The sequence below is a fragment of the Octodon degus genome, unplaced genomic scaffold (genome assembly GCF_000260255.1).
Source record: "Octodon degus isolate 3935 unplaced genomic scaffold, OctDeg1.0 scaffold00113, whole genome shotgun sequence".
NCBI classification, from domain to species: Eukaryota; Metazoa; Chordata; class Mammalia; order Rodentia; family Octodontidae; genus Octodon; species Octodon degus.
This window is the reverse complement of record NW_004524689.1, coordinates 133,351-195,712: the sequence shown is the minus strand read 5'-3', so window position 1 is coordinate 195,712 and position 62,362 is coordinate 133,351. Positions and strand designations below refer to the sequence as shown.

The following is a 62,362-nucleotide window of genomic DNA, read 5'->3' as shown; positions in this document are numbered from 1 at the left end:
TTTTTTTTTTTTTTTTGGACACAGGGTCTTCCTAAGGTAGTTTAGGCTGGTCTGAATTCACTATGTAGCCCAGGCTGGCCCTGAACTCTCATTGATCCTCCTGCCTCAGCCTTCTGAGTGCTCAAATTACAGGTGTGCACCACCATGGGAGGCTGAGGCAGAAGGACTGGCTCAAGCTCAAGATCAGCCTGGGCTACATAGTGAGTTCAACACTAGCCTATACTACACAGGGAGACCTGACTAAAAAAAAAAAAAAAAAAAAATGGGACTGAGGAGATGGCTCAGCTGTCTAAGCACCTCCTGGCAAGCACAAGGACCTGAGTTTGATCCCTGGTACTGCATATTGTGCCGGACCACACACCGAAACTGGATGTGGTAGTGCACACCTGTAATCCCAGTGCTGGGGAGGCTGAGACAGGAGGATCCAAATAAATAAACAAATAAAAGATTAAAAAATTAAAGCAAACAAAACAAAACAAAATCTTCCCAGGTATGGTGGCATATGCCTGTAATCTCAGTAATCTCGGCTCCTTGGAGGCCAGAGAAACACAAATTAGAGACCAGCCCAGGAAATTTAGCAAGACCCTGTAAAATACTTTTTAAGACTTTTGCTAAACAAACAAACAAAAGTTAAAGGCTGGGGATGTAGGTTGGTGGGAATTGAACCAGTGTGTTATTGATTCAAACTGAAGCCACACGCGTGCGCACACGTGCACATACACACACAGAGCAAGATTTCTTCATGGATTGGTGGCAGGCAAAGAGTTTTTTAAAAGATCAGGAAAAAGTGTTAAGCATAAAAGAAATTGATGATTAAAAAAAGAAATTGATGGTAAGCTAGCCAAGTTAAATTTAAAACCTCTGCTCATCTAAAGGCGTTAGCTGGGGCTGTGTAGCTCGCACACACACACAGAAGCACGCATGTGCGCACAGAAGGAAGAAGCAGAATTTATAACAAGTTAAACATTTGTGGTGGTTAAGCCTATCAACTTGGGTGTCTGGGAGGGCGAAGACGGGGGACCTTGGGGTCTGCCTCTGGTCCTTGGGTCCTTTCTCCCAGGCTCCGGCTTCTGCTTGACTTCCCAGCTGCCACACAGCCATTGTTTTCTTCCACCATGTTCCTCTACTGTGCTGTTTCTACCCTGCAGCTGGCTGACCAGAGACTGAATCCTCTGAGACTAGGAGTCAAACAAACCATTTCTTCCTTTGAATTGCGAGTCTCAGGTATTTGGTCTCAGCAACAGGAAAGCTAACACGGGTTAGAATGGTGGCAGAAATGCTGAAGAAACATCTTCACAGATGATGACATATTACACTGGGGCTTCTTCTTCTACAAGGAGGCTGAGGCAGGAGGATCAAAAAGTTGAAGGTCAGCAATTTAATGAGACCCTAACCCAAACAAGAAGTAAAATAGGTGTGGAGACAGTTTATGAGGAGGCTGTGGGTTCAGCAGTCCTCCCCCAAAAGAAGGGTTGACCTGGCCTCCACTGAAGTGGATGAGTTCGTAGAAACAGTGCAGGAAGTCCACCACAGAGGCTGTACTTCCCAGCTTTCTCTTCTGCAGGCTGGAGAACAAGAGCGAGCCTGCTCAGTTCCTCCAGGCCCTCCTCACCTACCTTCCAGGCTGGTGTCCATACCCATTTGGGGATTCTTTTTTTTTTTTTTTTTTTTTTTCTGGTACTTGGGATTGAACTCAGGACTCTGTGGTTGCCAGGCAGGCACTTATTCTACTGAGCTATCTCCCTGGCCCAGGACTCTTTCACCAATAGCAGTGAGTACCCCCCCCCCGTGCCAGACACCACTGACAGGGTCAGCAGTACTTGGGGAGGCTCTGTTGCCCCTGGAGCTCAGACCAGGGAGGAAAGGCCTGCTGGGAGGGTAGCTGAGCAGAGCTTTCCCTCTGCTGAGGAAAGTGAGGCCCATGCAGAGCTGACCACTAGTCACTATTCTCTAGGTGGAATTTGGTGTGACCTTGGCTGGTACCAGCCTGGGCTGGGCCTTGCCCTAGGAAGGAGTCCCTCGAGTAGCTGGAGGCCCCTCAAATGCCATCTATTTGCAGCCTGGGTCCTGACACTGGCGTGGGTCACATGTGAGCAGAGGGACTGGGTATTTTTGGCAGTGGGGGTGGAGCTTCCAGGGCCAGCCCAGCAGCATGCCGCTCTGGGGCAGGCACTCAGATGCCCTGCTCCACTGCCCTGCTGGCTGCCGAGACTCAGGTAGGACATGGACAGCTTCTTTTTGGCCTAGGGTCCCAGTGGCTAGCAGGCCACCACACAGGCCTCTCCGAGGCAGAGAGGAGTGTGTGGGTCAGGGGATAGGAAGCCATGGTGCTCTGGCCTGTGGACATCTCCAGCTCAGGACTGTCCAAGCTAGAGTGACCTCCCACCCTGTAGGTCTAGCAGTAGCTGACTGAGGTGGATGAATAGCCTCCATGGGAAAAAGCTGGAAACCCTCTCCAGCTTAGTTCACATGGGTTCCGTGAGCTGGGGCAGAATGGGCCTTGGGCAGCCAGACAGCACTGTGGTGGGGATGAAGAACTTAGGGATAGCCTGAGGGGGTTGCTGGGGTTCAGGGGCTGATCTCTGCTCCACAACCTTAGGCCCAAGACCTGCCTTCTGAACCCTGAGCTGATTCCAGTCAGCTCCAGTGTGACCTTGGTAAGCTCAGAGAACTATCCCAGCCAAGGCTAGTGGAAGGTCATCACCCTGAAGGCTGGCCACTAGCTGGCCACTGTAGCCAGCTGTCTCCTAGGGCACCCCAGGACAGATGGCTGACCATCACCTGAGGAACTGGCCTCTGGAGGGTTGTCCTTGATACAGACCACTCAGAGGGAAGTGGAGAAAGGGAGCTTGACCCACCTGACAGGAAATCTCAGAGATGTGAAGGAATGACATTCCTAGGAATGAAAAAGCATGACAAACGTCATGCGAAGATGTGTACTTCACTAATATAAAGTGCAATTTGGCTTTAAGACTGTAACAATGTATATTGTAAAGTTGACATTTGGAAATAGGAAAAGTGGGAATTGGGATTTTCTAACTCAGAAGGACTTAAACTTGAAAGAAGCACAGCCTGTCCTCTGGGATTCTGCTCTGCTTTCTTCCAGGGTGGAGATGAATAGCCGGGGGTGGGGTGTCCCCCATGTGTGCAGGCTTGCGGCATTGTGTGCAGGTTGGTGCCTGGATCCTGGACACTTGAAGATCCCGTCTGGCACCAAGTCCTGTCACTATTCCAGCACCTCTGCTGACCTGTGATGGACAACTTCCAGTACAGCGTCCAGCTCAGTGACCAAGACTGGGCTGAGTTCTCGGCAACTGCTGATGAGTGTGGCCTCTTGCAGGCTGGCCTGGCTTCTGGGGACGAGCTCTTTTCCAGTGACATTGACCAAGGGGACAGCAGTGGCAGCAGCCCACCTGGGCGCCCACCCCTTCTCACTGTGCAGCTGGCTCCTGGGGGAAACAGCTGGCAGGCTTGTGAAGAGAACAGTGTGGCCACCTGGCAGCGGGTCAGTAGGTCTCAGTGTGAGCCTGTCCTGGCTCTGGGGGCCAGTAAGCAGGCAGCTGGCACGTCCACACCATCTGAAGCTCTGCCTTCCCTCAACTCAAGCCCAGCCCCTCTTGATCAGCGCTGCTCATTTCCAGAGTCAGTAGATTCCAGTGACACGATGCAGAGGCTTCTGCAGGGCCCTTCTCCCAGCCCCCCTGGTGAGCACCCCCAGAGTTCTGAATGCCCTGGCCACAGTGTCATCTCTCAAAAGCCCCCGGACAATCCTGGAACCCCTCTGCGGAGCCCTGGCCGCAAGAAGAGGCGTAGTATGGGGACCAAGGGGGGCGGACACTTGGAGGCCTCAGGGCCTGCTCTGGTTCCACCAGGCTCTCCCAAACTCCTTGAGGCCAGGCCTGAGGAAGGCCATGGCCTGGATGGGTCCAGAGGGGAGGGGCTTGGGGCTGGCACAGCAAAGACAATGGTAGGAGCCCAGCAGAACAAGTCTCAGCCAGACTCTGCCCAAGCTTTCTCTACACCTCTTCCTGTAACTGAGCCAGGTGCAGATCAGTTCAGAATGACCCCCAGAGCTGAGCTACACAGAGCTTCTGCACATGTCCAGGGAGCTCATTCAGATGCTTCCATGGCCAAGCCAGATGAAGCCTTGTCTACGCCCATCTCCAAGCCACAGCCTGATATGTCTGTGTCCATACCCGTCTATAAGCCTCAACCCTGTGTGGCCCTGTCTACACCCACCTCCACATCTACACTGCACGTGGACCTACCTACTACAGGGTCAGTGGTCAAGCCAAAGATGGATTCACCTCTGCCTGTCTCCATGGATGTGACAAGCAAGGCTCTGCCCCACTCTGCTTCCAAGACTGAGTCTGATGGGGTGACATCTACACCTGTTCCTGGAGCTGAGGCTGCTGTGCCGTCCTGGGCCCCTGTTCTCCAAACTGGGGCTGGTATGATACAGACACAGATGGCCGTGCCTCCAACCAGGCCTCAAGAGAAACCTGGAGGAGCTCCTGGACTTGCTTCAGGGGTGCCTTCCCCAGGCCCCATCCCAACCCCCAAGAAGAAGAAAGTCCGATTCTCCATGGCTGTGCCCAGATCTAAGCAACCAGGATTAAGAGAGGCTACAGGCCCACCCTCATTAGCCTCAGACACTGGAACAGCAGTGGGGGGCCGTGAGGGGTCTGCAGCCTGGGATGCAGTGGTGGTTGGGCCCCGACACCCTCAGCCTCGAATCTTGAAGCACTTGCCGCCCCCTGCTCCCTCTGCTTCTGCAGGGTCTAGATCTGGGAGCTGCTTTGAGGTGACCCTCCCCGAGGCCTATGAGTTCTTTTTCTGTGATACCATTGAAGAGGAGGAGGAGGAGGAGGGGGAGCAAAGGGGCAAGGAGGAGGGTGCCGAGCAGGAGGCAATAGCCAGCCAGGCCACGGGGAATGTCCAGTGGCCAGACATCTGTGAATTCTTCTTCCGGGACTGCCACACCCAGAGGTTGGGGCACCAGGGGAACTGCTCACTGGCCTCACCCCCAGGAGCTGACCCTGTACCAGCTGTGCCCCCTGGAGATCCAGTGCCCTTCTCCATCCCTGAGGCCTATGAACACTTTCTTGGGGAGGACAGGTTTGGGGGCCTGCTGCCTCCCACTGCCCTTCTCCAGCTACAGAACTCAAAGCCCCCCAGGAACATGGGGACAAGGACCCCTCCTGAGCCTGGCCCAGCTGTAGCAGAGGAACTGAGCCTGGCAGTCAGGCAGGCAGGTATGTGCACCCACGTTCATGGCCGACCCAGGCTCTGAGAACACTGTCCAGGGAACTAGGTCAGGAAGGGTGTGGGGAGTGCAGAGGTCCTAGGTACCCCGCCAGGGGGGGCCCTCAGATACCTACTGGGAGGGAAAGGCGAGCTCCAGTTTTCTCAGGGTACAGCTCACATGTAGTAGTAGCCCAAGCCAGGCCCAGACACTGAGCAGATACCTGATTTCCCCTCTGGGAGCTCTGGTGCAAACCAGGAAATGGCAGCACCCCAAACCATCCTGATTCAAGTCTGACACATACCACCAAGGGCCTCTGGGGAGACATCACAAGGAAGATGTGACTCAGCTATGTCACAGGACAGACATCCAGGGCAGATGTGCCCAGGCAGGCATTTCTAGGCAGGTGCGTTTAAGGCAGCTATGTCCTAGAATACATGCTCAGGACAGATGTGTCCCAAGGCAGATGTGTTCCAGGGCAAATGTGTTTAGGACAATATGTCAGGCAGGCATGTCTCAGGACAAATGTGTTTCACAGTGAACAGCTGAGTTAAAGGTGAACTTCTTTTCCCTAGGAGAGCTCCGGCATCCCCTCACCTCATTTACCTTCAGTCAGAATGACATGTGCTTGGTGTTTGTAGCCCTTGCTACATGGGCTGTAAGAACCTCAGATCTGCAAACCCCGGATGCTTGGAAAACAGGTTTGAGGGGCATGGGGACAGAGGTAACTGGTGCCTAAAAGTCAGATCAAGGGCCACAGTACCTAGCCTCACCTGCAGGGCCAATAGGGGTGGGGTACGTGGGGAAGCATGGGTTTCTTCCAAACTCTACTCCTCTCATTGTTGGCCTACCTCCAGCCCACTGCCCTTGCCTGCTGGCTCATCTTGCCTTTGAGGACTAGGTCAGTCATGTGAACCAGAGCTGGTGACTAGCTGGAGATGGCACCCAGGAGAACTTGTGCTTCCTTTGCAGTCTTACTGGCTAACATTGGCACCATCTCTGCCATCCGCTACTTCCGCCGGCAGGCGAGGCGAGGGCGCAGCCCCAGCTCCAGCCCCAGCCGTAGCCCCAGCTCCAGCTCCTAGGACCAGGCCTGGTCTAGGAAGACTCAAGATAAGAAGATGAATAGAGACATTCAGGATGAGCTGCTGCTTTCCTCGACCTAGGACCCCAGACTTCTACAGCATGCAGGAGGGAGCCAGTGTCCTTGGTGCTGGCTCCCTTGGACTCCATGTGAGGGTCCATCCAGGGGCCACGGTCAAGGCCACTACCCATACCTGAGGGGAAAGGAGATTTGTAATTCTGTGTGGGTAGGGGCTGAGCAGGGAGCTAGTTAATAGGGTAGCAGGTTAGCAAATAAAACGTAGGGCACCCAGTGAAATTTGGATTTTAGACATGTACGATGTGAGACATTCTTGTACTAAGAAATTTCTTGTTAAAAAAATTCCGTGTTGTTTATCTGAACTCTAACTAGGTATCCTCTGTTTCATCTGGTCATGGAGGTAAATGGGGTGTACTGCAGGAAAGGACCCTGGAATTAGGAGTGTTAGAGAGCAGCAAGTCCCATGTGATCTGGTAGGGCTGGGATGGGGAAAGGTTGCATCAAAGGTGGCAGGAGGGGTTTTCCAGGGATTGCGCCTTTTGCACAACAGCCTAGCTTGGAAAGAGCCTTACAGGGCCCTCTGAACTCCAAGCCTTGAGGTTTATAGCCAAGGGGTTAGGGTGTCAGCTGGAGTCAATAAGCAAATACCTAGAAGATACCTCTGAGGCAGCTCCTGCAGTCCCTACAGGGTAGGGCAGTGGGCAGGGTCTGGTTCCTCTGAGAAGCCCTAGTCAAGGGTATAGACAGAAAATGGGCTCAGGTGGAAGGACTGAGCTCTTGGTATGGTCCCAGGAGTCAGAGACGGATGAAGAGGTGGGTGAAGGACCCAAGCAGAAAGAGCAGTAAGTGGACGCAGCAGGCAGCACACAGGATCCCCAGGACAGTAGGAATCCCTAGCTGCTCAACAGAGAACACAGACACACAGAATCAATAAAATCTCTCCTTTCTTGTTTATGGCATCAGTGTCGTGTCTCTGACCAGTCCTTCCCTGCACATCCAGCAACGCAGGACTCTCCCACCATCCTTGCTACGTACTCATACCTCTGCATGTGACAGCTTATACCTTGCTGACCCCCGACCCTTGTGCCTTCTGACCTCACATACTCTGACCCTATCAGGCTGTCTCAGCCCTCTGCCCTTCACACCCATACTATCCCCACTCCAGGCATCTCTCTCTTATCAGGGCCTCTCATCCATTTCTTCTTGGATTCAGAGCTGTAGGGACATTCCTGTGACTTTCCAGGACCTCTCTGCTGTCCTTCCCTGAGCTGTGGTCAGCCATACTGACCAGCGTGTCCCTAGGGATGAGGTATCTTCTCCTGGCTATTCCAGACCAGAGTGGGGTGACTCTGCCCTCAGGGTTCTGGAGGTACAATTGGCCTGCTGGGGGTAGACCCTGACTATGGAGCTGATGTGGGGCAACCAGGTGCTGGGACCACTGCAGATCCCCTGGCAGGGCTGGCACTGGCAGGTTATGGTTCTGAGAGACAGCCCTGCCAGGGAGCCATCAGATCCACTGGATGAACCCCGCCTCTGGCTCAGGCCTTCTGAGCTGGGGCCACTTCTGGTTGGAGGAAGATGAAGTCTTGTTCCAGATGGAGGACTCGCCATCTGGGGGGAGGGTGGAGGGGGAGTGCAGAGAGGTGTTGGCCTGCAGGAAGCAACTCCCTGTTGCTTATCCTAGAAGCAGGCAGGACCCTCACTCACCTGAGAGAGGAGGCAGAGGGTTGGATGAACCTTCCTTGGTAGGGGAGACCTGGGAAATACAAACCACAAGTCACAACTGGGGTGAACAGCGAATCAAATCTGTCAGTCTGCTTTGCCCCTGGGTCTGCATTCTCCTAAATGTCTTTTTTGTTTGGAACCAAGGATTGAACTCAGGCCCTTGTGCTTGCCAGGCAAATGTTTACTCTACTGAGCTATCTCTCCGGCCCTGGGTCTGCATTCTCTCCTGCTGCCCTAGCTCTGTCTTGCAGACCTCTGTTCCTGTCCCTGGTCTCTGCCTGTCCCCTGTACTCTCGTTTCTCTCCCGCTCCTTCAGACTCCTAGGAAACCTACACTCATGCTGCACCCCTTGCTCCCAGAAACTGGAGCCTCTTGATTGCAGTTTGGGGGTTGAAACTCACAATTTGAGGGGAGTCTGAGGGCCGTGGCCTCTGGCCCTTGATGGAGCCTCGGTGCCTCTGAGAAGCTCGCGACTGTAAGGCTCCCTTCTTGGAAAGCAAATGGGGATCTGGAGGGCCAGAGGGACTGGAGAGTCTGGAGGTGGGGCCAGACACAGGCTCAGACGTAGTGGCTGAGGGGAGGGGGCTTGAAGGCTCGGGTCCAGGTGAGCTCTGCATTGCACTAAGGAACTGTCAGGAAGGTTGGGTAACATGAGGCCCTGGACCAGGCCCAGTGTAGAGCTCGGGCCCTGGCCAAGAAACCCCTTGGTCTCTAATCAGTCTGAAGAGGCTCCAGGCCTTTGGCACACACAGTCCTATGGCCCAGCAAAGGACTGACCTCATCCAAGCCCTGGACATCTGTGATCTTTGGGTGGGAGGCAGCAGGTGGCGTGTAAGGGTCGGCATAGAGCGGGGAGTGTGGAGTCTCCAGAGAGTGCTCTGGGGCTTCTGGTCTACCTTCCAGCCTTAGCCTATCCAACTGCAGGGAAGAGAAGAGACAGGTTTCTCAAGGCAGAAGAAGCTGGAGTCTCCTGTTCCCTAAGTAGAGGCCTGTGGGGGCTTCAGGACCACCTAAACTAGTGACGGTGAACCTTTTTAGAACTTGCAATAATACAGATGGCCCGCTGTGGTATGTGTGCATAGATTCACCACTGCTGGCCTAGATTAAGAGACAGAGTCAAAGAGGTACAGGAAATGGAGAGAGCCTGACGAGAGCCTACCTGGGTCAGATCCAGGCGCAGGTGCAGCGGTGCTGATGGGCCGGGGGCTTCCCTTTGGGCCTTGTTCCTGGATAACCGACTGCTGCCACCACGTCTCAGCTCTGTCCTTCTTTGACCGACACTGGCACAGTCAGGGTGGGCCTGATCCTGTGGTGACCAAGAAACTTCCAGAGAATTCCCTGCCTTCCCCTTTCTCCAAGGCTATACAGAGTTCCCGCTAGGATGAGACCCCTCTTTGAGGATCGAAGGTCCAGGCTCAGGATAGGGAACAATGGGACCTAGGCTCTAGCACACACAACTCTCCTCTGCCACTCCAGGTACTCACAGGTATAGGCCAGGCAGGACAGTGCACAGTGGGCCTCATGGAAGACTCAGGGAAGAAGTGGCTGGTGCAGGAGGAGGATGGTGCTGTGCACCCCGAGTCCCAGCTGGTCCGTCCATCCAAGGAGAGTGAACCTCGGCCACCACCCACAACCTGGGCAGCCAGAGATGAGTGGCAGACTGACCCCTCTCCTTGACCCAGCCTCGGTTCCAAGGGCCTGAGCTATGAGGCCCTCAGATTTTTACCTGTGTGGGCTCCTGAAGCCCTGGGTGGCTTTCAAGGTTGGACAGCAAAGGCACCCCATCCTTGCGGGAAACAGTCTGAAGGCAAAGCAGCCAATGGCTATAGTCTTCATAGCTGGCACATACTACACGAATGGTGTTGATGAGGCGGCCTGGCACACATGTGAAATGTGAGACAGGGGCCTGGCAGAATGGGGTGCAACCCACAGAGCCCTAGTAAAGTGCAAGGGCATCCACTAGGCTCATGCCCTCTTCCCATGGCCTAGCAGGTAAGGAGGCAGGGCCCTGAGCACCTTCAATTAGGAAGGAACGAATCTGCTTCTCCTCCTCTTCCAGGTTGATGTGGATGGCACTGAGTGGTAGCTCCCCCTGTGAGTGCAAAAGTGAGGACAACCCCATCATGGGCAATACCAGCTCCAGCCTGGTTCTGTCCCTCCGTCTTGCCCTCTGGAGCTGTACTGGGCACTCACATACCCTAGGGGAGGTCAGTCAGTTCCCTGTCTCTCCTGGGGACAGCCTTACCTGGTCTCTGGGTGGCCTGCACAAGATCATGCCAGATGCAGGAGGACACTTGCAGAGATTGGCCTCTGGCAGGGAAGCCCCTGTATGTGCTTTTTAGTGGCTATAACAGCACATCAGGGACACCCTTGGCTCAGTGAGCACAGATGATCATGAATGTGCATGCACATGCCCCTCAGGCACAGAAGAGCTGCTCACAGGCACAGGGTACAGGCAACCAGGAGGGACTCCCAGAGTGGCTACAACCACACCACGCATCCAGTATGATGATCTCCTTGGTGGCTGAGGACCCTCTAGAATGAGACGCTTGCTAGGGGCAAGGACTGCTCCTTCATTTCAAAGCTGAGACCAGACTGACCAGAGCAGTGGGGATGGATGGGTGGGGCCGTTACTCTGTCACAACAGGCCCGAAATACAGGTTCCTCCTGAGCTGCTGCCCCACCCCCACACAGACTACCTCCCCAGGGCCACCTGAGATGGGGGAGGGCCCACCTGAGAGCTGAGCCCATCTGGCTCCTCAGAGAAGATGGCCAGGGATGCCGAGTACAGAACCAGGAGCCGGTCCCACTGCTCCTGTGAGGGTCAGGGGACAGAGTGGGCTGGGGTACCCAGGCCTGGCCCTAACCCCCACTTTCTCACACCAACCTGGGAGGGCAGGTGCTGCAGCTTGACCCTTGAGGCACAGATGGCGCCGCCTAGGGTCTCTCGCCCTGATGTCCTTGGCAGCCGGCTCAGACAGTGCTGCAGAGTCCAGGGGAGCTCATCTCCAGGGGAGCCCTGGGGAACAGGAGGTAAGGGAAGGCAGGGAGGGCCAGGGTGGTGGAGGGGTCTGCAGGTTCTTGGCACCAACCTGTAGGAGTGTTATGTGGCAGTGCTGCAGTCCCCTCACTAGGGCCATCTGCTTCTCCAGGTGGTAGAGCCAGCTGCTGAGCTCAGCTTCAGTGGGGCAGAGAACCAGGAGGGGCGCAGGCAGTGGGCCTGGGACAGAGGAGAGAGCAGACGAGGGTGAGGGGTGAGTCCAAGGAAACCAACAAGGAGGCCACACTCAGACCTGGGTCCTGGTTAGAGAAGCACCAGCCACACACCTGTGATCTGGAAGGCATGCTCTCTGTACCCCTCAAGTGGGCAGATGCTCAGGTCTGACAGTGGTAACAGCCCCTGCCAAAGCACAGGATAGGAAAGGCTCTGGAGGGAGTCCCAGGGACACGACTACCCCTCCTTTTGTTGATTACTCCACCACCAAACACACACACCTGGAATGTGAGTCCTTCGGCGCCATGGGCCTGGAAGTATAGGTGGGAGGGGAACAGCTCCAGGAAACAGTCACTGACATCCTGTAGAGAGAGGGGCTGCCAGTATGGGAGTCTGGGGAGCAGCCTGTACTGGCAGGAAGCCAATCCCCTCAGGTTGTCCCCATCTGGCCTGGCTCCTTGGCCGCACCTGGCTGTGCTGGAACTGCAGCTGGACCTTGGCATAGTGCACAACCTTGCCCAGGTTCTTCACAGGCACCCGCCGTCGCCCTTTCTTGAAGACACTCAGGAATGGCTGCTCTGGGCCTTCTGGCCGGCCTTCAAGGCCTGGGACATCCTAGAGGAGTAGGGCTCAGGGGAGGGACCAACAGGGCCAGCAGCCTCAGTCAGCAGACACACAGCCAGCACACAGGCCTGGTCTCTCCATGCAGGGCCACAAGATACACACATCAAGGAACACAGAGGGGACCAGGGAGATAGCTCAGTAGAATAAGTGCTTCCCTGGAAAGCACAGGGTCCTGAGTTCAACCCCTGGTACCAAAAAAAAAGAGCACACAGAGACATGGACCCTAGCACACCCACAGCCTCTTTCATGAAAACAACATGGGCACATGCAGCTCCCCCATGTCAGAGCTGCCTGCTCCTAGACTCAGTGGAGACCACCCGTAGCTTCCTCATTTCCTGTGCTGTGTGGTCTTCATTTAGCTCCTACCTTCCTCAGATCTAGAGAAGCCTGGGGAGCCTGGGTGGAATAATGCTCAGTATGTGGTTCTACAGCAGACAAAACAAACAGGAGTTAGAAAAACAGAGGCCCTGACTCTTAACCTTTGCCAGTTTCTTGGGGGTAGTATTCCCATCACTGTGAGCCACCAACAGGATGTCTGTGAACTTGGGTATAGAAAAGCCAGCTTAGCCAGCTCTCCGAACCTGTGCCAGCCACTACCCTGTGACACTCTGAGACCCTGAGACCACACCAGCCGTGTGGCATAGCCACTTGTTCTAGTCCACCACTACATGTGCCTTCATCCCACTCACAGCAAAAGCAAAGGTCCTGCCATGCCTTGGTGGTTCTCGAAGACATCTGTCATCCACTTGTCCCCCCTCTCACCTCTGAGTCAGGGACAAGCTTGTCTTGGGACCTTTGCTCTTGTTGTTCCTTCTGCTAGGACCCTGTGACGTTCACTCTACTCCACTCCTCAGGAACTTGCCCAGATCTCTTAAGCACAGTTTCATTTGCTGTCTCTCTCACTTGTCTTGACTGTCTCTTCTGAGAGAATGGGAACAAGGTTTCTGTATTTTGTCTCCTGCTGTGTCCCCACAGGCTAGGACAGGGTGTAGGATGTGCTGGGAATGGTGGGTAATGTATGTCTGCTCATAAGAGGGAGATAGAGTCACCATCCACACACTTTATCCTGTGCTGGTGCAGAATCCTCTGTAAATGGGAGGTTGGGGATCAGACTAAGAGTCAGTAGATGGATGCTGATGGGATGGACAAGGGTGAGTTGGGTAGGGTCACATTGCCTTTGGTGGATGCAATGTGACCTACATGGGCTGCTGTGTTCTGGCCAACTTGAGCTGCCTCTTGGGCAAACCCAGGAATGTGAAGACACACAGCTCCTCGTCCTCCCAGCCTCTGGGTGGGGCCTCCTGCATGTACACCCAGTGTGGGAACTGACTCCAGGATGGCAGCTGTGAAAAATAGGCCATGAATCAGGAAGGGTTATGCAGTCAGTCCTGGAGCCCAGGCTCAGCCCTGAGACCCTGGTTTGGAACTGTGGCAAGGGCAGTCCTTACACAATCCACTACAGAACTCAGGTGCAGGGCCCAGAACAGCTCTACACCTGGCCAGAGTACTTTTCCTGATTGCCAACCCAGGCTGGGTCTTGTCCCCTCTCCAGCTACTGTGTCCGATTTCTGAGCGAAAGAGGACCACTAGGGCCACCATGCCTCCCTGGGACTCCCCAAGGGTCCTACTGCATGAATTGGGCCTTGGGTAGGATCTGAGATGTGGCTGTGTGGAGGGATCCAACTGGGTCAGGCCGGCCACCCTCTTCCACCCACTTCTCTGAGGCAGCATGATTTATAAGGTTGGCACTTGCCTGTGGGGCGCCCTGGTACCTCAGTGATAGTACAAGGATCCCATCCTGGTGGGAGCAGTGGGCTCTAGAAGCCCATGCCAGCTGGCCTTAGGACTGCAGGGTGAGAACTCTACCTGAGCCCTTAGCCCAGAGTCACCTATGCTTTTCCCCAGCAGTTCCTGGTGCCTGGGACACAACAGAGCCCAACCACCCTGGCATGTATGGGTCCTCAGGAGAGGGTTACAGTGGGCAAGCGGCTTGTCAGACCTCCTAGCGCAATGCCGGAATGTTGGGGAAAGGGATGGGTCTCTCCCCTAGCTTGCCCTCAGTCTTAGGGTGAGGGCTGGAGGTGGACAGGGTGTGGGACTTCTCCCTTGCCATGTGTGACATGGTGGTGGGCACTGTAGAGAGTTGGTGTGGTCTGATGCTGACAGCAGCTGCCCACAGGGTACTCCAGGGAGAAACCAAGGCCTAGAGCAGGTAACAAACAGCCTAGCTTACTGCTCACAGAAGCTCCTCATTCTCTCACATGAGAAGACTACGACCCAGGTATGCCTGGAGCCGGCCAGGTTCTGGCAGGGGCAGGTAGGCGGCCCGGGAGTGAGCCAGGAGACTGGGAGGCCCCGCCCGGCTGCCTGTGGAGCTACTTGTAACTGACTCAGTGCCTCTCAGTTTCGTTCTCGCCCAGACTTTCGGTGGATAAGGTTCTGGGGTGGGGCAGTGTCCACTTCCTCACTTTGGATCTGAGTTCTCCCGGTGGCCCAAGAAGATATGATGCACACACTGCCACACAGTCAACATGAGAGCCAGAGCCACTCAGACCCTAACACACACACAGACACCAGTTCCAGAGGGACACGCCCCTCCGCTCACCGTCCCAGGGATGTAGCAGAAGATCCTGTCAGCCGCTGTGTCTCCCTCTGGGCCAGCCTCCACACCAAACAAGCCAGCCAGCTTCCTCGTGTTGTCTTCTCTGGAGACAAGGGAAAGGGGCTCATGGCGCAGCCCTGGAGGCAGGCTAAGGAGACTTCTGATGGCTGAGGCCTCGCCTCTCACCTGTTTGCCTTCAGCGAGGGCTTTCTGGAGAAGGAGGCCCGCAGCCTCCTGGGGGCCTGAGGGACACACTGGCTGTTTCCCATGGGTGGCTGTAGCTGGCCTGGGCTGAGCTGGTTGACTATTCTGGATCTCACAGGAGGCTCTTGTGGGCCTCCCCAATAGGCGGGGCTGTGGATGTCCTGCCCCTAATGAAGGGGTGGGTGGGGAAGAACCTTCCTGGGAGGGATTGGCCTAACTGGAGCCCAGCCTTCTATGGATGGCCCCTTTCGACACAGGTGCTAGCAGGCCTTGAGGCAAGAGGGAGAGGACGTTTCCTTTCAGGACCACAGCCCACACCTCAGCCTCAGGTCTGGATGGCAGCAGCCCCCTGGGCCCAGTCCGTGATCTTGTTGCCTACCTATGTTCAGGCCAGGGGTACCTGGGCATTGGAGCTTAGTGAATCCAGGAAGCCCTCCCCCCTTGTTGTCTACTCCCTAACCTGAGCACACATCCTGTTTCCATAATTCCATTTCTTCCCTGAGTCACCAGTGCAGGAGGGTGTGTGTCCCAGGACATGGGGAAGAAGCTACAACCTTCTGCCAGCTCCTTTTGCCTGGGGTTAGTCCTTGTCCAACGATAAAGTCAGGGTCCCTAAGGCTTCACCAAATATAGAAAGGTGCCTCCCAGGTGCCAAAGACAGTGCTGGTGAGGGAGGCAGCTGGTGAGGCAGTCTCCCACTTGCACCCCCACCTCCAGAGGCTGACAGGAGCCTCTGAGGACCAGGATGTTAGCCAACCTTCGCTGGTCACAGGGACACCACAGCCCTTGCCTCACCTGGGTGTAAGTGTACCCTTCTAACAATAATTCAGCATCTCGGCCCACAGGCCTTCACTGTGGGCTGAAAGGACCCTAGGCTACGTTGCAGTCTCACAAGTCAGGGGATAAGAGGGGCCAGAGATGGACACTCAGCCTCCAACCCAAGGAGCCCAAGAAACATGTTTATTATTCAAGTTGGCTCATATTGCTGTGTAGGGTCTGAGTGCATATGTGTGCTCAGGCCCAAACAAGACCCAGAAAAGACACCAACTGCATACAGGACACAGGAAGGAAGGAAGCCTGCTTTGTGCCCTTCCTAGGAACGGTGCTTGGCTGGGCCAGGTAAGGGTGCTGTGCAAAGCATGGCTAGGGATCTGCACCTGTTTTAGAAAGCCTTCAATCCCCTCCTGCTGCTAATTCTGGCTGCTGAACCCTCTGTAGGGAGTGTCTACCCTCATCATTCCTGCTGTCTCAGGCAGGAGTCTGGAGGGCTGCCTGGTCCTCACAGACAGAAGAGCCACATTTGGACAGTAAACATATAAACTGGTAGCTGCAGTTCTGCTTGTCCATCAATAAATAGTGAATCAATAAATAAACAGCACACACATAAAGGAACACCGAGGAAAACGAACGCAGACATGGACAGATGTTGTAGGCTATCCCTGGTGGGAGCTGTGGATCCTGCCCCCAACATACAGTCAGGGACAGGGAGGTGCAGGGGCCACCCTGTGGGGCTTAAGGCATGTAGGGCCTCTGTGTGGTCCGTACTGCAGGTCAGAGGCTGGTAGAGGACACAGACAGTGTAGGTGAGGATGGTGGTGGGAAGTTGAGCAGCTCCAGGACTGCCACACCCACACTGCTGCGCCGTGTGAACATGCAAGAGGCAGCCACCCATTTGTTGGTCCTTGGGTTGTATTTCTCAATGGAGTTGAGGCTGGAGCTGCCGTCGTTGCCCCCTACAGCATAGAGCCATCCATCCATGGCCACCAAGTCATGTGTGCTCCTGGGGGTGGGAAGACCACAGTGAGATCAGGGGCTGGACCAGCAGGGGAAGGAGGGAGAGCAGCCCCAGCCCCCACCCCGAGCCCATTCCTCACAGCACATGCCCAGCACTGCCCTCTGTGGTGGCTGGAAGTGTCCACTGGCCACCCCTGGCTGCGAACCTGCGGATATTCATGGGTGCCACACTTTCCCATGCGCCAGCCTTGGGACTGTATCTCTCTACTGAGTTGAGACAGCTGGTGCCATCATTTCCTCCTGCCACATACAGGGAACCTTCCAGTACTGCCACACCAGCAGAGCTTCGCCTGCTCAGCATGGAGGCCACGGGACTCCACGAGTTCACCTGCAGGAGAGTACAGGTTGGAGGGTGACCCAACAAGGGTATCCCTCCCACTAAGAGGACCTACTTCAGGGTGGAACGACCCCAGGGAGCACAGGGGAAGGGTGGTCATCATTGGGGTGCATTATGCACCTGGGGCTCATACTTCTCCACAGTGGCCAGGTGTGAGGAGCTGTCATAGCCACCCACGGCATACAGGTTCCCATCTGCAGGAAAACAACATACCCTGGTGCTCCTGCTGAGTGTGGGGTGGGGGCAGGCAGAAGGGCAGGTGCATAGAGTGCAGGCGCCATTACCCACCGAGTGTGGCCACACGCACGTAGCGCCTCCTGGTGCTCATGGCAGCAATGGATGTCCATGTTCCCATCAGGGGGTCATAGCGTTCAGCACTGTGGGCACCAGAGAGCTGCCGACCATCAGCAAGGATAGAGAAAGTATCCTCCCCCAAGGGCCCGTCCTCCTAGGGAGTGCTGAAACCCCCTGCTGCACATCATAAAATTCTGACACTGGAGCCCTACCACAACAAACAATAAGACTTCCTGGGTTACCACGGGGTAACCGTGGGCATGCCTGTACTTCATGGGGGTGCCTGCACCATCCTGGGCATCCCCCTCCCCACCCGAACTAGAAGTCTGGGGCACAGAGGAAAATGGGGAGAAAAGAGCCTAGGCTCTGGCGCTGCTATGGTCTGAAGTGAAGAAGGCTTGGGGACCCCATGGCTTGGTCAGGCAGGACTTGTTCTAGGCAGACATCACAGCTTCACCTCCTGCTCCTAAGCCAACCCTGTGAGGCCACTGGGGTCTCAACCCCTGTTATTACCTGTTGAGGCAGGAGGCCCCGTCATAGCCACCAGCTGAGTACAAAAGCCCATGCAGCGCAGCTACACCCAGGCAACTTCGCCTTGTGCCCATGGACACCTCAGGCTGCCATGTATTGGTCACGGGGTCATATGACTCCACAGTAGACAGGTCTGAGGTCCCATCATAGCTAGGAAAGGTTTCCATTACTGATCACAGTTGGCCAAGCACACATGTACAGAGCCCCGCTCACATGTATCCTTTATGCTTACCCGCCCACAGCGTATAGTCTATTCCCAACAGCAGCAACTCCCACCCTGGCTCGACGTGTAGACATGGAAGCCACCACATGCCAGCGGTCAGTTCGGGTGTCATATGCTTCACAGTCCCCATGAATGGCAAAAAGGCTCCCTCCACCTAGTGAGGGGTGAAAGGGCAGGAGGGGCCTAGGTAGGCAAAAGAGCTCTAGAACAGCTGAGGGGCAAGGGCATGGGTCTCTTATGACAAGACACAGGGATTGGATCACACTGGTGGGTCAGACCCCACAGACCCTTGAGAGGCCCCTGGATGAAGGAGGAGGGAAAAGCAGGTCAATATCAGCTAGGCTAGTGCTGGGCATGGAGATGGAAGGCCCAGTGCAGCACCATGAGGAAAGAGGGGCCAGGTGGGCATACCCACAGCAAAGAGTACAGGGCCAGCACCCTCACAGCGCCGGGGCCGAGTGCGGCTGGTGCCTAGGACGCCCCTCTGCTCCGGCAGCAGGTGAAACTTGAGAGCTTCGATAAGCAAGTCTTTGCAGTCGGGGTGATGTCGTACAAGGCTCTCAGCATCCACATGGCCCAGAAGAAAGTCACGGCTCAGTAGAGGTAGCCGCACACACTTCATAAGCTGGGGTGGGGCATGCCAAGGTCAGGGAACCCCCTAGGCACACTTGCCCCAGGGCTGAGAGTTCTAGCTCAGAAACCCTCTGCATCTGCAGGATGGGATCTCGAGCTAAGTGCCTGCCCTTCTCCTATGGGTCCCTGATGGGGCCAGGGAGTACATGAAGAATACCCAGGTCTCAGTCACCCGTGTTCCTCCCAGACACCATGGGAGCCTCAGCACCTGGCCTTACCCGGGGGACGTGCTGCCTCCGAGTGTCCACATCATGTTTGACCCAGCTCAGGACTGCACGGTAGACATCTTCCTCTGAAGGCACATTCAGGCTGTCGCTAGAGACCAATTCCAGCACCTGGAGGTGGGGGCCCTCAGACCTGAGACCTGGGGAGGGTCCTTGTGTGCCCAGGGAGCCCTGAAGGTGCCTGGGAAGGAGGTTCCAGTTGGGGGCTCAGTGTTCCTACAGGGAGGTGCCAAGCAGGGTCAGGAGCCAGACTTGGTTTCTGGGGGAGCCTAAATCCAGTGGTCACAGTGATGCAGAGCCAGGAAGTACAGATTACAGGCACAGACATTAGAACAGAATGGGTTAAAGTGTAGACGGTAAAGGTTTAGTAGAATCAGAAAATGGGGACAAGATTTACGGGTCCCAGGATGGTCACAGTGTGGATGTGGGAGGTGAGAACAAGGGTTGTGGTGCTGGTTGCTGGGTCCTGTTGTCTGGGTGGGGCCAGGACATAATGTGGGCTGCATCCCATCTGGCACGTTACCTGCTTCAGCGGCAAGAGCATGAACTCCTCAGTCTTGGCCACGTCCACGAAGTGCTGCAGCACGTACCTGTGTGCTGCCTTTAGCAGGTCACTGCATGAGTGTGTGTCGGCAAAGCCCCGGATTCCTAGGCAGTTGGAGGGGTCCAGCTGACTCAGCAGGAACTTGCAGCAGGCATCTCGGACACCGTTCAGCTGCAGGAGGCTGGCAGCAGGTAGCAGTGTCTGCAGGCACAGAGGTGAAAGTGAGACAGGAAGGTGCCAGGGGAGCACAAAGTAACTGAGAGGGGAGGGCTTGAGGACACAGGCTTGGGGGGATGGAGAAGACCCCCTCAGAAGATGGCAACAGCCTCACCTGCACATTGCCCTCGCCCACTACAATCTCAGCTGTGTATGCAAACTGCACCAGTTGGTCTAAGGCCTGAGGATCGATGTCATGCAGTGTCACATGTGTCTGTCGGCTCTCACTCATCTCATCTGTGGGGACAGGAAAACAGGGAGTCAGCCTGGTGTCTGCCTGCTGGCCTATAAAAAACTCCATGTGCCACCCAAACAAGTACTTGCTTGTGAACATGGCGTGGAAATAGGGGCTGCAGGAGGCCAGCACCACCTTGTGTGCGCGGATCTCCTTGGCGGCCACATGCAGGACGATGTCACACAGGAGACCACGCTGCCGCATGCGGCTCATGGCTACGAAGGCGTCGTGGTAGTGCCGCTTGGAGTTGTGGGCCACACTGTGGCCCTCCCGGCTCAGCAGCTGCATGGCACCCTCCATGGGGACTGTGCCCCGGGCCTGCCTGGGCCTCGCACGCTCTGCCTCCGGTCTGCAGGCATGCATGGCTAAGTCAAGTGTGCCCTCCAGAGCTGTTCATCCCACCCTTTGAACCTGTAGGTATAGCCATCACTCCAGCCATCTCATCAAGAGCCCAGCAGCCCATGCACATCTCCAGAGAAGACACCTTGCCACTGACCCCGCTCTCTCACTCGGGACCTCCTCTTTTCCAAACCCCCTCCCAACTGGTAAGGCCGGGACTCTGCGCTCTGACAGTAACCTATCCAGCCTCTCCGACTACTGCAGCTCCATGAGATTCATGCTGCCGCCCCACTGTCCACCTGCCCATCCCAAGGGGCCGCAGACCCCCACTCCGCTCCCACCGCTCTGCGCACCACTCTCCAGGTGGACCCCAGGTGGCCGGAGACTCCAGGCTCCTAGGACCGACTCCGGGCTCGGGCTGCGGGGCTTGTCCCTCCGCCCACCCGCCCTCTCCCCGGCCCCACTCACGCAGGCGGCGGTGGCGGGGCCTCGGGCCCCGGCCCCGGGCTGCCGTGCTCTGGGCTCTGCGTCCTGCCGGCTGGGCGCTCACCGCGCGGCTGCATGAATTTGGCAGTCAGACCCTCCGCCGAGCCGCGGAGCGCAGGAGGTGCGACGCACCGCCGACGGGAGGGTTGCTCAGCGGCTGTGGCAGCAACCCCTGGGCTTAGCGAAGCCACCTTCCTAAGTCGCTGTTTCTCGGTGCCGCCCGCCCCGTCTCTGGCACCCCCCCTTTCCCCCCAACGCCCAGCCTCTGAGGCTGGTGCAGGTCCCCGCCCAACAGGGTTGCACCACTCATCCAGCCGCGCCAGGCCTCGCTCTGGGCACTGCTGGCGGTGGGGTCGGGCGGACTAGGTCCGCGGACTCTAGGGGAGTCTCTCGAGCGAGGTACAAATCCGGCTGTCTGGGCGGCGGGGTAACACGGGGATCTGCACTCACAGTGTGGACCTGTCCGGAAGATATCAGGGGAGGGCAGCTTGGCTACCCGGCGTCGGATCTTGGGCGAACTTTCTGCGCAATATTACGGGCTGCGTTTCTGTTTTCCCTATGACCCCTTTTGGTTGTCGCTATTGACTTGTCAGCTCTCTTTGCATAGCACTCCCTTTTGTCTCCCTTTTATTTTGTTTCTTGTCGCTACCATGCATCAACACAGTGGGCTGCGGGCAGGGCTGGGCCGGACGCCCTGACCTCGTCTTCCCCGGGTGGAAACCACTGTTACTCAGTCTTACAGAGCTGCTAACGGCTGTTAGGTCCTGTCAGGCGAATGCGTACTGCTGCTCAGAGATCCAGTCCAAGGAAATAGGTTGCGATACCGCCCTCCCACCCGGACACCGCCGGCGCCACGGTCAAGGAACCGTAGAGCCATTTGGTGGGGCGGGGCCAGGCTTGGGGCGGGGCTGGCCCAGAGGAAGTGCGGCTAGGGCTTGGCATTCTGGGATCGGAAGTGCGGCGCACGCGGCGCAGTCGTCGTCATGGCGGCGGCGCGTGGCCCCAAGAGGTGTGTGAGTACAGGGGCTGCGCGGCCCTTGGGTTGGCCCCGGTACCTTGTGGGATCTTCTCGCTCTTTTCCTGGGGCTGGGAGTAGCGCGATGACAGGCAGCTGTGACCTTCACTGTGACCCGCAGGCGTCTGGCAGACCTGACGGTGGATGAGTTCCTGGCTTCGGGTTTTGATTCCGAGTCTGAGTCGGAGCCCGAAGAAACTTCAGAGGCGGCGACACAAGGAGCACGCGAACGCGGAGCTGCCCCGAGCTTGTGTGGTCCGGACCGGGGTGCCTCGGCCAGGTGAGCGGGCATCTCCTCCAGCCCTAGGCGCGGGTCGTTGGCGGATGGCCGCTCGCGGTGCCTCCCTCATTGCCTTCTCTGGATGTGCGTATACCGAGGACCGCTCTTGACCCAGGAGACCTTTCTCAGACTTGTGTAAATCTCGGTGTGTATCGTGTTAGGAGGTGGCGCTGTGCTCGGTATGGTAAAACAGAAGAGGCTAGAGTGATGAGAGTTGCAGGCCTTGTTAGACGAGGCAGAGGAGTTTTGGGAGGGCGACGTTGAATGAGGATTGGGGGAGCCAGCTGTGTAGGCAGCAGAGCAGGAGCGGCAAAAGCCTTGGGATAGCCAGGTGTGGTGGTGGCACGCCTACAATTCTAGCTTTCTTGAGGCTAAAGTGGGAGGATTGTTGCCAGTTCGAGACCAGCCTGGGCTACACAGTGAGTTCAAGGCCAGCCGAAAACTGTATAGAGACCCTGTGTCAAAAAACAATAAACAAAGCAAAACAAAACAAACTTTGAGGTGAACCAGGGCTATGGGCCAGGTCCTTAGAGATCTCATAATGGGATGGTAAATCACCTCAGAGCCCAAGCACTTAAGGGGAAGGGTTGTAGGTGGCAAGGGTGGAGTAGGGGGGCACTTGCAGTATTGAGAGACATGGTGGTTTGAGAAGGGGCATGTATATCTTTGAAGGTGTTGCTGTTGTACACTGACAGCAAGTTCAGACAGCTGGGGTAGAGCATGGATGGGTACAGAAAGTCTGGAGAGAGCAAAGATTGAGATTCATTTGTGTGAACAGTATTAAGAGGCTAATCTGAAAGAGATGAGCCTGCTCAAAACTTAATGCCCTGGGAATATCCTTGTTTAGTTATTGGTTGAGGGAGCAGACTAACCGTGTCAGAGAACACCAGCATGTTGGAGCTCCCCCCCCCCCACCGCCCTGTTTCTCCTTCTTAGCAGGCATAAAGGCCGTGCCTCTGAGCACAAGGATCAGCTCTCTCGGCTGAAGGACAAAGACCCTGAGTTCTACAAGTTTCTGCAGGAGAATGACCAGAGCCTGCTGAATTTTAGTGACTCAGATAGCTCTGAGGAAGGAGAGGAGCAGTTCCACTCCCTGCCAGATGTACTGGAGGTGAGGCCTGGGACCTTGGCAATAGGGGCACTGTGCCTGGTACACCCTGTCCCAATTTGGCCCTTCTTTGTCTGCTGCAGGAAGCAAGTGAGGAGGAAGAGGAGGAGGAGGGGAAAGATGGAGACAGAGTGTCCAAAGGCCTTCAGGGGAAGAATGAACCTGTTCCTGTGACCCTTGGTATGGTTGAAAGGTGGAAGCAAGCAGCAAAGGTGAGAAGCGGTAAGGGCTGGTCAGCTGCCTGTTACCTTTCTCTTGTTGCTGGGGCAAAATACCTGATACCCAAAATTCAGTAAGGAAATGTTTATTTAGCTCACAGCTTGTAGAAGTTTCAGTCCATACTCTGCTAGCTCTAAGGCAGGGTGGCACATGGCAAAGGGTTAAGTTCATGGTGCAGAAAACAGCAAAGAGTAAGGGGAGGAGCAGTAGCAGCTGCCTTTTTCCTTTCTTTATAAGCAGGCTACCTTGGGGTGAGTCTGTAGAACTCATACAATGTCCATACCCTCCTCTTGCATAGGATGAGGATATTTACACAGTAAGAACCCCAGCTCCCTGCTGAGTCACTTAGACTTCTAAACTTTTCAAGTTGACACAGTGCATCAACGAGCACAACATCTAACACCCCCCACCTCTGTCCTTGCCTCATATGTGGTAGCCACGACTCTGAAGGTAGGAAGATGTTTCTCTGAGCAGCAGTAAATAATCTCATGTGCTCTTTCTGAGTGCTGCACTGCCCAGGCAGCATCTTCTCCTGGAGTCAGAATGCAGGGGCTCTGTTGCTTCCTGAAATCAGGCCACTGTGGGTGAGGCATTGTGTTCTCATGTCTTAGGGTTTTCTATTTCTGTAATGGAATGCTATTGACAAGGTAGTTTATAAGCAAAGTATGTTTATCGGACTGTCTCTGTCCCTGTCTCTCTCAACCAGCCCCAACTTTTCCTCTTACATAGCCACTAATGCTATCATAGGGATTCCATACTGATCACATCATCTAATTCTGTTTATCCCTCAAAATGTCTTCTACTTTGAATCTGAGTGTTCAGTTTCTAACAACATGTGGGCTTTGGGGGACACTTTCAAACCCTAGCATTTGTTGACTTGCTGGAGCCAGGCTTTTTCTGAGTATCTCATGTTGGTTTCTGCACAGAAAGGAATGGAGAGATCTCCAGATAGCATTTGGAGCTGACTGTGGTCCTTGGTCTAGGACTCTTTTAGCTCTTTCCCCTGGGGCTCCTGAAGCGGACTTCTATGCTTCCAGAATTATAATAAACTTGTCTGCATTTTTATTGCCGATGCATGCCTCAGTGATCAAGCTTCCCCCTCTTCATTGTATTTGAGATGGGGGAGGGGGAGAGGCTCCTCTCTCTGAGTAGGTTCCTGGAGCAAGCTGCCCCTTGTGCTTTCCCTTGGGGTCTGCTGCACTGCCAGTGTTCTTGGTCTCTTGTCCTTACAGCAGCACCTCACTCCCAAGCTGTTTCATGAAGTTGTCCAGGCATTCCGAGCTGCTGTGGCCACCACCCAAGGAGACCAGGAAGGGGCTGAGGGCTATAGATTCCAGGTCTCAGACAGTGCTGGTAAGCAGAAACCAGAGGCCGGGGTCAGGCTTGATGGCATGTTCAGTCCTGTGAGTGACACCTGTATCCCTTCCTTGTAGTGTTCAATGCACTGGTTACCTTTTGTGTCAGAGACCTCTTTCGTGATCTTCAGAAGCTGCTGTTTGGAAAGGCACCAATGGACAGCACCAGGTGAGAGGGTGGGTACGGTAAAAGTTGCTCTACAAGAGAGGGCACAGGCTTACTGGCCCTGAGTGGCCCTTGGGAAATAAATTCTTGCTTAGAATTTCTTGGGAGCTTAATATCAGCTTGGTATTTTTCTTGACTTTTCCTAAACCCAGACTTGTTCTCTCCTTCCTCTGTGGATATATGAATCCTGTCCATGCTCCTTAACATCTGCTTAGCCTGTTTCTGAAAGGTGTGTATACACATAGGAGCCTAGTTGGTTTGTGCATTAGTTGTGAAAGGTCTTGAGGTAAGCATAGTAAGTGAGTGTACAGTGGGAGTCATGGTGGGGCTAGGAGGCTGTGCCACCTCATGATCTTGAGGCAGTAAGGGTCTGGAGAGTTGAACTAGTCCTATTGGTTCCTTTTCAAAGGAAACAGATGATGTTAGCACTTGGAGGCAAGGTGGGGAAATGGCAGCATGAAGGCCCTGCCCTTGGTCCTCGTGACCTTTCTGCAATTTTCACTGAGCAGCTGATATGGGACTCAGCCTTAGAGACTCAGCCATAGTTGCCAGGTGTTCAGTGTTTGGGAGGCCTAAAGGCCTGGGGTTTAAGTGAAACTGAGTTTGCAGATTTGTGTGGCTGGATAAGTAGGATATGTAAGTCAAAGACACCATCCTATTGCAGTGAGTGGTATGTGGTTTGGCTCCAGAGGCTCTGGAGTGCTGGCTGCAGAGTTCAGGTGCAGAAGGTCAACGGGTCCCAGAGGAAAGTTATGTCAGAGGGAGGCAACCGGGCCTGAGAGTCCTTCAGGGAGGCCAGGAGTCAGGACACTGGGTGCAGTGGCCCTGTGGTTTAGCCATGTAGGTGGCTGTGATGGGCTAGAGCTGCTTCTTGCATGCCTCAGTCTGGGCCACCCATGAGAAGTTTTGGTAAGCCTCTGTGTCTGCCAGCTGTGGAGTCATAAGCTTTCTGTGGAGAGAGGTGGGGATCTATGCTTCGGCGTTGAGGGCACTGCCGGGCAGGTGTGACTGAGATGGGCTGAGGCAGCTTCTGTTTTTGCAGGATGCTGCAGCCATCTAGCAGTGCGCTCTGGGGGAAGCTCCGTGTGGATGTCAAGGCATACCTGAGTGCAGTCATGCAGGTACTGTTCTGGCAGCAGTGGAGGATGGGAATGGGAGCCTTTGTCATAGGCAGGAGGCTGGCCATTCCCATGGTCTAGCATTTCTTTGTGCCTCAGATCCAAGTGAGTTCAGGCTTACTATCTCCTCTATTTCCTCAGCTGGTGACCTGTCTGGCAGAAGCCACAGTGTTGGCAGCAGTCTTGCAGCATATCAGCCATCTGGTACCATACTACCTGACCTTCCCCAAACAATGTCGTGTGCTACTCAAGGTGGGCCCCCCACATGTGCTGTGGTAAGGTGCACAGGCCACCCAGTTGCCCTACTGCTGGCCAGGCAGAGTAGGCAGCCGCCCCAATCTTGTTACATTCTCCACTGGCTCTTCTTCTCCCATGGCATGGCTTAGGGATATGAGAATAGACCCCATGGGGCAGTGTGTGCTAATGTGTTGGGGTTATTAAATGTGCTTGTCACTGTAACGTCGTGTATACTGATGTGCACACATGATAGTCAAGGCAGAGTCTCAAGGTTTTGCCCTTATGGGGTATGATCTGACCCGTTCTACACTTTGCTTTTTCTCTGTTATGCTTACACGGCTTCTCTCTGACATGTAAATGGGTGTTGCCACAGAAGTTCCTGTGGCAGGTGACCACATGAACTTCTGGCTTGGCTTGAGAAAGGTGTGCTGGCCCTGGCAGGGTCCTGGGTGAGGGATGGGATAAGCAGCAATGTGCCTTCTCCTTAGAGGATGGTGGTTCTGTGGAGCACTGGTGAGGAGTCCCTGCGGGTGCTGGCCTTCCTGATTCTTGTTAGAGTCTGTCGACACAAAAAGGACGTTTTTCTGAGCCCTGTCTTGAAGGTACACATATGTCTATCAGTGTTGGTGCTGGGAATCGGCTTGGGGGGCCTAGCAGTGTGCCTTTGTGGCTGGTGTTCCTTCCTGAGCCCTGGCATTGTGGCTGTGGATAGAGCCAGGCCCTTAAGTCACAGTGTCCTTGCGGGAAAGTTGTTGTCGGTAATGAGAACAGGAGCCCTGCATCTTCTTGGGTTCCATCTGAACTCTACCACTATGCATGCAAAATAGAAGCAGGTCTGAGATCACAGCCAGGATCCAAACTCTGCTGCCTAGCTCCAGACTCAGGGTGGCCCAGCCAATCACAAGGCCTCTGGAACCCCTTCCTAAAGCTTTGATAGTCTTCTTGCCTGATCATCAGCTTACCCCTTCCTTATGCACCTTTCTTACAAGACCCGCTGGGCTGTGCCTGAAGCTGGTGGGTACATATGTTGGGCACATGTATGCAGACTGAGCAGCCTCGGGAGCCTGAGTTGGGGGGTATGATCTTGTGCATCTCTGAGGGAAAGAGCCAGGGGTTGGCAGATGGCTTGGCTCCTCTGGGTAGTGAGTGCTCAGGTGGCCTTGACTGAGGTTTCTGTGGCAGCAAATGTACATCACATATGTGAGGAATTGCAAGTTCACCTCTGCCAGTACCCTACCCCTCATCAGCTTCATGCAGCGAACGCTGACTGAGCTGCTTGCCCTGGACCCCAGCGTCTCCTACCAGCATGCTTTCCTCTACATCCGCCAGCTGGCCATCCACCTGCGTAATGCCATGACCACTGGCAAGAAGGTACAGTCTGGCCCCTCCCCATTCAGAAGCTCAACACAGCAGAGGGTTTCCCTTTCTGTTTTTTTTTTAAATATTTATTTATTTTTATTTATTACATTTATTTATTACATTTATTTATTGTGTGTGTGTTTGTGGCCAGCTCAGCCCACCAGGGGGCGGGTCTGGCTGGCATGTGGTGCTGGGGATCGAACCGCGGTCCCTGTGCTTTACCAAGCTTGTTTCAAGTAGGTGCTTTAGACCACTGAGCCATCTCTCCAGCCCTCCCTTTCTGTTGGAGGAGACAGCCTTGCACTTTGTTGGGGACTGTGGGCGAGGTAGGCACACAGTGCTGCTGTCAGGGAGCTGGGTCTCAATGTGGAATTCATTCTGACCAGGAGACACACCAGGCCGTGTATAACTGGCAGTACGTCCACTGCCTCCACCTGTGGTGCCGCGTCCTGAGTGTCCTTGGTTCCAGTGAGGCACTGCAGCCCCTACTTTACCCCCTTGTGCAAGTTGCCATTGGCTGTATCAAGTGAGTCCAGGGTACGGTTGTGTGGGCTCTATGGGGTGAGGACTCTGGATAGTGCCCTTGGTGACCAGGGCTCTCATGGGTCTGACTGTCTGGGGCAGGGTCTGGGGTCCTCCTGCATTGGAAGAGGGACCAGATTCATGGCCATTCACTCTTTGGTGAAGTGAGGTAGTCAGCTGCACAGCACTTCTGTCTCTGGGACTCTGGTTTGGTGTGGGTGAGGGGCCATGTGCCTTTCTGGCCAGCAGGGGGTGTGTCTGTCCTCCTGAAGCATTCCCCTGAACCTTAGAGATCGGCTTGGAAGGGAGACCAACCATGCAAGGGAGGAAGCCCCCAAAATGAACTGCCCCACACATTAGAGTGAAACGGAATTAAAACCTGGGTTGGGTTTAGTCCCTAGTACTACCCCCACCCACATCTCCTAAGAAAGGTATCTCTCTAGCCCTGTAGTGGATAAGGAGGCAGGTCCTTAGGTCAGAACCTGAGTTGGGTATCTTGTTATGCCCTATTCTGTCTGCTGTGCATACTGTGGCCTATTGCCCAGTAAAAGTGAAAGGCCTTCCTGCAGCTTAAGCCATTTTAGGGGGCAAGGGTTGGAGTCAGCGGGGCAACCGAGGCTGGCATCGTACAGGCTGTGCAAACCTGGCCCCTGCCCTTTGGACTTCACTGCTACAGGCTGGTCCCCACTGCGCGCTTCTACCCACTGCGTCTGCACTGTGTGCGTGCCCTGACACTGCTATCACAGAGCACTGGGACTTTCGTCCCTGTGCTGCCCTTCATCCTTGAGGTGAGTAAACTGCATACTGCATATGCTCGGGGGCCAACTGCCCTTCAGTCTGCTGTGAGGAATCCATATGGTTGTCCTGAGTTTGTCATCTTCCTTGTCTAGGGTGTAAGTTTGTGAGCATGTTCTGCTTAGTACTTTGTCTGCTGTCCACTGATCATGGATGTCAAATATGTGCTCCCAGGGTCGGGCTTCAGGCTGCCAGCTGTGTGGTTAGGGAACCATCTCTGACCATGTAGGTGTTTGCTCAGAAATGGAGTGAGCAGAAAAGGTAGGCCTGAATCCCAGATGGTGGCTGTATGGCCTCTGAGGGTGCTGCCTAGACAGTTGTGTGCATGAACACATGAGTGTTGCTGGGTTAAAGAAAGGCTGGAGTGTGAGGTACTCCAGAAGTTGCCATCTCTGTGTATTCCCTCTCCTGGGGACATGTCAAGGGGGAAAGAAGGTTGCCATTCCCATTCTGCTGATCAGGCTGCTGTGCCTGGTAAACACTCCTTGGATATCACACCTGTCTGTGAGAGCCACCAGCAGTCCTTTCCCAGTTCTGTGACCCTTCTGTCATTGCACTACCCTGAGGGCTTCCTGTCCTGCCAGTGGCTCTGGTTCTGTCTCCTCAGGTCTCATCCTCTCCTATGGCATTGTTCCCTTTGTGTGCATATATTTGGGGCAGTGGAGGGGCTTTACACAATAAAGGTGCCCAGGTTAGACTCAAGCTTGCAGTTTCTCCTTCCTCAGCCTTCCCTGAACTATGGGATTATAAGGTTGCACTGTCATACTCAGCACATCTTTCCCTTTTTTCTTTCACTTAGGGTAGCCCTATGTTACCCCTGCCTTGGCTCACTCTGTTTTATGTAGCAGGGCTCTCCAATACTCAGGTGTACACGTCTCTGAGAAAGCAGACGAAGACTGAAGCAAAACTGCCTACTAGGTGTCACTGCCCTGCCTTGATGGGAGGGAAAGAAGGGAGTGTTGACTCAGCCTCCACCCAGCTCTCTTCTTAGGCAGAGACAGGGCATTGCTTTCTGCTGTTGTCAGTGATGCTGTCCAGCACCTGCCCTGCTGAATTAGATCTCCTGTCCCTTCTGTGGCCCACCTCCTAACACTCTGCACGAGTTTTGGGCATCCCTGCTTTACCAGTGCTGGTGTAGGGTCTCCTGGTGGTTGTGGAGGGTCCAGGCCCACTCCCTCCCCTTGGGAAAGTTTTGATGCCCAGCTTATGTTTTGTGGAGGGCATACGCCTCCAGGACCATCTGAGACATCCGCTGTCACATCCCTGTATATGGTGGTCCTTTGTTATGGTGACACCCTCCCAGCAACCAGGATGTAGTTGTGCCTGGCCTCTGGAGAGAGGAGTGAGCAGTGGGTGGGCCCCCTTCCTTCTTGGTCTCCCTGTGCTGATCCTTACAGCCTTCTATCTTTGAGGGAGCCTCAGGAGCACTGCTCTACCCACTAGGGCCACCCAGAGGCCAGAGCTCTGGAAGACAGAATTGGAGGGCGTCTATGGGCTTTAGAGTCTCTCTTGTATCTGCCTGCTCAGCCTGGTGATATCTGAGGATGGGCTGGGTGACGTACCCTGGGCGCAGGTTTTCCAGCAGGTGGACTTCAATAAGCGACCAGGCCGGATGAGCTCCAGGCCCATCAACTTCTCTGTGATCCTAAAGCTGTCCAGTGCAAACCTACAAGAGAAAGCCTATCGGGTAAGGGAGGCTCCAGGCCCAGGGAGAGCATATGGCTGTGCTCAGGTGGGGTTGAGATGGACAGGAGAGACCTGCTGGCAGGGACCTTACAAATCTCCTGGGTCAGGGCCCAGGGGCTGTTTAGTCCCAGTTCCTGGGAATCTTGAGTATGGCTTGGTGGGTGGGTGGGGCACTTCCTTATACTTTGTCCTGGAGACTTGAGTGGACTCATCAGCTTGTGCCCAGTCCCTTGGTGACCTTAGTCATGTCCTGCTGCCTCAGGATGGGTTGGTGGAGCAGTTGTATGACCTTACGATGGAGTACCTGTATGGCCAGGCCCACAGCATTGCCTTCCCAGAGCTTGTACTGCCCACCATCCTGCAGGTATGTTCCTGTTGCCTGTTTCTGTTTGTACCACAAGCACAAGCCAAAGGAAGGTGTCCTGGTCCAGTCACACAGGGCCAACAGCAGAGCCCAAGCAGTTTATGGACTCCACACTGGCTCTCCTGCAGCCACAGTGTAGTGATCATGTTCACAGGGATATGGGACCCTTAGGGGAACTTTGGCGGTGGCTCTGGGTGAAGGGTTATCAGCTGTTCAGGTTGGGGTGGGCCTGGGTGACACACTGGCCCTTCTCCAGGCTGTCCGAACCTGCTATAGCACAGAACTCTGAACCTTGGGCAGGGCTGATCCCTTGCTGCTTTTCCAGGTGGTCCTAAGGGTGGAGTTGGGATTCTCTTGAAAACTCCCTCTCTGCCCACAAGTATCTGCTTGCTCTCAGCCCAGCTACTTTTCATGTCAGGTAGACCTGTACCTCTCACAGGAGTGGGCACAGCTGTCCTCTTCTGTCCCTGCTAGGTGGATCAGCTCTGGTAGTCACAGGCCTGCTGGGAGGGCTACTGCTCATACCAGTGCTATTCCTGGCTCAAGCCCATTCAGACACAGGTGTGTGTGCAAGGCAGCAGTTGTATACCTGTAACTGTACATACTGACCACCCTGAGTCATGGTCACACTTGGTTTGTGGCATGGTCTGTCCCCCCGTTTTCTTGGCTTGATGATGCCTGGTAGTCAGGGCACTTGCTTCTGGGCTCAAGGTCCCAAGTTTGCAGCTCTAGAGTAAATTTATTTATTTAAAATAAAATGCCAAGGGGCTGGAGAGATGGCTCAGTGGTCTAAAGCACCTACTTGAAACAAGCTTGGCAATGCACAGGGACCGTGGTTCAATCCCCCAGCACCACATGACAGCCAGCCCCGCCCCCTGGTGGGCTGAGCTGGCCACACACACACACACACACACACACACACACACAAATAAATAAATGTTAAAAAAAATAAATAAAATAAAATAAAATGCCAAATAGTAAATACACACTGTACATTTTGCAGGTTATGTGGTTTCTCACAGCTGTTCTTGGGTCACTTCTGCCCACAGTGCAAAAGCAACTGAGAAGCAAATGCGTGCTGTGTGTAGTGGAGCTTTATTTACTAGACAGGCAGTGGGTAGGATGGGGCCATTAGTGGGGACTAATTCACCCCCTTGGCCCTGCCACCCATTTGTGGGCACTTGGGTCTGAAACGGATTTCTGTTGTGCCTATTAGGACCGTGGGTAGCTAAAGTGGGTCCTTGGCTTTGGGTGCAAAGTAGCCCTGTGTGGGTGCTGGCTGAGCCCCTTCCCTTCTGCAGTTGAAGTCCTTCCTCCGGGAGTGCAAGGTGGCCAACTACTGCCGGCAGCTGCGCCAGCTGCTGGAGAAGGTGCAGGAGAATGCAGAGTACATCCAAAACTGCCGCCAGAAGGTGTCTTTCGGTGTATCCAACCAACTCGCAGTGGTCAGTTGGGAGACACATCTGAGCAGGGCAGGGAGAGCACTGCCTGAGAGTACTGGTGCATATGTGGCTGAGGTGTAGGGGTGTGCCGGGGGGGAGGGGGAGGGGGACATGACCTTAACCAGCCCTAATCCCCAGGATGCTTGGGAGAAACGGGTCCGGGAAGAGGGACCCCCACTTACCAGGTACTATAACCACTGGCGGAAGCTGAGGGACCGAGAGATCCAACTGGAGATCAGTGGCAAAGAGCGGGTATGTCGAGGCCTGGGCTGGGTGGATGGGTCAGCTACATTCAGATCATGCACACTGGCATGACTTCAGGCAGAGAAGATTTTGCTTCTGCCCTTCCTTAGTTTGGAAGCTGGGGGATGGCTTCAGCGAGGTAGGGAAAGGCTATGGCTGGCTGACCAGACTGTGAATCTATACTCAGTTGGGGGGGGGGGGATGGGTATAAAGTCTCATGAAGATCTGGCTCGAGTTAGGGAGCTTCTTTCCACTTCTCAGTTGCTTATTAGGAGTGGAGGTCTCTCCTCCAACTTGTACCTGCTGGGTGGGTTGAGGGTTCTGAGGAAGCAGAGTCACATAGGTTATCCTGTAGGTACCAGGAGGGCAGGTGGGAGGGATGGGTGTATGCCATTGGTGTATTGTCTGACCTGGCATCAGAAGGCTGGCCAGTGGAAAGCAGCTGAGCAGGGCCCTTGAGACAGGGGCTTGGCTGGGAGGGAAGCCACTAAGTGAGGGAAGTATAGGACATGGGGGTTGGGTAAAACGTGGCAGCTATTCACTGTCCACAAGCAGACCTGTAGGACCTGGCTCAAGCTTTGGGTGAGCTGAGGTGGGAAGTAAAGTAGCATGGGCTAGGTGCTCAGCTCCCACCAATAGGACTGGCTTGTTTTCCAGCTGGAAGAGCTGAATTTCCCAGAGATCAAGCGACGAAAGGTGGAGGACAGGGAGGAGGACAAAAGGGAGTTTAAAGACCTCTTTGACCTGGATAGTTCTGAAGATGAAGTAACAGATTTCTCAGAGAGAGGTGGGCCTGCACTGCTTCAGCATGTACTTCTGGGGAGGGGCAGGCATGAGGGGGCCCAGATCTGGCTTGGTGGCGCAAACCTGTTTCTTTCTCTTAGCTGCTGGGTCTCCCAGGGATTGTGCAGGGCCTTGCCTAATCTGTCACACTCTCCATTTATGTGTGGGTGTCCATTTCTCTAACCCAGACCTGTGGCCCAGGTGGGTGTCCAGGCGTGGCTTCGGGCCTGGTTCCCCTTCCTGCCCAGCCATTACCACTGTGCCTTTGTGGGTGGGCCCAGGATGGAGGAGTCATGAACACAGGCTCTTGGTCTCCAGGGACGGCTGCATCCCTGAGAGGTCAGCAAGAAGCAGAAGTGGAAGAGGATGAGGGGGATGACCAGGAAGAAGAGGAAGAGGACAGCAGTACCTCAGTGGGTGAGTGGCTCCCAGGGTAAGGAGACTGGCCTGGAGCCCATCTGACAGCTGGTTGCAGGAGGGTGGCTCTAAGTTAGGCTTGTGCTCCTCCTTGTGATGCCAAGCCAGCTGTTCTGTTCTCAGGGCCTGTGGCAACCAGCTACAGGCACCAGTAAATTAATCAGTGCTGTGATTAATTGGTGATGAATAACCTCCAAGACTGGCTTCTTCATGGTAAAGCAGAATTTATGTAGGTTTCTCTGCCTGCAGGTGGAGGTTCAGATGCAGAGGCGGGGCTGGTCCCTGGTGAGCTGTGGCTGCTGGCTGAGGGGCCACAGGATGAGCTGGAAGATCTGCAACTCTCAGAGGAGGACTAGGTCTCCTGCAGCGCCCCAGAGGTTCTGAGGCCAGTGTCTGTAGCCTGAAGGGCAGTCAACAGTTACAGCATGGCACAACAGACAATGAGGACTTCGCTGACCTGGAACAGGAATTGGGAGCCAGCATGGTGGATTCTGCCTGCAGCCCAGAGGAAGACCAAGCCTGCAGGCAGGTTCTCTGGCCTGTCTCCTTGTCTTTGGTTTGTCTGCAGATCTCTGCAGTTACCCTTGAGTCTTTGGAAACTTGCCCTTCTCAAGTCACATGTTTTTCCTTTTAAAAATTCTTAGTGTTTTTGCATCCAAAAACAAAAGGAAAAAAAATGCCTGGGGATGGGTAGGGGACCACATATGGAGCTGGGGAGTGCCAGTGGCCCACCCGCATGCTCAGCACAGAGATTGGGAAGGGTCTGGGGCCCCAGGGAGCAGAGCCATGGTCGAGGTTCCATTTTCCTGCTTGGGTGAGGCTTGGCCTGCAGAGGGGTGGCTCCCCGCATAGAGGGAGGTGGCTGTTGGTGACTGCTCTCCTGGGGTGAGCTCTTCGGGACCCTGCAGGGTTGGTGGCTGCAGTGGCAGAGCCACAGGGAAGCTGGCCATGTAGAAAACGCGGCCCAGGCGCTTGGCCACCTACAAAGAGAGAAGCCTGGATAGGCGCCTACCAGGGAGGGGACCTGGGGGCTGTCCTTCAGGCACAAAGCCCTTGTCCCCCATGTCATGCTCACCTGGGCCCTGATCTTAAGGGCAGGCCCTAACTTCAGCCCCATGGTGGTCAGCAGGTGCTCTTCAGTCAGCAGAGGCAGAGTCTCCCCATCGATCCCTTGTTCTCTGAACACCTGGGTGGAAAGGGCAGATTGGTCAGCCCAGAAAGGGCCCCAGGGCAGAGCCAAGAGCAGTCTGCAGCTTGTGGAAGAGAGCCATGGGAAAGGAAAGCCCCTAGCGTCAGGCATGGGTGGGTTGTGTGAAATCAAGACAGTGGCTGATAGGGGACGGATAGGGGACAAAAGAGTGGATACCTGGTAGCCCCACCTAACCCCAAGGGTCAGCAGCTCACTCACCTGAGTATACTCTGCACAGCCAGACAGGCCCCCCACAAAGTTGCAGACATCATCCACTGTCCACTTGCTGACGTCCTCTGGAGCTCTGGCCTCCTCTGAATTGGAGAAGATACCCCCCATGGTGCCTGGATGTGTGGGGAGGTGTCAAGAGGCTCTGGCCCAACTTTTCCCATGTTCCCACCTCTTCTGTTGACCTTTACTTGCCCAAATTATACTATAGGATGGGTGACTAGAAGGGTTTTTCCTCCCAAAGGAACCACCTACTAAGACTCCCGAGTCTCTCCTGCGCACCTGTTTGGAAGTAGGGGCTGACCGCATAGGGGAAGCCCAGTGGCAGTGGTGGAGGAAGGGTGGACCCTGAGAGAGGCCCTTTCCCCTCCACGCTGGTCTCTCCAGCAGGGACTTGGCCTGGGGTGGGGCCCTGGCCCCCAGCAACTGCCATCTCTGGGTCCTCGCTGTCTGAGTCTTTGGGTGTCTCATCCTCTGCGCCATCTTGAGCCCATAGCCCAGCTCCTGTTGCCTCTTTAGATTCGCTGGGCTGTGCTGGAGCCGAGGGGGTGCCTCCTTTCCGGGGAGCTCGGCGGGCAGACTCGCGGGGTGGGGTTGGGGGCCCTGGGCCCGGCGGACCTTGGGTAGGCTGGGCTAGCAGTGGGGCTGAGCTCTGTTTCAGCACCAGCAATGCTCCGCGCCGCTGTAGCTCCTCAGCGCTGTCTGGGGCACGCAAGGCCACCTCGGAAGCCAACAGATGCGGCCGGTGAGTACTCTCCAGCTCCTTCTGTCGAAGCAGCTCTGCTGACATCTCCAGCCTGGCGGGGAAGGGAGAAGGCGGGTCACTCTGGGTGTGCACCCCACCAACACTCCGTTGGCTTCTTGACACCTACCGAGCTAGGCTCTGCTTCCGCAGGAGGTCCTGCTGCCGGGCCAGCATCTCCGCCTGGGCAGGGGGCAGGAAGCCATAGCCTGGGGAGGGGGACAGACCGGGGCAAGGTGGCTAGTGGTGCAGGCCATCCAGAGTGGCCCCCTGCATCCTGTGGGCAGTAAACCTTGGCACTCTCAGGAACTGCCTCACTCTATGCCTACCACCCCGCCAAAGCGTATGTATAGTCAGCTTCTTACCTGGGGTCTGGCACAGAGCCGAGGGTACCCCCAAAAAGGGGGGCCTGAGATGGGAGCCGAGGGCAATGTGGGAGGCATTCTGGGGCGACAGCAAGGGGGGCGGCTGTGACAGTTCCCTGTGGACGGCAGGACGTGGGCGGTGCGCCAGGGGCCCAGCCCCCTCCACACCCAACCTTCCCGTAATCCCCTCCGCACACCCCCACTCCGCCTGCTGCTAATTGCTGGCCCCGCGGGCGGTCGATGCGCCGGCTCCTCAGGGCTCCGGGTCGCACTCCGCCCCCGCCCCCGCCGGCGGCGCCAATTAATCTCGGCGGCGGCGCAGAGGCGCTGACCCGGCGGGCGGTTGTGACTGCAGCGGTAATTACCGAGCTGGGCCAACCCCTCCACCTCTCTCTGCTCGCTCCCCCACCCCCTGCGGGCCCCAGCAATCCAGGCGAGCGGCTTAATTAGCAGCGTTCCGGAGCTCGGCGTCTGCAGCTGGCCGGGCGCTGGGGCGGCCCGCGGGAGGCCGTCTGCGAGCCCATGGCTCCGGCGTCGCTTCTCAGGCTCGCCCCCCGCCCCCGTCCCCAGCCAACTTCCTGCGGGTGGGGTACCCCCTCCGCCTTCTGCTTCCCAACCTCACCCGCGCCGAGGGGGGGCCTCAGCTGTCCTAGGGGCACCTGGGCTCTGCGGCTCCCCGTTGCTCAACAAGGAAACCAGAGTGGCCTTTTGTATTCTTGCCTGGGGCGGTGGTGACCCTCACATTCTACCTTAGAAATGATTTCCTGGGCCCCTGGCAGCAGACCCTAAACCCACAGGTTGAGCACGGTGTGTGGGGGGGGCGTACTGCTGGCTGCGTGACTGCCACCCTAGTACCTCTCGGAGAAGGACACAGCTGCAGTTGGCGTGGGACCCTCGCGATGTTGTACCAGGCCCTGCTTCCGGCGCGGACCTACTGCAGATGAGGGCAGGTGGACATCAAGACCACTGGGATTCCTTAATGTTGCAGCTGCCACCTCCTGCCGGACCCTCAGGAGATCTAGGGAGGTGGGCAGTGACTCAGGCAGAGCTTGCCTAGGATTTTCCTGTCCTGGAGGTCCGGTAGCGTCTGAGCCACGGCCACTCCCACTACAACCCTGCTAAGTCAGCCTTGACGATGGCTGGAACCAGAACAGGAGCATCCACAGGGCGAGGGAGATGACAGACCCTGGAATGCGGCGAGCCCCCCAGCTATAGATAGGTCAAGGCGACCCTCAGGACAAGGCTTCTGGGCCTGTTCCTGGAGGTTCGTTGACAAGATCCCAGGAGTGGGAGTGGGTCTCAAATTAGGGGCTGCCTCCTGACTCCTGGATGAGAGTAGAAACATGTGAGATCTTGATGCCCAGACGCAGCTGGAAAGAACTTGTCGCTTTTGGCCACCGAAGTAGATGCCATCACCAGTATCGCCACCCGAGGCCTACAGGCATGGCCACGCTAGTCCCTGCACTCCCCCTCTCCAGCCGCTCTGCCGCCGCAGCCTCTGTTTATAAATTAATTATCCGAAAAGCGGAGGTGGGCCTGCCCCGGGCCCTTTGCCAGCCCGCAGCTCCAGCCCCGCCGCCTGCCCGCCCGCCCGCGTCGATCCCCTCGGGGCCCCAGCCAGCTCTATTTGGAGCGGGCTCCGCAGCTGGGGTGGCACTCGGTGATTGACAGCGGGCTCCTGCGGCGGCCGAGACCCTCCCCCGCACAGGCCAGCAGAGCCAGCCCCGGCAGGGCACAGAAAGCAATTAAAAAGGAAGATTTTTAAATTATTAACATTTGGTGAATTATTCAGGCTCTCGGTGCCTGAGCTGCCCTGGGGATCGGTTCCTTGCACAAGGAGAGGAAGTCCTGCCCCCTCCCTGCTCGTGGCCCGGTCAGAAAAGCCAAGCTTCCATGGCAGAGCTGGGAGGGTGAGGCAGAGTGCAGTAGACATGGCGTCTCTCTCTCTCGGGGTGACTAGAGGGTGAAGCTGGCCTATTGGGTGGTGAAGGCAGTGGCAGTGCTTCATCTGGGGCTTCTGAGCAGCAGTGAGACCACGGTGGCCAAATCCTAGTGGCCCCTGTCTAGGAGGAACTGGTACAATCTCAGTGTGACCGCAGGTTAGTGTCCACTGACATACTTGTGCCCTGACTGCTGTTGGAATAAGGAGCCTAAAAGGGCCTCCGGGGCTCCTAAAAAGGGGAACAGATGGCTTCAAATCTCACCTCTCCTCACCTGGGCTCACCTGTGCAGGAGTTAGGTGTGGGCCTGCTGGCCTTGGGGTGGGTGGCTCCCAGGGATGTGCAGCTAGAGTCCCACAGGCATGTCTAGTCCTGCTTCCCATGGCAGCAGACATTCACGCTTTTACAGGGGATGACTGAAGGGGCACATCTGGGGGACAGGGGTCATATAGGGCACTCACCGTGACTTGGGAGGCCCATTGGGTAGAGACGCTGAGGATCCTCAAAGGTGCTGGCTTCACTGAGGGCTGATACGAGCCGCCGGTAGTGGTCCTCAGGGGCCATGCTGGGCCCCAGTTCTGGCAGTAGCAGGGTTTCTGCATTGGGGAAACACATAGTGAGGGTGCTTCTTAAGTTACTGCCAATAGGCAGAGGCAGGGTCCCCTCTTACAACCCTCTCCCCAGAACTCAGGACTCAAGGACTATACCCGCCTCCTCCTCCAAGGACCTGTCTCCCACCCCTGGGCAGGCTCCCACCTTGGGGGGACTTGCTTCGGGCCCGCTTTTCTGAAGAGCAGTCACTGCTGATGTGGGGGGAGCAGCCCAGCCTCTTGCCTAACAAGTCACCTGTGAAGGGTGGAGATCAGGTCTTGGAGAGGAGGAATTAGGGAAGGCCAGGTGGGGAGGAACTGATCCCTTCCCCAGCTCAGCCTGGAAACCCTACCCACCAACAGTCATGGGACCCTTTGTCCTGGGCCCAAGGATGTCATGGCAGGGGTGTGCACAGAGGTAGTAGAGAACTGGGACAGACTCACACAGGCACCCTGCAGCCCCCACCAACCTGCCTAGTCCCATGTGCAAGTTCCTGGCTGCCCTTGGAGAACAGAATCTACCTTTTCTTTCTAGGACACTGATGTGCAAGGATGGGGGGGGCAGTTGAGAAGGCAAACCCCAAACCTCTTCCTGCTCATTTTTTTTTTTTTTTTTTTTTTTGGAACCGGGGATTGAACTCAGACCCTTGCACTTGCTAGGGAAGCGCTTATTCCACTGAGCCATCTCCCTGGCCCTCTTCCTGCTTATTGAAGTCCCCTCCACTCCTGGAGCCTCCCCAGCCCTGTTACCAGAAAGTGGGAGACCTTCCTCTCCACTGCACTTGTCCTTGGTTGTCACACACCTGCCCAGCCAGGCCCTGTGCTGCTGAGGGAACCCAGAGTATCTTATTTGCTATGAATAACCCCTGATGCCTGGCAGCGGGCGAGGCCCAAGCCCCACTTGCAATGACCTTTCTGGTGTCTAACCCCACAGCTCACACCTCCATGGCCAGCGCAGTCAGAGCACCCTGATGCCAGCTCCTCTTGAGCCTTTTGACCCAAAAGCTCGGCGTGTCTGCTGAATAGCTCACGTCTTGCTGTCTTTGACTCTCATTCTTTCCAGCCCCTGGGTGGGTTGGGTGTGTGTACGTGGTGACCTCTGTGTGATACAAACACCCAGGAAATGAGGCTACCAAACTTGTGAGCCCTAGAAGCCTTGTCCTGCTAACAGGTTCAGCACCTAATTCCTTTTTCTTATTCCCTTAATCTGTCATTTTTATCAGGCTGGGTGAGTGTGGCGGTAGCAAGAGCCCCAATCAATCTCCACATTATAGTTGACAGAATGCTGCTAACAACTTATTGATCTCAGCCACCTCACTGCCACTGGTCTACTGGCCACCGCAGGCCCTGCCCCAAAGAGGATAGTCTCCATTGCCTGGGTAGTGTCCCCACCTGGTTGTGGAGGGCACCTGGTGCACTTGGGGTAATGAGCAGCGTGTCAGACCCAGCAGACGGGAGGGGCTGCTGCCAAGCCAGGTGGGCAAGTGCATCTTGCAGGGCTGTGTGTCCTGCTCCCCTCCATACCTGCTGCCCACTGAACACATGCATACCACTGAAACTTTTGTTTTTTTTCCAGTACTGGGAATTGAACAGGGCTTTCATGCTGAGTTACATCTTCAGCCCTTTTAATTTATGTACTCTATTTTGGGACAGGATATTATTAAGTCACTAAGTTGCCCAGGTTGGGCTCAAATTTGAGATCTTACTGCCTAATTCTCCCAGAGTGCTGGGATTACAGGTATGTAGACACATCTAGCTCCTTAAAGGTTTAGTAAGAGTTTGAAGCCCACCTGCTCCTCATTTCAACAATGGAAACTCCCTCTCAATCTTGGAGAGAGAGGCAAGAGGAATGAAAGTTCAAGTCCAACCCAGGCAATTAAGAGACTTAATGAGACCCTGTCCCCCACCCCCCCAAAAAAGCTGCTGGGGATGCAGCTTAGTGCAAAGGTACTAGGTTCAATTCCCAGAACCACAAAAACAAATAAACTACCATACTTATCTTTTTTTTTTTTTCTGAGATCTAGAGGTTCTTCTTGCTCCTAAAAAACTTGTCACAGCTCAGGGGATGTAATACTGGGGTGGAATCATCTCAAGATGAGACCTAGTCCCACAGCTGCTTTGGTGAGGTCACATTTGTTCATGGACATACATACTTAGGCACACTGGAAACAAGAACACTCTAGGGGCAGGCACATGAAGCTGCAAGTCCTGTTCTAGCCCACTAATCTTCCTCCCAGGGAGGTGCAGCTCCCAGGAGGGTATCTCCTGGACCACAGAAAGTGGTCAGATCCTCAAAGAATACAGGTATGAACTTGGATATAACACACACCAACAGTGGACCCTTGCACATTGTAAAGTGACAGCTAGCCAGGTGAGTATGCATTGAAGAGGGACACCCTGGCATGGAGCATGTCCTGGTATTCAAGCCTGTGTTGGAATGACCTCGCCCATACCCGAGGAGACTCCAAGCTCAGGCTGCAGAAAGGACTTGCTGCTCAAAACATCTCAATCATTGCTGGGCTCCCTCAGCTCTGCCTGATCGATGGGGCAATTAGATTTTACCAGCCACAGGCTCAGCTGCCTCAGCAGCTACACAAACAGTGGACCTACCCCCCCCCCAACAAAGGCCTCTGAGAACTTGGGGGCTCTGATGGGATGGCCCTGGGGCAAGGTAAACCACACACAGCAGGAAACATTTGTCTGCTAGGTCCTCTGAGGAGTGTCCTGGGCCCAAGCTGCACCACCAGCTCATGTTACCTCCAGAAACCAGCTCTCCCTGGCAGTCTAGGGGGCTCCTGGACTAGTATCCTCTTGCCTGCCTTGAGGTCAAGGTGGGCATGCTCTTTGACCAGTGGATAGGTGAATATATTCCTGCCCACAGGAACTGTTTTGGTGTGGGCATTTCTGAGCCTCTGTGAGGCCCTTGTCTACCCTATGAGGAGGGGGTAGTATGGCCTCTGCCACTCCAAGCCCACCCCAGCAGCAGCCACAGCGGAGCCGCTGCCTGTACCGCCTGTCTGCCTGGCTGGCTGGGATTAACACAATTACCATCACAGGGAGGCCCGGGGGACAGCCAGCCTCACACCTCCCACCTCCTCTGCTGGCCTCCCTGGCTGCCTGCCAAGATGCCCAGAGCTGCTGAGCAGAGACATGGGAAAGGCAGCTGTCCTCAGGCTGAGCCACTGTGGCCCTGGAAGCTCAGTCTTTTCCCTCAGGACTCCAGTATTCCTCACCTGTGGATCCTAGGCCAATCTCCACACTGCCTCTCTGGAATTCACAGCGACTCTGATGCTCGGGCATAACGAGGTGGTGGTTTTGATGTACACTGGATATGAGAGTAGGAAGGCTGCTGTCCTGGCTGCAGTGGAGCAAGACAGAAGGACAGGCTCATGAGTATCTACACAGGTGTGAGCCTGGGCATAGCAAATGCCTGCTGAGTGTGACCATAGGAACAGTGAATGCTGAACACGGTGAGCCATGTGCACACCTCTACATGAGATCTGACACCCACAGGGCAGACCTCAGTGAACCAGGGACCTGGCCCTAGAATCCCACCACAGCTCCCAGGTGGTCTGTGCCAAGTTGAGGTGGCTTCACCTGCCTTCTGGTCTGCAGAGAGGACAGTGCTGTTCCTTTCTATTCCCTGCCTTGGAGGGCAGACCTGTGTTCCATCTCCTGCTGGACAAGGCCAGCGAGGTCATGCTGTTACACATGTATTGCTAGCTCTTACAGCAAGAACATGGCATGTACCCTTTTGATTAAAACGTGCAACTACCCCTAGCCCTAATTTCACTCAATAAGGATGCCGAGATTTGGGCCAGAGTGCTGCAGCTGCCAAGATGCACACCAGGTGTACACAGTGCTAGCAACCACAGGCAAACTCTGAGTGGGCTGCTCTGGACACCCTGCTGCCCCCAGAACTCCCAATCCTCGAGCTTGGGACAAATTTCTGTTTAGCTTTTTTCTTCCCTCATTCTTCTCTTGCTAAGTCAGCTGAATCCTCAGCCTCAGAGCCCTAGAGAAAAGGAGCAAGTGGAGTTCCCCTTAGGATTCTGTAAGCCACCCCACCAGCAGCAAGACAGGAAGCCAAAGCCAGGACAGAGGGGTAAGGGTGCCCAGTGCTGCAGCACATGCCCTGGTATGTGCCCTCCCCAGCCCACCTGTAGCACAGCAGCCTCCTCCACAGCACTGACGCTGGCAAAGCCTCCACTCGGTGACTGGGAGCCAACTCTGAACTTCATTAAATAGTCCTTAGCCCCCATCCCAGGCTGGCTGGAGCTGCACTAATCCAGAACTGTCCCTAAGCAGATCGATTTCAGTACCAGACACCTCAGAGTGGCCTCAGAGCCCCAGGAGGCCCAGAGAAAATTCCCTCCCTGCCCCCACGAAAGCAGAGCAGGTGGAGAGTAAGTGCTTTATAGGATTAATCAGCACGAGGCTCATCCCCATCATCCTCAACGATGTGGGGTGGGGACAGAACTGCTGTCCTCAGCACTGGGAGAGGCCCAGGGCCTGCCTGGCCTAGACCCACAGCTGCCACAGAGCTGCTCCCCATGGTGACCTTCCTCCTGCATCCCTGACAGCAGAAGATGACCAACTTCTAGAGGCTGGAAAAGGTGAGGAAAAAGCAAGTGTGTCCTGTGTGAGTCCCAGCAGGAAGGTGAGGAGCTCCTGCCTAACTGGTCCAGCCCAGCTGCCTATCAGTTCTTTTGTGCTCTTGGGCGTCACCAAGGCCCCATTCCAATCTCTCTGCTTTGGTGATTCATGCCCCAAGTCACAAAATGGGCCCCATTCTAAAAACCTGTTCTGGTCACTCAGTTAACAAATTATGCTGGTTTTGTGTAAGTAACTGTAAAGAGACATCATGCACACAGACTGAAGGTGAGGGGCGCTGTGCGGCGCATCTCAGCATGGGGCTTTCACCAGAGCCCGCAAGAGACTGCCTGGGCACCAGGTAGAAGAATCCTGGCTCCCTTTCAGGTTCTCCTCTACCTGAACTACCTTGTGACATCATGCACTTCAGTCTCCGCCCATCTCTCTGCCAGCTGAGGGACCCCAGGAGGCCAGAGGCCATGTCCCCAGCCTGCAGACAGTATTATACAGAGGCTTATAGGGAAAAGGGGAGACCTCTGGGTCTTTGTTCCTCCAAACAGGCAGCAGTCGATGGTAGGGTTGGTTAGATGGACAGGGAGAGATGGACAGATGAATGGATGGAAGAGGGCAGATAGGCAAGTAGAGAGTAACAGAAATGGGTGGATGGATAGATAGAGACCAGAGACAGAAGGACAGACAGATGGGCTCCTAAGATGGGACAAAGACAGAATCAGAAACAAGGCAAGAGGGCCCTAAATCACAGCCCTCCCTGTACTATGTTTCACGTGGGGGCAGAGAGTGGTCAGTCCTCTCAGGCATGTTGTACCCTCCTCCTCAAAACTTCAGCTCCCTGGGTGTTTTGTTCTGTTTGGTGGAACCGGGGATTGAACTCAGGCCTTTGTGCTTGCCAGGTAAGTCCTTATTCTACTGAGCCATCTCCCGGCCCCAAGCTCCCTGTTATTAAGTCTAGAAAATCATACCAGTCCCTTCTGGGGCTTCTGCAGACCAGGGAGTCACATGGACAGAGGCATGACCTCTTCCAAGGGTCACCCCAGGCTTCAGTAGTCCATGTTATGGCTGGATCCTGCACAGGCACCTGGAACCCTCCAGACACCCCCAAGACCAGGTGGTGTGAGAGGATGCAGACAGGAGAGGCGGTTAATGATGGAAGCATGGTTGCTGGGTTCCCCACAGGACTTGTTGACAAATATTTCCTGTAGCATCCCAGTAAATGACACATAAAGCGTCATCAGTGTTCATGAGGGCTCTTAGAAAAGATCAGTTAAGCTGGCAAGTCCAAAATGAGGTGGAAATAAGTTTAAAGATGTTTTTAGTTGTAATTTGGCTCCAGAACCCAGACATTCTCAAAGACATAAATAATAACGCTTCTGGCAAAAACCCAGCACAAGCTCCTTCCTGGCTGTGCAGCTGGGCCTTGGGGAGACCAGCTGTTTGCAGCTCTGGCCCAGAGCACCAGTCCTAGGCTGGAGAGTCACTTCTTCCCTGCTGAACCACTTCTGCTGCTCTCTCTGGGAAGCCATGGAGTTAGGACTTGACTGCACTAGGCAGAAATCACAGATGAACCAGCTCTGGCCCTCGGAAGCGGGTAACTGGGCCCACCCAAGTCTCGACACTTTTCGTCATGGGCTGTCATTTCTCCTCCCTTGCCATTCCTTGAGCTTACACCCTGAGAACTGCTTTTGTAGCACAGACCCACGTGGTCCCAGGCCAGCCTCCAAGGGCTGCCTGAGGCTGCACTTTCTTTCAGCAAGACCTTCCTGGGACACATGCCTAGTTTCTCCTCTCCCTGCTAAGAACTTGTCACAGCTCCCTCTGCCTAGAGGAAAAGCCCAGTTTGCCAGCACCAAGGTCCAGACCTGAGCATCCGACTGAGCTGGTCCTGCTTTGCCAAGTTTACCTCCTTCCCTCATAACAGCTTCCTCATTTCTCCACAGCTAGAAAACTAGAAAATGCCCACACATCCTAGAAACTCCCTAGAAAACTCCTATACATCCTTCAAAATTCTCAACACCATTTTCACTTCCTGGTGGGACTCAGAGGTCACTCATGGCATCATCCTCCAGCAAAAGACCTCAGATGGGGGGAGGGTGTGGCTCCAGGGCTGGGCGGCCTAGAACCCTGTGTGGTTAGCACAACTCCATACTGGCTGAACTGTGTCCTCTGATCTCAGCAGAGCACCATGCCACCTGTGTCCTAGGTGGGGTAAGAAGTTTATTTTATTGAGAAACAAATATCAATGAGACAGTTTCAAAGCTGATTAATAGGACAGTTTCAATGATCAATACACTGTACATTGTTATCTTCTTAGTGGTTATCCATAGTACAAGAAGGAGGCAGGATATCCTGTCCAAACACTATTAGTACAAATCTTTCTTCTCATTGAATTAATTGAAAGTAGCTGTATATCTATCCTAACTATTCTGTATATATAAATACAAAATGGCCCTTCCTTTGTATCCCCTTTTTTTGTTTAGTCCTGTCAGAGATGGGTATTCCATTGGCATCTAGATACTGTAGGTGTGTGAATTCAGCAAAACAATCCAACACAGTCCAATAGACCACAATAGTAGTGGGTTATCCACAGATGTTGTTGACCTGAGCCTTTTACGGCTCAGCATATTAATATGGTTTTACTTTACCTCGTTTTTGTACTTTTCTGCTGGATGGGTTAATACCAAGATAAAGCAAGACCTATATAAGAAGAAATGTAACTTTTGTATCTGATAAGGTCAGTCAAGTACCCTCAGGATTTATCCTGTAGCCCTGTATAGGTGGGGTAAGAAGTACACACATCAAACTTGGGACACTAGCCAGGACAATGGACAAAAGACCACAGGCACAAGAGGGCAGAAAGGCAGGCAGCCTAAATTTCAGAAGCAGAGGCACAGAGAACACAGAGCAAACAGAAGAAGCCAGCTGGGGGTTCTTACCTGCAGGATGTCTCTCGGAAAGAGATGTTCACGTCCCAGTGGGTGTGGACTCTGCAGGGAGAGAATTCAAGGGTCAGTGTGGCTCTAGCACCAGCTCTGCACAGCAGAGCATGTGAGAAGCCAATGAACAGTGAACCAGGGGCAGCTTCCTGTTCCTGGTTTTGCCTGCTGGCAGTGCCCCTGGCCAGGCCCACACTGCCATTCTAAGTGGGGGAAATGGCACTGATGCTGCCCTGAGCTATGCTCAGGGGCTGAGGCTTCCTCAGCACTCTACTCATTTCACTGAAATCCAATTCCTAGTTGGCAAAAGAGGACCACAGGATGGGATGTCAAGGCAGGTAACAGCTTCTACTTGTGTCCCCTCCCCCACAGATGTATCCCTAGAAGACCCTTAGTCTTTTTTTTTTTTTTTTTTTTTGTACCGGACATTGAACTCAGGACCTGTGCTTGTCAGGCAGGCGCTGATGCTGCTGAGCTATCGGCCCAGCACCATAAGACCTTCACTCTTGATTTCCCCTTTTCCACAGCAGCTCCCCACCTCCTGGCCCTACCCACAGAGCAAGCACCTTCTCTTCATGATATGGATGGGTGGGGCATCCTCCTCCTTCAAGCATGGCTGCCGCCCACAGGCTGTGCTACCCCCGTCACTGTCACCATCACTGGCAGAGAAGCTGTGAGTCCTCTCCTTCTTCAGGGTATGTGTCTGGGGCAACGCGACTGTCCTCTTGTCTGCCAGCCGCCCTCGGTTCTGGGCAGGTGGGAAGAAGAAGGTGAGGCTGGCCTAGGCCTCAGCCCCCTGGGCCCATTGCTGTAGACACCCAGCCTGAGTGTGGGCAGCCCACAGTGGGGCAGCCCCTCAGATGAGCTGTCACTCCCAGCTCTCTCCCCAGCTCCTTGGCCTGTTGGATGCTGTGTACAGCCTGAGGCAGGGCTCTCAGACTGGTGCTGGCCTCTGTGCCTGCCTGAAATCTCATCATACCCACAAGCTGGCTACTACCAATATCAAAAAGCAAAGTCCTCTTCTGTTTTTTTTTTGTTTGTTTGTTTTTGCAGTACTGGGGCCTGAACCCAGTGCCACATTATATAGAAAGGAGGGAGCTGTTGCTCTATGTCCTTGTTCTGCTTCTGAAACTCAGGCTGCCCATACCCCTGCCCTTCTAGGGGAGGTTTATTTTTTGGTTTTGGTGCCAAGAACTGAACCCAGGGCTTCTAGCTTGCTAGGCAAGCATTCTACTGCTGAGCCAGATCCCCAGCCCTGCCCCCGCCCTTCTAGACAAGAGCTCTACCACTCAGCTACAACCCAGCACCGTTTTTCCATTTTGTGAGGGGTAGGCAAGGCCAGCTCAGGGGTAGTCTGAAACCTGAGGCCTGGGAAAGAGCTTTCAGCAAAGCTAATTTCTCTCCCATTGTGCCCATGCTGTAGGTATGTGGAGCTGTGTGTGTCTTGAGAGAGGGGTTCTGCACACATGCAGCTCAGGTGTGGGCAGATCTGCTACACACGTGCCAGAGCAGCATGAGTGTGTGTGCAGCCCAGCCCCAGCCTTCTCAGGTCTCCCCACCTCTTTAGGTCTTGCTGCCCAGGGAGAAAGAAGAAAAGTCACTGATTATTTCTAGGGTGCAGAAGGATTTTGCATATTTGCAAAGAGGCTGCTGGCTCAGAGGTGGCACAGGCCTTGACATATCTGCCTCTCCTCTATTTGGGCTTGGGGGTCTCCCTGAAGTCCCCATCACCACAAGGAATAAATCCCTCACCACACCATGGGATCACAGAGGAGGCTGCTCACTTCCCATCTTCTAGGACCAGAGGTGGTCTGCTGTGTCAAGCCTGCCCAATAGGCAAAGATGTTTCCCTTCAGACACACCAGAGGCACAGCTCCACCTAGCTCAGCCTGGGCAGGGCCTCTGCCCAGATTTGGAAGCCATAGCCTCCTCCACACTGGAGCAGAGTGAATGACAGGGTTCATTCTGTGGCCCCTTCTGAGTCCTGCCAGACAGCAGAGCCAACATGGGGCTGTAGGCAGGAGTACCTGTCTATGCCCCAGGCCTCTGTGAGCCCACAGGCTACAGACCAATTTCAACAGCCTCTGCCTATCTAGGGTGTGCTTTTGCCTTTCCTAGCCTACTAGAGCCCAAGTGTGAGGGTCTAAGGAGGCTCTGCAGTCCTCTAGAACCCTGCCTTTCTGGTTTAAGTAAAATACTCTCTTCAGAAGAAAAGAAAATACACTTCCCTTTGCTCCTCATCTGTGGGATAAGGAATGGGTGGGGGGGGGGGATTTGAGGGCTTAGAAGGAAGCCAAAAGGAGCTGGTTGGTAATAAGCCCAGACTGTATGACATCCTCAGCCCCATAATGCACAGACCTGGGCAGAGGGAGCCTCTAGCTCCTGCCACACCCTGAGGGCACCCAGAACAGTTAGGACCAGGATAGCTCCTTAAGAAAATGTGGGCACCGAGCCCTCAGACTGTTGCTCTGCCCGTGACCAGGGACAGGTATACGTGCTTCTCCTCTCTCACTGGAGACTCCAGCCTGCTCTCTTTGTTCAATAGATTTGAGAATTTGGCCTCTAGCTAAGACTCAGCCCCTCTTCACACAGTGAGAGTGGGTGCCCAGGACACATGGCTTCTCAGTCACATGCATATCCAGGAAGCATATTGTACATAGCAGGAAGTGTGCACACACCCATGGACCTGGCCAAAGCACTGGGGGAGCCAGCCTCAGTATGAGAAAGGTGGGGTGCAAAGAAGTGAAATAAGCCCAGGCTGTATGCCATCCTCAGCCCCATAATGCTGGAAAGTAAGGTCCAGGTCTGGCTTGCCCCTCACACAGGACAGTGGTTAGGGAGCCCAGATGGGTGGGCAGCCCCATTCCTCTGATTAAGGATTTTCCATTTAAGGTGAGGGGGGTTGCTTATGCTGTGCTCAAGCCCCCTGCTTTCCCACTCTTGTGCAGGTTTTGGAGCTGTAGGCTGAGAGCAGTAGAAACCCCTTCCCCCAAAGCAGAAAACAGAACTCTGGGGAGGACAGACTGGAGAATGGGTACCCCAAAGACCCCTCTTCAGCACCAGCTGCTTGTAGAATATAGCAATGAGAAGAGACTGGCCTCTTGCCCTGGTAGATATGGTGATGGCAGGCAGGAGGTAGTTGTCAAAGCTCTGGTGCTAGTGTACGCCTGTGTGTACTGAGCATGGGTATGAACTCATTGAAGTTGCTGGTCCTGTCAGACTGTGTTCCCCTGCCCAACATGCACATGTCCGAAGCTTCCCAGTCTGTCCACACTATGTCCCTGGGACTCCAAGAGGAACTCAAGCACCCCACCCCTAGTTCAAAGGAAAAAGCCCAAATGGCAACCTAGTACTCTTAGGCCTCTTAGCCTTCTGCCTCTCCTAGGAGAAGGCTGTGACCCCCACCCCAGCAGCTTGGGCTCCTTCCCTAGGGGTTCTAACTTGGTCCCTCTTCAGAGCCTATTCCCCCCCCCTTTTCTTTTGTGGAACTGGGGATTGAACTCAGGACCTTGTGCTTGCCAGGCAAGTGTTTATTCTACTGAGCTATCTCCCCAGCCCCTCCTATTTCCTTTTTAGATCAATCACTGGGCATAAATGCATGCTCCTGTCCACCAATTTCTCCTACTCTGATGAAGGCCAATGAGGAATTAAAGTTGCACCAAAGAGTTGTCAACTCCTGCTCACTTCAAAGATGCTTCCCTAACTGAGCTCTGCATCACTAGGGCACTTGGACAATCAGAGCAGACCCTTGCAGGGTAAGATTCTACCTCTCAGTACTAAAGATACGCTCAAGCACATCCAGACCAGTCAGCACTGTCACCCTCCACAATGAGCCCAACCTCCAACCAGCTGGGCTTTGAAGGCAGAACAGAGCTCAACATGAAGGGCATTAAATGTGTGTGTGTTGAGGGGAAGGCCCTGGAATTCTGGGCTCTCTGTTCCCAGAACTTGGGGAGGAGCTCCAAGCTACAAAGGAGGGGGGGGATGTTGCAGAACTGGTAAGATTCTTCAGTCTGGGGGGGGGGCTTCCGCTCCTTCCCGGGTACAGACTAGAGAGCACAGCATCCCCCTCCCCTGGGCAGGCTTCCTCTTGCACACCCAGGGTGAGGTTAGGACTTCTAGTCCAAGAGAATACTGGCACCAGCCCTCCCTGCAGGAGAAGACCACACTCCCCTGATGCCCAGCCTAACTCCCAGTCTCACCACTGGCGAGGATATTCGACAGCCTGGACAGTCGCAAATTGGAGGGTGCACCTGCAGGATACCCTTGGACATAAGCGTCTTCAGACTTTTTCCTGTCCGGAGAGCCGAGAGAATCTGTGAGAAGTGGCCAGGGTGCAGGTGGAGTGGCCTGCGCGCGCGCCTAGTGTCACAGCCTCAGCAAGACCCAGCCCGCTCTGGGCAGGTGCGCGAAACTAACAGGGAGCTCTTTGCCCTCCAGCCTCTGAGCCGGCCGCCAGCCCTATCCCGCGGACAAGGCAGTGATCTGCTGGGCCTGAAACTCGCCCTCCCCCTGACGAAGGACGGCCTTCTACCGCTCCTGATAAGGTACCCCCTTGCTCCACTCTGTCTTCTCCGAGCCGGTCCCCCCCGGGGGAGCCCGGAATGGGGCTGAGGAAGGCGAGTCCAGCAGAGCGCAACGGAGCCTGGACCTGCGACTGTCCCCCACAGCAGGAAGGGGGTGACCGGCGTGGAGTGCGAACCAAAGCTTCCTCGTACCCAACTTTTTCACTCCCCCACCACGCTGGGCGTTCACCAGCCTGCTAAGTATCCGGGCTCAGGTCGCCACATCGCACCTTCGAGGACGCGCTCCTAAAAGGCTGCGCTAGTCGGGCGTCCTCCTCTCGGACTCCGCGTGCCCGCGCCCACCCCGACTTGCCTTCGTCTGCGCGCGTGCCCGCAGAGCTCCCTTCGCCCCAGAACCCGTGGCTCTGCGTCTGGCGGGATCCGAAGGATCCTGAGTTCCCGTAAACTTCCTCTGGCTCTATAGGCTCAGGGACCTCGCTGCCGGTCCGTGAGTAACCCAGACTCCCAGGGAGCCTGGCCCGGCGTGGGGACAGCGGAAGCTGAGGCCGCTCTGCCGGGCGACCCTGGTGACCCGACGAGCAGAGAACTGGGGGCGGTGTCCCTGTGGCTGCCTTGGAGCTGCAGCGCCCCCTCTAGGCAGAGGCCCGGCCTCCCAGGTGGCAGAGCGAAAGGCTAGGACGCTAGCGCAGGAGACTGACCGCAGCTGCCCCCCTACCCCCGCGGCCGCACCTTTGTGGCGGATGCTGCGCTTCCAGTCCTTGGCAGTCTCGCGGCCGCTGACAAACTGGAACTCGTTGGGCGTGAGCCACTCGCCGCGGTGGCGGATAGATGGGCCTTTGCTGCCCTGGCAGAGTTTGCGCACGTAGAGCAACGCGCGGTTGGCGCCACACTCCACCTCGATGCAGGGTTCGCCGTTGTCCAGCAGCGGCTGGAAGTCTGGCGCTGCGGCTGCGGAGGCCGAGAAGCGCTCGAGGGCTAGCGGGTCTCGGGGCGGCGGGGGAAAGGCGCGCGGGGGGCGAAGCGGTGGGGCCAGCAGCGCCTCGTAGCCTGCAGCCGGGGCGGGCAGCGAGGCAGCTGGGGGCAAGGCGGCCGCCGCGGGCAGCGGCGCCAGGTAGCCGGGTAGCGGCGGCAGGGGAAGCGCGGCCAGGGCCGGGTGGAAGGCGGCCAGGGCGAGGGCCAGGTCCTCGCGGCCCGTGAGCTCCTTCTTGACCGCTGGCATGGCCCGCCGGTGCCCCGCAGCCGGCTCTGCGTCGGCGTGTAACTTACACCGGCCGGCTTGGAGTTGGGTCTCGGGGCCGGGGGTGTGCCCTGATACTACTGCTTCCCCGCACTCGTCGCCGCCACGCCGCCAGGCGGGCTGCCTCGGACAGCTGCCCGGCTGGCCAGCGGGGCCTCGGCGGCGGGAGGCATGCTGCTGCCGTTGCTGCCTCGACTCCGACCCTGGGGCCCCGCAGAGCGCCGGAGTCACCTGTGCCCATGCACCGGGGCGGCCCCTCGAAACGCTCGCTGCCCGGCCAGCCGGGCTGAGCCGGCACTGAGGAACCTCGGCGTCGCCAGCCCCGCTGTCAGCGCGGCCCGGGGGTCCCAAGCCCCGGGTTCGCCCCGCCCAGCTCAGCCGCCTGCCGCGCACTCGCGTCGCTGGCTCGCGCTTGCCCGGCGGGGACTTGGGAGACTCCTGCCGCCGCCTACACCACTGGCCGCCGCCACAACTTGGCCCATTTAAACGGGCCCCGGGCGGCGGCGGCGGCGGCCGGCGTGTGGGCTCCAGCGGGGGGTGCGTGACTGCCGACTGGACTGGCGGGGGTGGGTGAGTGGGTGGGTGTGTGTGTGTGGGGGGGGCTGGGGGGGGGGGGGGGGGGGGGGGGGGGGGGGGGGGGGGGGTGACGGACAGGACTGGGCTGCCCCTCCCCAGCAAAGGGGAAAGAGAATCGATAGGGGTGTTGGAATGGGGGGGTGCGTGGGAGCGAGGCGTGGCATTAGTGGGTGCCACCTGACAGAAGCTTGAGGCCAAGGCCCCACTAGGGCAGGGCAGAGTCCAGCCTGATGGTGAGCGGGTATTCTTTGGAGGGGGGACTGGGGCACCCCCCACGCTTCCAGTGTGTGAACCTAGAGTCCTGGGTAGGAGTGTTTGCAGGGTGTGTGGTTGTGGATTTTTGGAGAGTTTAAAGACAGTAATTCCCTGTTCTTGCCTTCTTACTATTTCTTAATCTGTGTTCTTGCTTATTGTGAAGTTTCTGATTCATTATCTCAGTTTTACAGATGAGGGGCCAGAGGCAGAGAGGTCTGGCAAGTTCTTGGCTGTACATTTACCATTTACTCCAGGATGCCTGCCTCTAGGATAGTTTCTGAGCCATAGTGTGGGGTAAGAAGGAGCAGTTGACCCCAGTGAGGGCCAGATTTGTGGGATGAGATCAGCTGATGATGGTTGTGTGTACCAGCATATTTCAGCTAGTCTAGGAGAGAGACACCTGCCCCATCTTCCACCTTGCTGCTGTGGGGGGTGGGGGACATCAGCTGGGCAGCTGGTCTGCTGCTCAGTCTCCTGCACCCTGTGCTTCCCTGCAGTCCTGGTTCTGTGCAGAACTGGAACATCAGTAAGAGATAATGAGAAATCCCTGGCTCTGGAACACCTGCTGAGAGAGGCCTCTTTCTCTGGTGGGTCATGTTAGATATGCTAGAAAGTGGCCTGATATTCCAGCCCAGCAGCCCTTGAGGTGTCTGTGGCATCCCTTTGGGTACCTGCTTGACTTGCCCCTGGGAGGCTGAGTGGGATACAGAGAGATTGAGAGGAAGAGAATAGCTCATCACTACCTCCCCAGCAGATCCTAGCCCTAGCTGTGCATAGAGCTGACCACTGGTGTCCACTCTGCTTTCCTTCACCCACTCCTCAGCAGCTAAGGCACCAGCCGGCCCCACACTGATCTGGGAGTGAGTCTGGGCTGGATGTGTGTGCCTGGGAGTTGATGTCTAAACCTGTGTACCTCTTCAGTGGGGACCAGTACATCGACTCCTGGGGTCCAAGGGGCCAGGTGGGAAAGTGGGTGACTGCCTCCATCACCAATCCTGGCCTACAACCTCCCGTGCATTCTGATACCAGCATATTCCTGACCCAGGTGTGACAGCCAGCAATCTTAACCCTACCACTGTGTCTTGCTTTGAGGTATGATTCTTCCATGGTTAAGGAATGCAGGGTTCTGCCAGTGAACCAGGGCCCCAGAAAAGCCACTATGCTAATTGGTGGTTGTGGCACACATGCAGAGGCCATCACAGCTGGGCAGAGGCCAAGGGTTACCTGTGTGCCACAGCCCTAATCAGCCTACCAAAGACAGGCCTCTTGGGTTTGCTGGCCCTGTGCTCAGGCCTCCTGTGCCTCACTCTAGAAGCACAGGCTCCGATCTGACAACCCCTACCCCACCTTTTATGGCCCTGCTGTCCTATTCAGGCATGCTTGGGGGACAGAAGGCCATTTCTGGGTTTCTGTCTGGTCTGGGGGCCCACCAAGCTCACCCTCTGGGCCACAGGCTCTCCATCTCATCTGCCCACCCCCCTTCCCTGGCTTAACAGGGGTCATTATAGCCTTTCCCCATTTCTCATGGTAGTAGATTCCTGCCTGGGACCAGGCTTTATGACCAATAGGATATACTCTGAATATTTGCCCTGCCTGGTTCGTGCATCCCACCTTCCTCTGCACATTTCAAACTGGAGCAGAGGCCAGAGAGAGAGAGAGAGAGAGAGAGAGAGAGAGAGAGAGAGAGAGAGAGAGAGAGAAGGAATCCTCCCAGTCTGGCATGTGCCCACAGGGAGCACAGAACACAGGAGCCAACACACTTTCTGCAGACCTGTCTCAAAGGTGCCTCACTGTCGCTGCTCTGGGTCCCCCTGCTCAGGGCCCTCTGCTGCTGGGCTGAGGCCAGAGCCCAAGCCACTGGGAGGGGGAGGAGGGTCATAAATAACCTGAGGGCAGCAGTGGTGCAGACGGTGACCTGAGATTCCTGGGGGAGCTTGAGGGCAGATGCACCGGCCTTTGCCCCTAGTGACTGCTCCAGCCTTGACCTACCCTGGAGTGCCTGCCTCTTAGGGACCCCCTTACCCCGCCATTCATCAATCAATCAACTATTTATTGTGCTCCAGATGTGATATAAACCCAGAAGAGAGAGCCCTGAGGTGGGAAGATGGCGATGGAGAGGAAAGCAGCTGACAGTAGAGTGCAGGTGTAGGGACAGAGGAGGTGCAGGTGAATGGAGTCCTGGCTTGCTCCTCGTCTGCTTTCCTGAGCTCATAGGTCTGGTGATAAGGGGCTGCATATAGGGGAAGCAGGCCCAGACCCACACAGACCAGGGACAAGGAGTCCATAAGGATAGTATATGGCCACGGCAGTGGGCCAAATAACGTTAAACCCTGAGGAAGTACACTTGGGTACCCATGTGCCAGCCACTAGTCAATGCCCACAGACTCAACACATATTAGACAGCAGTCACGGGCATGCACTCCTAAATGCCAGCATAGTGGCTCCTGAATCTGCACCTGCAGGACAGTTGCATGGTACCTTTGATGCCCACACAGCTTAGGCACCAGCACAAACATAGACAAGATATATAACTTACATAAGCAGACAAACCTGACAAATACTGAGATCTGGACATGAAACACAGAAAAAAGACACCAGCGCCAGATGGACCCAGGTGCAAAATGTTCATCTGCCAAAATAGGATATAGGACACAAGGGTCTAATTGGCAGCACTGTTGGACACTGAAAGATTAACCTAAAAGGTCAGGGGTTAGTGATAAACCAGCTGGGACCCCTGAGACATTCCTGTAGAGTGGCCAGAAACTCTAGGAGTGTGCTTCTGGCCCTAGTCAGACAGAGGGAAGCTGCCCTGCTGAAACATGCTGAGCCTTTGACTGGATGTGAGCTGGCCATGGGCCATGTAACATCTCTCAGGAGGCAGGGAGGTATTGTTGAGGCCAAACTGTCCACTGACCTTAATCTCTGTCACTTGGGGGAAAGAGGTAGGGCCTCAGTTAAACCTTACCCTCCTTCCAGGTTTGTACTCATGGTCTCCCAGATGTGTACACACAGGGATCTCAGTAGACACCCTCAGAACTAGGGTGTCTAGGTCATTGCTAGTCGTACCATGTTATGATCAAGTGTGCCAGTCCATGCGGTGATCCCAACACCAGTGCAGTGATGCCCATGAGCTGGACACACTTAGTGGCACCTCAGTGCAGAACAGAAGCCTCTTCCAGACACAGAAGCTACTGATCTGGCAGCATGGGCAGGAGCCCTCAGTCTTGGCTCCACACAATTAGCCTCAAGGAGGAGCAAAGATAGCTCCTGTCCACTGTGGGAGGAGGGACAGCTCCTGCCTTAGATCAGCTTTCCAGGTTCTGTGGTCCTACCTGGATGTAAGCTATGCTGCAGGCTGAATCAGGTGGTTCAGAGGTGGCTCCTACACAGACCAAAGCCTCAGACCCTCCTAGTCACACTGCATGAGCCAGCCTTCTCTTTTTCTCAGATCTGTGTTTCCCATCTGGCAGGTGGTGCTCAAAATCCCTGATTCCTCTTGGGCCTGGATCACAGCAGTCAGGGCAAAGGTGCCCAGGTTATGCAGGGCAGGTGACTGCCAGGGCTCTGCATACCCCAGGCAGCTCCTCCATAAAATGGACCTGAAGTACAGAAGCTGAAGGACCTCCATTCTTTTGAGGCCAAGTAAAGGGAATGAGGTTGAGTTCTCCAGGGCCCCTGGGAGCCTTAATGTCTGCCCAGGGAGCGGGCATGGAGTCTGGTTCTGTCCTTCCATTCCCCATGGACAGAAATGGCTGCAGTCTGAGTAGTGGAGTTATAGTCCATGGGAGCAGCTTCTGGGTTGATGTGGGACTACAGCTCAGGGCCGCCACCTCTCTTGGCTCAAGCTAGCATAGGTGGGAGCATGGTGGGAGGCCAGGGACCTGCCAGAACTGAGCAATATGAAGTCCTCAGGCTCAGTCTCACATGGTCCATGTTCCAGGAGTATGCAAAGGCTAAGAGAGGGCCAAGAGGCTCAATGTACTCATATCAGTTGGTCATAGGTGTGAGGGACATCTGTGTACTCACAGGGTCTGCACTTCCTTCCTGCCATTCACTTCAGCTCATGCTGATCCCATGGGAAGGCCTCAGGGATTCTTGTTCCTCATTCTGGGGGCATTAGTCTGCCAAAGCTCACTCTGCATCCTCTGGCCTGGGCAGACCTTGAGCACTTGGGCCAGACAGAGGCAGCAGGCTGTGCTGTCTTTAGAGCTTTAGGGCAGAGGTTAGTATCCAAAGAGAAGTAGGAGTGGGCATGAAGAAGAAATGGGCTCTGCCAGTCTGCCAGGTAGAAGAAAGAGGGCATTCTCCCAATGTGGTGTGCACAACTGTCATCCCAGCCACTTGGGAGCCTGAGGTAGCCTTATTTAAAATTTTTAAAAGTGTTAGGAACGTAGCTCAGTGGTAGAACACTTGCCTAGCAATTCCCAGGGCTGCAAAAGGTGGGGCCATCCCAGTGAGTTACTGCATACAGAAAGTTTGAAAGCCAAGAGGAACGGAGTGTGGGGCTGCAGGGAAGAGATAAAAGCTACAAGGGGCATATGGCTAAATGTGCTTTTCAGAGACTCTCTGAAAGGCTGCAGATGGGACACTAGTATGGTCAGGGCTGGGCCCAGCTCATAACCACGAAGGTATAGCCCAGGGTGGGTGTTGGAATCTCTGAGCCACTTCTAGCCCAGTGTGGCCACTTAACCCTGGGTAGCCCCACTGCTTGCCTGCTTCCATCAGCTACCACCAGCTCTGGTGGAATTCTGCATACTTTGTTTGTTTTTGTGACAGTATCTCACTATGTAGCCTAGGCTGCCCTCAAATTCAGGTCCTGCCTCAGCCACCTGAATGCTGGGATTATAGACACATGTCACCTTACCCAGCTCTCTGCATATATTCTTGTCTACAGAATCCAGAGCATTTGACCATAGGTACCCTCATCAGATAGAGCTCTAGGGAGGATCTGGGCCGGGATAAAAATCCTGTCTTTAGCAGGCACATCCCAGACTTGGTGGTGAGATTGGAGTATGAGGGTACCGCATGGGATGTAGTACTGAGGGCCTTGCCTGCAATACAGAGATGACACAGAGGACCCTGTGGACATGGTTTGGGGCAGACAGAGGTCACAGTGCTGCTTGCTGGCCCAAGGTATCCTGACTTCTGTGCATGTTCCAGTGGTCTTATTCTCTGGGGCCTGAGAAGATACAACTCCAGTGCAGAGGAAGCAACCAGATTAGAACCTCAAAACTTAGCCCAAGTTGCCTGGTAATGATGTTGACTGCCTCCTAGGTAATGTCCAGTAGATGTGCAAGAAGAAACTGATGGTCACCTTCCAGGAGGCAGGACTGGCTTCAAACCAAGTGCCCTCTGGATCCACCCACAAGTCACAGGCCCTTGTCCCTCTATGGCCTCTGTGCTGTGTACACAGAACCATATGGCTCGGAGCCCCGGTGAACACCCAGGCACCTCCACATGGGACTTGACACAGTGGCACTGAGGTTACTCCCTCACGCAGCTCTGGCTGCTTCCAAGGGAGCCTTATGCCCAGTGAGCAGGTCAGGGGCCACTGATGGGCTCAGAAGACATGCTAGTACACCCATTTGCTCTGCCATACCCTCTTAGAGTTTCTTTATGCAATGAAACTTGGGCCCAAGCAATGTATAGGGTTGTGCTATGTAGTTGCTAGATACTGTGTGATTTTACACTCTGCTTGATGGAGTTACACCTTTGAATCAGCCACACTGGGAAGAGAGCCCGCGTCAGGGTCAGTAGAGGTACAGGTGTCATTTTGCATCAGTTTCTTGTGTTGTTGATTTTCAGAGGAGTAAGCTTAGATGGACAATGAGTTTATCTTGTTTCCCATCACAAGTCAGCTCCAGAAAGACTGAGCCTGAACCAACCCAGGCAAAGTCCTAGGTTCCTGTTACCAATGGGCCCCTCCCCTCGTGGCAGATTGTCAGTGACAGCTTCTTAGACTACACTGGTGCTTTGTGTGGGTGGGTGTCCTGTGAGAGGTGTGGGGGTGAGTATTCCATAATCCACTGGAGCCATCTCATCTCTGTGCTCTGCTGAGGGTCACAATAGGGTAATCCAAAGAGGTACAGGGCTGGGGAGATGGCTCAGTGGAATAAGCGCTTCCCTGTCAAACACAAGGGCCTGAGTTCAATTCCTGGTTCTGCCAAAAAAACAAAAACCAAAACCAAAAACCAAAAACCAAACCAAAACAACAACAAAAAAACAAACCCAAAGAGGTACAGCCCCAGAAGCAGGTGGGCTGAGTGCCTTCACAGAGTCAGATCCTGGCCTTCGTCCTGCTGGTCTGCCATGGGAAAGGCACACATGTGCTCGTAGGCACATGTTTGTACACTTGCATGCGCACGGAGGTTCTGTTGGGTGCAACCCCTTGATGGCCAGCCTACTGTCTAATTGCAGCTGCTCACTCAGGTAGCATGCTCCCTCTAGAGGTGTGGTTGGGGTCTGCAGGCTCTTGTAGCTCAGGGCCTTCGGACCTGGCTTGTGACGACAGGAGGGCTCAGGGACCTGGGGACCATGCAGCCTCCAGAACAGTGCAGTACATGACAGCAGAGTCCTACTCCCCAGCCCAGCCCAGCCTGTAATACTGAGGCCAAGACCAATAAAACACTAACCTCACAGGAGACAGCTTTATCTTGTTGATCGGAAGTCTGCCAACCCAATTTATGATGGAACATAAGATCTCCAAATCTGAATTTATGTGCCGTAGTACAATGAGAGGTCAATGAGATTGAAAGTGGGTTTGTGAAAGGACTCTAGCAGCTTGCAGAATACCTCAGCCCATATCCTAGGCCCAAGGGAGGGATGACCCAGACACAGCAGCAAGGCAGAGGAGAGGGCAAATGGGTGCCTTTGAGGTGTGCTGTGAGGGGATACAAGACAGGGTTAGCCAGGACCATTGTGCTGAAGACGACAGACCGTGAGAGAGGGGTAGGCCCCAGTTCTGAGAACAGTCATAGACAGAGATCTAACCCTGACCCAATGTCCCCTCATGGAATAGGGTTGCTTTGTATGCACATAAACTCACCCCTTGCCTCCTCTCAACCCCTCTGTCCTTGTCACCCATAGAGTCTTGGGGGAAGGTGGGTGAGGGTCTGCTCTGTGAGGGCCTGGGCACTTGGCCAATAGAGGCTGGCTTTCTGAGCTCAGGATAGACCCTGACTTCAGGATTTATACAAATAAACGAAATGAAAAGTGCTGGCAGCCTTGATCTGATTACAGTCATTCATTCTCTAGTCGTTAATAATTTGTGCAATAAAGGATTGTGGCCATTCCAGGGAGGGGGAGGCTGTGTCTCAGTCCTCCCTCGGCGCCAGCTTCAGGAGCTGGAAACATAAATTATTAGTTTCTTATCACTCGGGCCTCCATCGCTCATGCTGCCAGGACCTGGTGGGAGCTGGGGGAGGTCCTGCTGCCCAACCCTGCCATTTCTGAGCTGCTGCTCACAGACTCTGAGTGGAGACGTTGGGTAAGGCCCTTTGTTACCCAGCCCTGCCCCTCAGGGAGCTGTGACCCCTACAGCTGCAGTAGGCAGCTAGGAGGAGGGGATGAAGTACTTGTCCTCTGAGCCTTAGACTCTCTGTAAATGAAGCCAAAACACTAGCTCATGATGCAGCCTCACAGGCCTGGCCACAGCACTTGCTTCATGAGGGGAGGTTCTTAGCATTAATGCGCTCACTGGTAGTGGCCCAGATACCTGGGCCTGAGCCCTGGCCAGGAGAGGGAAGTGAGTGTGGAGTGCCTGTGCCCCTGGTGGACTCAGAGCTTATCCCTGAGGGTGAGCGCCTGCAGAAGTGGGTTGCTGTCTTCCTTTGCCAGCCTTAGCGGTAGGCTGGCATAGAGCACATAGTCTCCACATGGGGCTGGTGCTGTTGGAGAAGGGCACAAGTGTGTATATGTGTGGGGGGCATGCTATAGGAGCCTTCTGAAGCTCTTTGCGCGCACTGTGCCATACTCTCCGGGTGGGGTTACTGAGATATATGGATAGAGCCTAAACTCGAAGCTCACAGCCCAGAGCTCCAGCCCCAGTGGTGACCAAGCGGATTCCAGCATCATAGAAGTGAATGTCCTCCTCCACTGCTCCCAGCCTGCCTTGGGCAGTCTCCTTTTCTCACCTCAAAACGGGAGGGGAGGCTGAGGTCTTGGGCCAGCAGCTGCAAAGCAAACAAGCCAACATCTGTTTCCTGCTAACCAGTGTTGGAGCATGTTTTACCTTCTGAGCCTTCCCTTTCTGGGGCTTGGAGTTGCCCCCGATCTGATTGGAATTTTTGACAGTGGACACTAGGCCACATGACCAGGGATCTTTATTTACCACTTTGTGGCTGTGTGGCCTTGCAAAGACCTGTAATCTCTCTGAACCTTTACCTGTAAAATGGGGGTGAGAATGAGAGGAGACAAGTGAGTATTTATTGAGCATCCACTCTGTGCCAGGTATCCAGACCTCACAGGAAGATCAGAGCCATGGGCTAAGCTGCCTCTCACCCTTCTCTGCAGCCTTGCTCCAGAACATCTTACATACCCGATTCCCTCTGATGCCTTGATGCTGTTGTCTATCCTATTATTGTGTCATTTCTGTTACCTTCAATTGATTTTTCTTCTCTTCTGGGTTTATTCTTCTTTGTCCTTGCATATCTGGTGAATTTTGGTGGGGTAAAATGGACTGTGATTTTATTTTATTATTTTATTTTACTTTTGCTGACTGCTTTTATAAATTTTCACTTTGCTCTATGCTTGGGAACTATTTGGTCCTGTCAGGGTCTCACTCTTAGGCCTTTCTAGGGGGACCGGGATAGCCTTTAGTGTGAGGCTACCTCTGCCCCACTCCACCTCACGGAACCTGAGTTGAGTAAGAGGGAGAAAGGGGGGCACTAAACTTCAATCCAGCCAGCAGCAGGCAGAAGGAGAGCCTTGGGAACCCATGTTGGAAGCCCCAGGTGTGCTGCCTAGAGTCCATTATTACTCTGGGGTCCCTACTCTGCCAGGCACTGTCCTCAAAGGCAGAAGCTGCACAGTCCCCACAGTCCTGTGACTGGTGTCCCTCTTCACACAGTGTGGCCTGTTAAAGGATGCCTTCCCCAGTGTCCTGTTGGGTTCCTACTCCTGGAGCACTACTCTTTCCTACTGGCCTCACAGGGGTTCTCCTGGCCCATTAACTCAGTACCCACAGCTTGCAGGGTGCACAGGGCCATGATTTCTCTCTCACTTGTTTATCACTGAGCTGCCTCTGAGCCAGGCTAAGTGCCAGCCTAGGAAGACCAGATGAATGGCCCTCCTTCCAAAGCTTCAGGTTTGCCCATAGAGCCATGCTGTGGCTCCTGTGCATCCTCAGCACCAGGTCCAAATTTTATTCCTCCTGGAAGCATTCTTTGGATCCCCCTGTCAGAATAAGACCTGTTCTTTGTGCTTCTAAACGTTCTGGAACTTGGCATCCTGTCTCTCACAGGAATCCTGACTTCCTAATTGGACCTGAGC

At 55.0% G+C, this 62,362-nt stretch overlaps 5 protein-coding genes across 16 annotated transcripts; 2 read left to right on the top strand and 3 right to left on the bottom strand.

Moving 5' to 3' along the window:
* The first annotated feature begins 2,131 nt into the window (after positions 1-2,131).
* Perm1 (PPARGC1 and ESRR induced regulator, muscle 1) lies at positions 2,132-7,299 on the top strand. Of its 4 annotated transcripts, none has more exons than XM_023699452.1 (5): positions 2,134-2,216; positions 2,600-2,657; positions 3,152-5,255; positions 5,821-5,946; positions 6,218-7,299. In XM_023699452.1, the coding sequence occupies exons 3-5, from the start codon at positions 3,254-3,256 to the stop codon at positions 6,328-6,330; spliced, it is 2,241 nt and encodes a 746-aa protein (XP_023555220.1). In that variant the 5' UTR covers positions 2,134-2,216; positions 2,600-2,657; positions 3,152-3,253; the 3' UTR covers positions 6,331-7,299. The 4 variants fall into 4 exon arrangements, with proteins under 4 accessions (XP_004639725.1, XP_023555217.1, XP_023555220.1 ...); XM_023699451.1 differs by having other exon boundaries at positions 2,135-2,216; positions 3,107-5,255; XM_004639668.2 differs by lacking the exon at positions 2,600-2,657 and having other exon boundaries at positions 2,132-2,216.
* Positions 7,300-7,401: 102 nt separating this feature from the next.
* Positions 7,402-15,582, bottom strand: Plekhn1 (pleckstrin homology domain containing N1). Its single transcript, XM_004639577.2, has 16 exons — positions 14,699-15,582; positions 14,516-14,615; positions 11,755-11,901; positions 11,568-11,648; positions 11,400-11,472; positions 11,165-11,292; positions 10,960-11,091; positions 10,807-10,887; positions 10,089-10,164; positions 9,799-9,947; positions 9,557-9,706; positions 9,232-9,378; positions 8,850-8,990; positions 8,474-8,701; positions 8,055-8,103; positions 7,402-7,958 (listed from the first exon to the last, which is right to left on the bottom strand). Exons 1-16 carry the CDS (start codon positions 14,779-14,781, stop codon positions 7,855-7,857), a joined length of 1,869 nt encoding a protein of 622 aa, XP_004639634.1. The 5' UTR covers positions 14,782-15,582; the 3' UTR covers positions 7,402-7,854.
* Positions 15,583-15,653: 71 nt separating this feature from the next.
* On the bottom strand, positions 15,654-21,235 carry Klhl17 (kelch like family member 17). Of its 3 annotated transcripts, XM_023699453.1 has the most exons (13): positions 21,023-21,235; positions 20,555-20,643; positions 19,837-20,096; positions 19,628-19,749; positions 19,276-19,497; positions 18,747-18,863; positions 18,307-18,520; positions 17,905-18,049; positions 17,655-17,822; positions 17,136-17,224; positions 16,968-17,041; positions 16,657-16,838; positions 15,654-16,496 (listed from the first exon to the last, which is right to left on the bottom strand). In XM_023699453.1, exons 3-13 carry the CDS (start codon positions 20,045-20,047, stop codon positions 16,268-16,270), a joined length of 1,773 nt encoding a protein of 590 aa, XP_023555221.1. In that variant the 5' UTR covers positions 20,048-20,096; positions 20,555-20,643; positions 21,023-21,235; the 3' UTR covers positions 15,654-16,267. The 3 variants fall into 3 exon arrangements, with proteins under 3 accessions (XP_023555221.1, XP_023555222.1, XP_004639633.1); XM_023699454.1 differs by lacking the exon at positions 19,837-20,096; XM_004639576.2 differs by lacking the exon at positions 21,023-21,235 and having other exon boundaries at positions 20,555-20,758.
* A 256-nt stretch (positions 21,236-21,491) lies between these two features.
* Positions 21,492-34,318, top strand: Noc2l (NOC2 like nucleolar associated transcriptional repressor). 3 transcript variants are annotated; one of them, XM_023699447.1, is made up of 19 exons: positions 21,492-21,581; positions 21,709-21,867; positions 22,807-22,978; positions 23,059-23,187; positions 24,427-24,547; positions 24,628-24,718; positions 25,758-25,836; positions 25,975-26,085; positions 26,559-26,672; positions 27,253-27,441; positions 27,816-27,955; positions 28,628-28,739; positions 30,320-30,433; positions 30,695-30,796; positions 32,098-32,241; positions 32,377-32,490; positions 33,139-33,268; positions 33,583-33,681; positions 33,931-34,318. In XM_023699447.1, exons 1-19 carry the CDS (start codon positions 21,556-21,558, stop codon positions 34,035-34,037), a joined length of 2,253 nt encoding a protein of 750 aa, XP_023555215.1. In that variant the 5' UTR covers positions 21,492-21,555; the 3' UTR covers positions 34,038-34,318. The 3 variants fall into 3 exon arrangements, with proteins under 3 accessions (XP_023555215.1, XP_023555216.1, XP_023555214.1); XM_023699448.1 differs by having other exon boundaries at positions 22,804-22,978; positions 24,430-24,547; XM_023699446.1 differs by having other exon boundaries at positions 22,804-22,978.
* Positions 34,319-34,395: 77 nt separating this feature from the next.
* Positions 34,396-52,502, bottom strand: Samd11 (sterile alpha motif domain containing 11). Of its 5 annotated transcripts, none has more exons than XM_023699441.1 (14): positions 51,535-52,502; positions 50,482-50,573; positions 46,846-47,027; positions 46,280-46,330; positions 41,969-42,093; positions 38,902-38,991; positions 38,607-38,741; positions 37,061-37,223; positions 36,206-36,321; positions 35,971-36,049; positions 35,381-35,895; positions 35,090-35,214; positions 34,757-34,867; positions 34,396-34,661 (listed from the first exon to the last, which is right to left on the bottom strand). In XM_023699441.1, exons 1-14 carry the CDS (start codon positions 52,022-52,024, stop codon positions 34,422-34,424), a joined length of 2,514 nt encoding a protein of 837 aa, XP_023555209.1. In that variant the 5' UTR covers positions 52,025-52,502; the 3' UTR covers positions 34,396-34,421. The 5 variants fall into 5 exon arrangements, with proteins under 5 accessions (XP_023555209.1, XP_023555210.1, XP_023555212.1 ...); XM_023699442.1 differs by having other exon boundaries at positions 35,090-35,184; XM_023699444.1 differs by lacking the exon at positions 51,535-52,502 and adding an exon at positions 51,158-51,511.
* Between the last annotated feature and the right edge of the window lie 9,860 nt (positions 52,503-62,362).

Coding starts and splice junctions, on each gene's coding strand:
- Perm1 (XM_004639668.2), top strand. CDS start 3,254: ATGGACAACTTCCAGTACAGCGTCCAGCTCAGTGACCAAGACTGGGCT. Junction 5,256..5,820: donor CCTGGCAGTCAGGCAGGCAG/GTATGTGCACCC, acceptor TCTTTTCCCTAG/GAGAGCTCCGGCATCCCCTC. Junction 5,947..6,217: donor CCCGGATGCTTGGAAAACAG/GTTTGAGGGGCA, acceptor CTTCCTTTGCAG/TCTTACTGGCTAACATTGGC.
- Noc2l (XM_023699446.1), top strand. CDS start 21,556: ATGGCGGCGGCGCGTGGCCCCAAGAG. Junction 24,548..24,627: donor CCAGGTCTCAGACAGTGCTG/GTAAGCAGAAAC, acceptor CCTTCCTTGTAG/TGTTCAATGCACTGGTTACC. Junction 32,242..32,376: donor TATCCAACCAACTCGCAGTG/GTCAGTTGGGAG, acceptor CCTAATCCCCAG/GATGCTTGGGAGAAACGGGT.
- Klhl17 (XM_004639576.2), bottom strand. CDS start 20,649: ATGCAGCCGCGCGGTGAGCGCCCAGCCGGCAGGACGCAGAGCCCAGAG. Junction 20,097..20,554: donor GCCCCGCCACCGCCGCCTGC/GTGAGTGGGGCC, acceptor GCATGCCTGCAG/ACCGGAGGCAGAGCGTGCGA. Junction 18,521..18,746: donor GGAGGCAGCACGTCCCCCGG/GTAAGGCCAGGT, acceptor GCCCCACCCCAG/CTTATGAAGTGTGTGCGGCT.
- Samd11 (XM_023699441.1), bottom strand. CDS start 52,024: ATGCCAGCGGTCAAGAAGGAGCTCACGGGCCGCGAGGACCTGGCCCTC. Junction 36,050..36,205: donor GGCTCTGTGCCAGACCCCAG/GTAAGAAGCTGA, acceptor CCCCCTCCCCAG/GCTATGGCTTCCTGCCCCCT. Junction 34,662..34,756: donor CCCTTAAGATCAGGGCCCAG/GTGAGCATGACA, acceptor CTCTCTTTGTAG/GTGGCCAAGCGCCTGGGCCG.
- Plekhn1 (XM_004639577.2), bottom strand. CDS start 14,781: ATGGGAAACAGCCAGTGTGTCCCTCAGGCCCCCAGGAGGCTGCGGGCC. Junction 9,948..10,088: donor TCGTTCCTTCCTAATTGAAG/GTGCTCAGGGCC, acceptor CATGTGTGCCAG/GCCGCCTCATCAACACCATT. Junction 9,707..9,798: donor GGCTTCAGGAGCCCACACAG/GTAAAAATCTGA, acceptor CTGGCTGCCCAG/GTTGTGGGTGGTGGCCGAGG.